General features: G+C 53.3%; 2 protein-coding genes across 2 annotated transcripts; one reads left to right on the forward strand and one right to left on the reverse strand.

Annotated features, from left to right (window-relative positions):
- Positions 1-24,916: 24,916 nt before the first annotated feature.
- Positions 24,917-30,090, forward strand: EN2 (engrailed homeobox 2). Its single transcript, XM_033862738.2, has 2 exons — positions 24,917-26,044; positions 29,205-30,090. Exons 1-2 carry the CDS (start codon positions 25,357-25,359, stop codon positions 29,519-29,521), a joined length of 1,005 nt encoding a protein of 334 aa, XP_033718629.1. The 5' UTR covers positions 24,917-25,356; the 3' UTR covers positions 29,522-30,090.
- Positions 30,091-61,787: 31,697 nt separating this feature from the next.
- On the reverse strand, positions 61,788-67,631 carry CNPY1 (canopy FGF signaling regulator 1). The gene is given in 3 exon segments (XM_019930231.3): positions 61,788-61,825; positions 65,647-65,743; positions 67,488-67,631. Coding segments are annotated over 3 exon segments (279 nt in total).
- Between the last annotated feature and the right edge of the window lie 2,998 nt (positions 67,632-70,629).

The following is a 70,629-nucleotide window of genomic DNA, read 5'->3' on the forward strand; positions in this document are numbered from 1 at the left end:
GCCGGTAGCTGCACAGAGTTCTCTGCACCCTCCATGCCCCGACCACAGGGACCGCCAGCTGCCACCCGTCCTCACTAACAACAGGGGCATCGGTGGCCACACAGAGCGTCCCTGCAAGGACATCTCTGACCCGCTCTCAGAGGGCGTCTCACAGCGAGGAGACCAAGGGGCCCAGGTTGAGCTCAGGTCTCTGCCAGCGGTCCTTCCTCCGCGGTCCTCTGCTGGCTCCTCAGCCCAGGGCCACCACGCTGTGCCTCTGCTCAAGGCCCTCGTCCCGTTCCTGCCCACGACCCTGCCAACCCACCCCCTTGAAGTCACAACATTCTTCACACCTCTCTTCCACCCCACTCCCCAGTCCCCGATCCCATCCGCTATGGTCTGAGATGATGTGTCCCCCCCTCAGTATTCTCGTTCGGAGACCTAACCCCCAGGGCGATGGCATTAGGTGGTGGGGCCTTGGCAATGGGCAGGGGGTGACTAGATCATGAGGGTTGAGCCCACGTGAATGGAACCTGTGTTTCCATAGAAGGGACCCCAGAGGATCCCTCACCCCTCCCACCATGTGAGGACACAGCAAAAAGATGGCCAAGGAAGCCCCGAAGAGGGTCCTCACCAGAACCCCACCATGTGGCACCCCGATCTCAGACCTCCAGCCTCCAGGACTGTGAGAAATAAACTTCTGTTGGTCTGAGCCACCCGGCCTGTGGCGTTTTGTTATAGCAGCTCTCAGCCCGGCCTCCCCCAGTCCATCCTCCCTGCCACGTGCCTGTGGAGTCTCAGGTGGCTTCAGGCCGGACACAGGGCTGTGTCGGATGTGGAGAGTGGAGGCGGAACGCTAAAGCAGCTGTACGCCTCTTTGGTGCAGGGGAGTTTGTTCCACGTTCAGGCTTCAAGCGTGACAGAGACAGGAATGGGGATCCACAGCTCTGGAGCCAGAAGGACCTAGTCTGACTTCTACTCCCTGGTTGTGTAACCGTAGTCCAGTAATTTACAGCTTCCTTGTCTGTAAATCCGGAACGCTAGTAGAGTGGTCATGAGGCTTAAACATTTCATGTAAGATGATACTGTTGTCTAGCAGAGCTAAATGCTCAATGTCACTGGGACGGCCATTATGACTGTGACATCACTGTGGGCACAGACGGCTTGACCTGCTGGCGAAAATTAGATCAAGGTTGTCCCTACCGGGTGCTCTTGCCTGCATTGTGTCACCACACTTGCTTTTGCTTATTTATAAGCAGAGTCTGTTACGAGGATTCCATTATCTGGTTTGAGGAGGCTCCTGGGTAGAGAATGGGGAGAGCTCGTAGACTCGTGGATGTGAAGATTCAGAGTAACTTCTAATAATTTAAGGGCTGCCAGCAACCTGAGCCATCAGCATCTCGGTTTTACCGATGGATGTTGAAGCCCCTTCCCTTTGAGCCGGACACCACTTACTCCACCAGCCTGAGCCTCAGTTTCCTCATCTGTGAAATGGGATAGGTTGGATTCCCCAGAAGCAGATTCCAAGGCGAGGAGTTGTGTGCAGGTGATGTGGTCAGGGAGTGACCCCACCGACGACTGGCCAGAGGGAGGGGGAAGCAGAGAAGGGAGGGAGGAGGCCGGGCAGAGTGAGCGCGGGGAGCCTCAGCCGGACCCCCGGGGGCAGATGCCCTGGAGCGCCCTAAGCAGAGCAAAGGAGACCGGACTGTTCCGGAGGGTCCCTGCCGGTGGGGGAGGAAAGTCAGCTCCCACGCGTCCCAGCCCTTGGTGCTCGCAGGCCAGGGGCTCCAGAGAAGTGTCCTGGTGCTGGGTGTTAGAAAGGAGAGTGTGGGGGGCACGGGGGGCCCACAAAACAGCCAGAAGGCACCTGACGGAAGGGGGGGCACTGACATCGCCCACCACGTGGGGACGTGCGTGCTCACCAGCCAGGACCGTGGGAAGGCCAGGCCCTGGCGCAGAGATGGCACCGGGCTGCCTCTGTGAGCTTCCTTCCCTGCCAGGACCCCCCTTTGTTTCGAGCGATTGCACCTGGTGAGCAGAACTGGGGTGGCGGGCCCCGGCTCACCGGCTCTGCATGGCCTGACTGCACACCGGCTGCCCGTTCACGGCCGACGCCTATAGCACGAGACACAGTCAGCCCTCAGGCAGGCTTCCAGTCACTGCGTGGTGGGAGGCTGTCCCCCCTTCCCTAGGGAACTATGGCCGCCCATCAGCCTGGACTCAGGGGCTGGGAGGCTCAGGTGGGGGCAGACCCAGCCGTCCTGCATCCCGCCCACTGGAGAAGCCCCACATCCCTGCTGACCCTCGGCCTGGGTGAGGTCTAGTTCAGGGATGGACCAGCTGCCACTGCACCCGCTTCGGGAGGTGGGTTCCTAAACCTCAGGTGGGCGTGTGGCCAGGACACAGCGGGGAGGGGATGGCTATCTGCCTCCTGGACAGCCATGCCTGGTCCCCCGGGTGTGCAGTGTGTGGATGCCAGGTCTCTGGACTCAGAGCCGCAGTTCCCGGGTTCTATCCCAGTTTCACCGTTGAGGAAGAATGTTGAGGAAGGTCTATTCGTGGCAGACATTGTAGGCTGGGTGACCCAACACGCGTTTCCAACCCCTTTCTCCCTTGTTCGCTTTTATTATAAAAGCCTAGAAACCCCAAATGTTCACCTTCCCAGCTTCCCTTGCAGCTAAGTGTGCCCATGTGACATGGTTTGGTCCTTGAGATGTGAGCAGAAACCCCCGGGCATCCGGGAGAGCTTGGGGCTTCCTGTCGGGAGGGGTGGATGTGACAGGAGGCTTCATCCAGCCCCTCCTTTCCCTGCCTCGGCCTCAGACCCTGCATCCGCTTGAGATCACGGGTGGAAAGTGACGGAAAGGCCAAGGGAACCACGGGACACGGCCCTGACATCGCCAAGGGCTGAAGCAGACCTCTCGGCAGCAAAGGGCTGATTTCAGCCCCAGAACTTAGGGTTCCCGGTGCTTGCAGATGAAAGCTTTCCTCTCTGATCAAACTGTTCAATCTGGAAAGACTAGACATGCCATGATTGATCATTTAAGGTCCGGCTGTGCTCTCCTGGGGTGTTGGGGGCTTGTCCTGTGAGAATGATTAGGTCCCTCTGGGAAATGACGGGGTACTTCCAAGGGTGTAGTGGGTGAGAGGTCCAGGCACAGTCGCTCCTTTTATGCTGAGCTGTTACTTCAATAGAGGATGAACACGTTTATACGGAGTTTTCCAAGGGAGAAGCATCTCTGTTGAAAATACCTTCTTCCCTCACTTACCCACTCCCCACGTCCATGCTAGGTCAGACATGCCCCCAAATGTGCCCCCGAAGCCCATGTGAATCACATGGCGCATATCACGGTCTCCCTGCCCGTCGTCCACGCTGGCCCGAGAACACCCCCATATCACACTGCCTTTCAGCTGGGAAAACCCGGGGCTCAGAGGGTGCCGGACCAGCTGAGTAGTTGCTGCGTGTGGACGGATGACTCCACACTTGCGGGTCCCTTACAAACAGCAAACGGATGATGATGGCGCTCACCTGACGCTGGAGATGCTCACGTTTCAGTGCTGCTACGGCTGACCCACCCGCGTCCCCAAAAGCCACGTTGAAGCCCTAGCGCCGAGGACCTGTGAATGGGACCCGCTGGGAAACAGAGTCCTTGCAGATGGAGTTAGTAAAGATGAGGTCACACTGCAGCAAGGTGAGCCTAGTCCAACCTACAAGGTGTCCAGAGGAAAAACGCCATGAAGACACAGACACACAGGGAGAAGGCCATGTGACCACAGAGGCAGAAATTGCAGGGATGTGTCCACAAGCCAAGGAACCCTGAGGACTCTCTGCACCCACAGGAAGCCGGAAGAGGTGAGGAAGGGTCCTCCCACGCAGGTGTCAGAGGAAGCGTCTTGACGTCAGACCCCTGCAAGTACAGGGGTTCTCCAGAACTGAGAGACAACACATTTCTCTTGTTCTAAGCTACCAGCTCTGTGGTCCTTCGTTATGAGAGCTACAGGACGCTAACAGCGATTAAGAACAGCTGGGGGTGGGGCTTCCCTGGTGGCTCAGTGGTAGAGAGTCCGCCTGCCGATGCAGGGGACGCGGGTTCGTGCCCCGGTCCGGGAAGATCCCACATGCCGCGGAGCGGCTGGGCCCGTGAGCCATGGCTGCTGAGCCTGCGTGTCCGGAGCCTGTGCTCTGCAACGGGAGAGGCCACAACAGTGAGAGGCCCGTGTACGGAAAAAAAAAAAAAAAAAAAAAAACAGCTGGGGAGCACGTTGGCAATGTGGAACCCCAAGGCCCAGCCTAGAAATTCGGTTTTAATAGATTCAGGGTGAGGCCCGGGACCCTGCATTTCCATGATTCTGCAGCAGAGAGTTCTGCTGCTTGGAATAGAAGCATTCCGGCCGTACGCTCATTAAGACAATCCTCTGTCTTCCACTGAAGGCTCCTGGCGGGGAGGCGGTGCCCCCGGGGGGAGCTGTGGCCTCACCCTCGTTTCGCTCTACCCGGTCCCCCAGCCCTGACAGCAGCCCGTGGCCCCAGTGCCTTTGACCGCCCTGAGCCCACCCCGAACGCCAGGCCTCCCACACCTCCTTCTGTCTACGCCACTATGATGCTCACCTGAGCCAGCTCACAGCCAGCCAGTAGGTGCCTCGGTGCCTAAGACAGAAAATGAATTAAATTTAAGGCTTCGGGTGATGTAAAACGAATTAGGTCTCTGCTTCATCAATTTAAGGCCCCAAACCTTGGCACTATGTTTACTCAGGATGCGAGTAAAATAAGATATACCTTAAAAAACGAAAACCACGCGTGCATAAAGATTACACGAATGGATTCAACTTTAGGAACTAGGTCAGAAATGAGGTTTTTGCCCTGTGCGTGAGAGAACTCAGCGGCAGTTGAATTATTCATGCAACGTGAGCCCTGCTGTTTTAAACTAGACAATTGAACACTGGTTTAAAAGGTCATTAACACCCAGGAAAATGCAAATGGTTTCTCCATCTTTTTAATTGTCGTGGCATGAGAAGCACCACCACATGGAAATGAGATGGAAGCAGGTCTCCTCCCTGGTGGGGAAGACGGTCCCCTCCTCCAGACTCTTCTTGCAGGTAGACTGGCTCCCCTGGGCACCCGCTCTCCACAGAGACCCGCTTGATGGGTGAAGAAGCAAATTGAGGTGCTATTTAAAACCATGTTCTCCTACGTGAATAACCAAGAGCCTCTCCGAGAAAACTCGGAGAGGGTGGAATTGGGGGCGATGCTCAATTAGCCTAGAAATTATCCCGTCGGCCCAGCCACCTATGGAAGGAGCTGTTCCAGGTGGAATCGCGGTGTGAGAAGGGACCCTCCCCAGACCTTTATCTTGGAAGCACGCAGAGGGGTGGGGATTCGCCCAGAGCTGCTCAGCTGCTTGAGGGCGGTGGGAGCCGGTGCCCTTCTTGTGCCCCGCCCAGGCCAGTCACCTCGCCGCCTGTCCCCAGGGACAGGATTCCAAGAGCACAGACGCAGAACAGGTAAGATCATTTAAGTGCAGCTTGAAAAAAGTGACTTCTACTTTGCACCCCAAACTTCAGGAGGCTCTGAATGCAAACCACAGTCCGTTTTGGTTTCCTAAATCCCTTCAGGTCAGTGGAGGGGCATCGCGGGCACCCCGGCTGGCCTACATCGCAGGGGGCGGCCAGGGGCTTGGGCTCCATCGAGTACCCACAGGCACTGCAGCGGCCGGCAACGTGGGCCGAGACCTTCCTCTCCTGGAACCCTTGGTCTAGCTGGGGAGACAAACACACAGAGGGCGTGGGACCAGCGAGACAGGGTGCCCGATGACGCCTGGTGGGGGGCGAATGTGGAGGGCAGGGGGCGGCCTGGGTCTGCTGCTTCCCGGGACCTTATCCACACCTCATTTTGTCTAGAAGAGAGACAACCAGATCTTAGTATGCGTGAAACAACCCAACAGGCTGGTTGAAAAGCAGCTTCCAGAGTCACAGCCCGGACTGGAACGTGGTGCTTCTGACTCAGTAGGTCTCGATGAGACCAAGACAATGCTCAGTGCACAGCCACCCGCCCAAATGATCTTGCATCGTGGGACAACCCCCCCCCCCCGCCCCCCGTCCAGAGAGAATCCAGCCTGACATCCGGAGATACAGGGCGAGTTGCTGGCTCCGGAGTACAAACCTCACTGCACGCGTGGTAAGATGTGCGGTTCTCAGAGCATCCGCGCTGCCTCCCCGCAGACCTGCTGTGCTAGACAGAATGGCCCCCGGAGACGTCCACGCCCCAGTCCCCGGGAAGCTGGGAACGTGTTACTGCCACAGACTGAGCATTTGTCCCCCCGCCCCCAGATTCGTGTGTTGGAATCTAACTCCCAAGGTGATGCGGTCGTGAGGCGGAGCCCTCATGACGGGGTCGGTGCCCTAATAAGAGACCCCAGAGAGCTCCCCGCTCCTTCCCCATGTGTGGACACAGGGAGAAACTGCCGTCTATAAGCCAGGAAACGGGTTCCCACAAGACCCCAGATTTGCTGGCCCCTTGATCTCAGAATCCCAGCCTCCACAAATAAGTGAGTGTTGTTTAAGCTGCCCTGTGTGTGGTGTTTTATTACGGCAGCTGAAATGGACCAGGGCGCTTACCTCACACGGCCACAGGGACTTTGCACATGTGACCGAGACCTCGAGGTGGAGCTACTGCCCTGGATGATCTGGGTGGGTCCCATGTGCTCACACGCATCTTTGTAAGAGGGAAGTGAGAGGGTCAAAGCCAGAAACAGGAGAGTGAGCCGGACGCAGAGGCTGGAGGGATGGGTTTTAAAGATTGAGGGGGGGCCATGAGCCAAGGAAGGTTGTGCCTCTAGAGGCTGGAAAAGCCCAGGACGTGGATTCCACCCCAACAGAGCCCCCATGAGGACCCAGCCCAGGCAACGTCGTGATTTTAGCCCAGACTTCTCACCTCCAGAGCTGCAGGAGAATAATTTTGTGTTGTCTTAACCCCTAGGTTTGTAATAATTTTTTTTTCTTTTTTTTACAGCAGTTGTTATAGCAACAAGAGGAAATGGATACACCTCCCAGGGAGTGAGTCCAAAATGGAAAGGGTCTACCGGCAAACATGCCAGGCCCACGGGCTCCTGACCTCACCCTGCTTTGCTCTGTCTCCGAGAAGCTGCCCAGCTCCCAGGAGGGCAGGCCCAGCTCAGCAGCCCTGCACGACTTCCTTCCACGTGAGAGAGAGGAACTCTGTAAGTCCTGGGGCACCGCTACGTGGACTTGTTCCTGGCCGGTGGGCCCTGGCCCTAACTGACACGATGGCACAGAACGCAGCACCAAAGCTTCCACCTGAATCTCACAGGCGGAAACAAAGGAGAGCTGGTGAAAACACACGCAGCACTGCTGTGCAGAGAAGCTGGAGAGCGGAAGGCTGGGGGCCCTGAGCTCACCCCTGCCCCCGCTCCGGGGCGGTCAGTTCACAGGGCGGGAGGTGGGCAGGCAGACGCATCAGGCTGTCTGATCTCAGCTTGGAGTCACTTCTTAGATCAGGATGAGGGGTGCCCGCAGGACCGGGAGCACGGGGGGTGGGGGCGGGGGCACCGGGAGGGCACTGGAGAGGCGAAGGCTGGGGACCCTCAGTATCAACCCCGACACGCGTTTCGTCTCGGGCTGGCAGGACCAGCACCCCAGCAGGTAGACTGTCGTCCTGTCTGGGACCCTGCAGGCCTCAGCGGGTGCTTTTTGTTTTCCGCATCGCACTCCCACCAAGTAACCTGGGAGGAATCGCGGCTTGTTCATGTTCACGTCCATCCTCGTCCCACCCCAGGGCCACACCTAAGCAGCCCCGTGTCACACCCGAGAAGGGCCCGCGCTGACGACAGCAGGTGCATTTGAGGGAAGAGACTCCACTCCACCCTCCCAAAGCCTCGCCCCGCCCCAGGGGATTCAGACCCTCGTGGGCCTCTGGCATCAGGGACATTAGTTAAAATGAAGGTTTCCAGGTCTCTCGTCCAGGAAGTCAGGCCCCACGGGCCTGGGCTGGGGCCCAGGAGCCTGCATTTCAATTCTCTTCCTGTAGACCTGACCACACCCTGGGTCACTTGAACGATCAGTTTTCTGGTCACTTGGTGAGGCTCCAGGACCCAGTCTGGAAACACTAGCCCCGGGGCCGGGCCGCGGTGGGGATGTTTTGTAGAGGTGATTACCACCTAGGATCAGGTGGCTTTAAGTGAAGGAGATGACCTTCCCTAAGGTAGGTGGGCCTCCCCCAGGCAGCTGAAGTCCTTGAGAGCAAATGCGGAGGTTTCCCAGAGAAGGAGGAACCCTCAAGCCTGTGGCCTCTGCTCCCACCAGATCGTCCAGCCTGCCGGCTGCCCTACGGCTTCTGGACCTAGCAACCCCACCATCTCGTGAGCCAGTTCTCCAAAACCAGTCTCCTGTGGATTCTCCTGCTGGTTCCCTGGAGAGCCCCAACTGGTACAGAAGCCTAGTGCGCTGTCGGGCGTTTCAACAGATCACTCCACGGGAAGATTCTAGAACGGTGCCAAGGACAGAGCAATCGCCCCACAGATGTGACCCGTCGCGGCTGCCGTGTGCTGGGGACAAGCCGTCGTGGTCTCTGTCCTGGGGACCTCTCCCTGAGATGGTCCCTGGCTCCAGCAACCACACAGGTGTCTACGGGCCCAGCGCAGACACCGGCGGGGGGTGGGGGGTGTCTCTGAAAGGTGAGTGAACATGAGTGTGGGCGAGAGCTGCATGGCAGTGGAGTGGGAGGTCGCGGCGGGCTGGGGCGCAGGGCCAGGAGGCCCCGGAGAGAGGGGGAGGACAGGGTCTGGCCACCAGGGCAGCCCCCAGCCCTGCTCCTGTCTCCCAGCCTTCCGCGGTCACCTTGATCTCCCCGTCCACCGCCCTTCTGGCCTCCGGGCCTCCCGTCCACCCATCTCCACGGCCTCCCCCTGCGCTGTGGCCTGCCGTCTTCTTGTCCCCGCCCCGGGTCCCGGGCACAGCAGCTGCAGCACCTCTGCTGTCCCAGGGGGCCCGTGCAACCCAGGGGGCTGGCCGCGCTCAGCTGTCCATCCCGTGCTGTCAGCCTCACCCACCCCTTCATCCTGTCTGAGTGCGTTTGGGCTTCTGTAGCCAGAGACCGGGAGGGCCTAACAACGGACATTGATTCCCCACAGTGCGCAGGCTGGAAGCCCCAGATCACGGCACAGGCAGATTTGGCGTCTGGTGAGGACCCGCCTCCTGGTTCACAGAGGGCCGTCTTCCCACTGTCTCCTCACATGGGGGAAGGGTCAAGGGGACCCTCCTATAAGGGCCCTCATTCCATTCATGGGGGTGCCACCCTCCTGACCTGATCACCTCCCAAAGCCCCCCACTCCTAATACCTTCACATTGGGGGTTAGGATTCAACACATGAATTCCAGGGGGACACAGACACTGAGCCCACAGAACCGCCACAGTCTTCCCTCTGCACAGACGCGTGCTGGCCTCACTCCTGTTCACACACACTCAAGCCCCACCGTCTGTTCCCCCCCCTTCCCTCCACCATCAGGCTTCAGGCGGGGGCGATGCTGGTCCTGCCTCCTCCAGGCTCCCCGCCCCTGCATCCCAGTACCACTGAGGACCCCTGGCCGCATCTTCACTTGATACGTAGCTAGTGAGCGCCAGGAAACAAATTTCTCATTGTGTAAACTTTAACAGGAATGCATGTAGCCACATGAAGCTAGTGGCTGTGGGGGGACAGTGTGGTCCTAAAACTGGGTTCGCCTCGGTGTAACTTACCCTCCGGGAAATGCTCCATGGCTTTCCTTTGCCTTTAGGGGAGATGCCAATACAAAGCAGTAACCGTCAATGGCACGTGATGTGCGCCAGGTGTTGCCCTGCAGGCCTAACCGCATCTGATTTTCCCAACAAGCCGCTGTGGCCCTCCGTTCACAGATGAGGGCCTGAGGGACAGAGGGCTGGGAACGTGCCACGAAGGCGGGTCCTCAGAAGGGCTCACAGGGCTGCAGGAACCAGACGCCGCCCACCTCCCTGCCCAGGGTCCAATTCTGTTCCCAAAAGGCTACGTTGAAGTCATAACCCCAGGGAGCTACGAGTGTGACCTTATCTGGAAATACGGTCTTCTTTGCAGATGCCACCAAGGTAAGATGAGGCCATGCTGGAGAAACGTGGGCCCTAATCCCACATGACTTTGTCCCTGCAGGAAGGGGGCAGACACAGCCGTGGGGGAGACGGCCCATGCCAACAGGCAGAGATGGGAGTGATGTGTCTGCAGGCCAGAGGACCCCAGGGCTGCAGGCGACCCCAGAGCCAGGAGAGGCAGCAAGGATCCCCCTACAGGTTCCGAGGGCGCGTGATCTTCTGGCAAGTTCCCCAGAACGTGAGAGAATACATTTCTGTAGTTCTAAGCCCCCCGGGGGGTGGGATTTGCTGAACAGCCCCAGAAACTGATACACTCACTTCCGAAGCCACATCCCCTCCACCCACCCCGAGCAGAAAGCAAGCCCCTGGCTCTCCCTTCCTCTGCTGTGGCCTGGGATTTCACCTTTTCCCTCCTCTAATGGGTGCAGACTCATTCCTCTGGACAGCCCTGTCCAGGAGACAAAGAAGGTGGCCACGTGTAATGTATAGTGGCCGTGGGAAGAAAACGAGAAAAAACAGGTAAAGTTAATATATTTAGTTAGCCTATAGCCAAAATATTATTTCAACAAGTGATCAACATAAAAATCAACGAGATATTTTACATGCAGGTCTTTTTGTGCTAAGTCTTCCCAAATTCCACGCACACTTCATACCTATGGCATATCTAAACTGTGTAGCAATTTACACTTCTAACACATCTAAATTGTCACTGGAAATACCGGATGTGCGTTTGACGTTTATACAGTTTGCAGTGGCAGGTGGGCTCACATACTCAAGTTGTTCTAAACACATGTGGGAGTTCCCAGGAGCTGAGTGGAAAATCAGTTTTAAAATTTGCATTGCAGCTAATTAAAGTTTAAAAGTCAATTCTTCAGTCACACTAGCCAAATTCTGAGCGCTCAGTGCTACACACGACTCTGGGAGTCACCGTCCCTGTGTCCCCATCCACTCCTCCCCCTATCCCCTCCCCCAACAAATCAAACTGGAAGGAGGCCTGGAGGTACAACAGCCCTGCCCTGGGGGCCACATACTGGAATCTCCAGGCTTGGTTCACAGATTCCCCCTCCCGCCCAGCAGGTGGCCAGGAGGATGCATCAGGATACGGCACTTCGGAAGAACACAGAAAGGAGCAAGGGGCTCTGTGAGAGGGGGAGAAGCAGCGCAGACACTGGACTGGGGGTCCTGAGCTAGGAGGCTGAGGAGCTCCTCAGGCAGGTGGGAAGTGGGAGTATCCCAGGTGAAAGGGATACTGTTTTCCAAAGTCTGGAAGCTGGTACCACTTCACACTACCAACAAGACAGACAATAACAGGTGCTGCTGAGGATGTGGAAGGGTTGGACCCCTCGTGCACTGCTGGTGGGAACATAAAATGGTATAGCTGCTGTCCATAACGGTATGACGGTTCCTCGAAAAAATTTAAAACAGAATTACTATACGATCCAGCAATCCCACTTCTGAGTATATACCCAAAAGAGATGCAACCAGGAGCTCAAAGAGCTATTTACACACCTAGGTTCAGAGCAGCGTTATTCACGACAGCCAAAAAGTGATGAATGGATCAAGAAAATGTGGTGTACAGCGAAGTACTATTCAGCTTTAAAAAGGAAGGACATTCGGACACCTGCTACAGCATGGATGAATCTTGAGGACCTTGTGCTCAGTGAAAGGAGCCAGTCACAGAAGGACAAAGACTGTGTGATTCCACTTACACGAGGTACCTGGAATAGACAAATTCGTAGAGACAGGAAGTAGAATGGGGGGGGCAGGGACTGGGGAGGGGATGGGGAGTTGTTTAATGGGGACAGAGTTTCAGTTTGGGAAGAGGAGAAAGTTCTGGAGATGGTGATGATTGCATAGCAATGAATGTACTTAATGCCACTGAACTGTTCCTTGAAAAATGGTTAAGACAGTAAATTTTGTTATTTTTTTCACAATTAAAAAAATTAACCTCATGTTATTGACATATAAAATCAAGTTTTAGATCAGACATTGTTTCACTTAATGTTTTCCCTAGCAGCATTACTAAAGAAAATTTATATTTCTTATCATTTTGAAACGAATAACCATTTTCTAAGCATTACTGGCCATCCAGAACTCGAATTTTCCAAAAGGCAAAATTTCCTTTTCAATCTAAGGATTTACAATTTTCAAGCAGCCGACGTCCTAGCGGAACTTGGATTCTCATACGTGAGACCAAAAGAAGAAAAGTCTGAAAGCTGGAAAGCGCCTGGTGAGTAGAGGAGTCCATAGCCCTGGGCGGCTGCAGTTCTGCACATGCAGGACACACACGTCCAGAGAGGGTGGGAAGGAGACCCAGGGCCAGGCAGAGAGGGGACTTGAGTGCCCCCCAGACCTGGATGTCCGTGATCTGAGCCCTGCATGGGGGGCTGCACCGTGGAGCGTGGAGGAGGGTCACAGGGCAGAGGTACAGCAGGCCCTGGACCTCCACTGCCCGTGTCCGAGTTCCACGCCTCCACCCCCAGTGGGCCTCGGGCTGGGCCAGCTGCTAACCTTCCGTCCTCGGCTGCCCCTCCACGAGTGGAGATAACGATACAAGGTCTCCAACTCCAAAACCCGAATGCTTTCACACTGAAAGTCGCTTTTGAAACTCATTTGGTGGCAAAACGCGATCAGAATGGATGTGAGCCTTCTTACGGCTGCTGTCCCTCTTCCTACGCTCTCACTGCCGAAAGAGTAACGTGTTTGATTACAGGGTGCTATTGGCAACCACTGGGCCAGGTCGTACACACTACATACACTCTGTCACCTTCTAAAGTCAAAGAAGTTTGGAAACGCAGCTGGTGCAAGAGCTCTGGGTAAGGACTGTGTAGCCACCTCTGAAGACTCCAGGGAAATGCATTCATTCATGACATACTCCCGCAGCTCTCAAAATGTGGTCTGCAGATGCCCAGAACCCTTTCAGAGGGTCCACACACAACCATTTTTACAGTTATGCTGTTACTACTTACCTTTGTCACTGCCCAGACCTTGGCACAAGCTGCAGAAACAGCGGCAAGTAGGAAGCGGAGGCCTCAGCAGCGTGGAGACCACGGCTCCGACCGTACCAGCAGGCGTCGTACTCACAGCCGTGCACTCAGAGTTGTGCTTAAAAAAATGCCAGTTTCTGGCTGAGTAATATTCCACCGTATATATGTACCCCATCTTCTTTATCCGTTCGTCTGTCGACGGGCATTTAGGTGGCTTCCATGACCTGGCTATTGTAAATAGTGCTGCAGTGAACGTTAAAAGGAACGAAATTGGGTCATTTGTAGAGACGTGGATGGACCTAGACGCTGTCATACAGAGTAAAGTAAGTCAGAAGGAGAAAAACAAATATTGTATATTAACGTGTATACGTGGAATCTAGAAAAATGGTACAGATGAACCGGTTTGCAAGGCAGAAATAGAGACACAGATGTAGAGAACAGACGTATGGACACCAAGGGGGGAGAGGGGGAGGGGTGGTAGCGGGTGGTGGTGGGATGAATTGGGAGATTGGGATTGACATGTATACACTAATATGTATAAAATAGATAACTAATAAGAACCTGCTGTATAAAAAAATAAAATTCAAAAAAAGATGCCAGTTTCACTGAAGAATGTCCTTGAAAAAGCAGTAAAAAAAAAAAAAAAAAAAGTATTAGCTTGGGCTTCCCTGGTGGCGCAGTGGTTGAGAGTCCGCCTGCCCGATGCAGGGGACACGGGTTCGTGCCCCGGTCCGGGAGGATTCCACATGCTGCAGAGCGGCTGGGCCCGTGAGCCATGGCCGCTGAGCCTGCGCGTCTGGAGCCTGTGCTCCGCAACGGGAGAGGCCACAACAGTGAGAGGCCCGCATACCGCAAAAAAAAAAAAAAAAAAAAAAAAAAGAAACCATGTTTTCAAGTGAAAAGTAAAATTTTGGAAAACGTGTATCCAATAGCATAAGTCAGACAACTTCCCAGTATTTAAAGACCTTTCCGATGAGCTCAGCAGTGATATTAACAGAAGTAACTTTGTGATATTGTTTAAGGAAACCTGTCAACATTTGGGAGAACTGCATAACTCAGAGAAGGATTATTTTCCAAATAACCAATGAATGATGTTGCTAAATCTTTCATGGGTAAAAGACCCATTCAAAGTGTGAGATAGATCAATGGATTTTAACGTAATAGAGCATGAAGTATTCATTGACATGGTTTCAGATTCCATATTGCAACTAAGTTCCGAAACTTCCACCTGTTGAGTTTTGTGTGGTATTCAGGAAGAACAGCCACCCTGTGTGACGAGGCTGCTAAAACATTCCTCCTTTCCCAGCTACATGTCTGTGGGAGGCTGCATTTTCTCCATATACTTGAACCAAAATAATGGATTGCACAGCAGAAATGAGAGTCCAGCTATCTCCTCTTAAGCCAAACATTATAAAGAAGTGTGCAAAAAGGTAAAACACCACTCTTCTAATTTTGTAATGTTTTGGGAAATATAGTAAGTGCTCATTAAAATATAAGATTTAAGTAAACATGAAGTGGGTTTTTATTGTTATTGTGGATGAATCATCAGTAGGCGTAGTCCAAATAAACAAAGCTCCTCGGGGCCCTCCATGACCACGAGGGGTGGAAGGGTGCTGAGACACCTTGAGAGTGCGGGTGGGACGCGGCTGGGGCCCCTGCTCCTGCAGACAGTCCACTTTGTAGGACAGCCGGCAGTACACACCCGGGTACTTATAACTTCAATAGCCACGAGTGCTGTGGAGAATACAACTGGGGCAGGAGCTGTTTTAGAGACGCGGTCTCTCTCTGGGATCATCTGTATCCAGGGGTCTGGGGGAAGAATGTTCCACAGAGGGGAGAGCAAAGACAGGGGCCGGGGATCCCCCTGAAGTGGGAAGGGCTTGGCAGCAGAGTTGGGTGTTCAAGCTGGCCGAGGGGGGCCAGCCTTATAGCCTCAGGCGAGGGGAGTGGCCCCAAAGTGTTTTAGGGTTGTGTCTAATTCTCAGCGTTCTTGGAAACCACTGGTGTAGACCAAGTGTGGAGAGAGAACAGGCTGCCGGGAGCCAGCAGAGGTTGAAAGACCAGCCCTCCAGGTGTGCGCAGAAATGGCCACAGCTGAAGACCAGGGGGGGCCTGTGAGAGGGAGCAACCAGGACTGTCTCCCAACTGGGCGGATGGGGAAAACGGGGAAGGAGCGGACTGGGGGCGAGGGGCGGGACTCAACCCATCCCATTTGGACTGTCAAATTTGAAAAGCCCATCAGAACTCCGGTAGAGGCAGCCAGCAGGCAGCCAGGTGCGTGGGTCTCAAGCTCAGAGCTGGAGAGAATCTCCATCGTCATCAGGGCAGCGATGCCACATAGGTAAGGCGCCGTCCCTTCCGGGCTGGTGGGAAGAGGGCTGGTAGTCGGGGCTGGAGGAGGGTTAAGTGGGGAAGGAAATAGCAGAGTCGTGTTTTCCTTTTACCCTTGGCTGCCATAGCTTTGGGAAGTTCCCTCTTGTGGCTGGGGGGCAGTTCATCCCAGGAGGAATGTCCTCCGGGGAATATGGGGGGGGAGCAGAGGGGGGCCTTCTGGAGGTCTTCCCAAAAGGATAGCGGAGACGAGCCAGGCAGAAGCAGGCCCTTTCCCTGGGTGGAAGCTGAGGAGTCCGTGGACAGGTTGCAGGAGAGGGCGGAGCCTCTTGCCCCCGCGGTAGGGAGACTCTCCCCGGGACGCCCTTGTCACCAGGGCGCAGAGTCATGCAGACGAAGCGCTGCCCCTCTTTTCTTCTAGGTCCACTTCCTGCTTAGCTGGGCATCCCTCAGATCCTGTCCTCTGCTTTCGTCCATTTCGGACCTTTCCCTGTCTTCACTGGACCAACGCCCTCCCCCCAAAATCGTTTTTGTGAAAGATGTCCGGACCCCCTGCTTCAGTGATTCTCTCCCTGGGCCACTGAGGATGAGCGCGGCCACCGAGCCTTAATCCCTCCTAACCTCTGACCTCTCTCCCCCTCCCTTTAAGCAAACTTCCCTGCCGCCACCGTGCCTCGGCCTCCCCTCCCCCTTCTCCACGGCTCTCCAGAAGAAAGAGCGCGCGCATTTGCAAAGTGGGTGGGAGAAGGCCTCGAGGCGGTGACTGCACCCGCAGAGCTCGCGTCCTTAAGGCGCGCGCTGCTGGAGCAGTGGGCGCTCGGCCAGCGGAAAATGGGAGCGGGGACGGGCGCCTTTGCCCAAGCATTCCGCTCTGGAGGGGCCCTCCCGGCGCCTCCACCCACGAGCGGGGAAGCCGGGCTCCTCCGCGGGGCACCCACGCGCGTCAATCTCCCCCCAACAACGGGAACTCGAGGGAGGCAACGAAAGACTTTGGTTTTAAAAGGTGGGAGGGGGCAGCGGGGGTACCTTTTGAACCACGCGGCTGCTTAGGGAAGCAGGTGTGGCCAGACCCGCGAGGCCGCGGGGACCGGTGCGGGGACGAGGCGGCGCCCCGGGGCCCCGGGGGACTCGAAGGACGCGCGCGGGGCGGGCCGGAGGCAACCGGAAGCTCGGGTCGCGGTGGTTAGGACGGCCTGGGGACGTTTCGGGGGGGGGGGGGGGGATGAAGTTTCGGACCGTGCCCCCTCCGGAGCGCCACCCTTTCACTGAGTCCGGACGAGCGGCTTTGAAGTCGCGGCCTGGACTCGCCCCTCCCGCGTCCCTCCCCGCGCCGTGCGGAACCGCCGAGTCCGGGCCGTGCCGGCTTTGTAGCTAAGCGCTATTGCGGCGGCTCATTGGACCACGTCGGTGGGGCGATAGCAGCCCTCTGATCTGTGAGCTGCAAAGAGCTCTGCGGTCCATTCACAAATCCGCGCCGGGCCGGGGCCCGGAGCTCCCAGGGAGCTGGCCGCCGCGTAGGGGGCTCCGCTCCAGCCGCGCCCTTTGCCTCCTCGCGGGCGCTGCGTCTCACAAGGCTCGGAATTTGGGGGCCTGGGGGCAGAGGCTCTCACGTCGGTGGAAGGTTCTTAGCCAAAAAGTCCGTCTCATGGATCCGGGCTCCGACTCCCGGGGGGACCTCGCTGTAGAGCCCAGAGTCTCCACTGCGCCGGGGTCCCCTCTCGGGCGTATCCCCAGCGGCCTGCTCCGAGCCGGCCGGCGCGAGTGTAGACCCTCCCAAGCCCCGGGGCGGGGCCGGCGCCGCAGCCTCAGCGCCCCCTCCCTCCCTCTCGGGGCGCGGCGGGGCACCTGGCCGGTCTCTAGGAATCACCCCTAAAGCCAAGCCCGCCCGGGGATTCGCTGCTTACTCAGATGAGCCGGGCGGGGTGGGCGGGAGGGAGACCCTCTGAGGAAACCGGCTTCGGGGCCTCCAGGATGTCTCCCACTCCAAACTCCAGCAAGGGATCCCCTCACCCAACCCGACGGCGCAGCGAGACGGGGAAGGGAGCCTGGAGAGGGGTAGCCGAGCCGCGCCCCCAGCAGAAGGCCAGTTCATGGAAGCAAGAGACCGGGTCACACCGGCACAACCTCCTCCCGCCCCCCGTGCGCGCACGAAGGGAAACATCCGGCTTGGGGCGCCGCATCCCCGCTTGCGACGGAGACCACTGCCCCCTGGGCGGAGAAGCTGGGTGCTCGCCGAGACACCACTAGGCGATCCCGGGTGATGCTGGCATGGCGGAGCCCCTCCCCTTCCCCTCTCGGCGGAGCAGATGGGCCCGCAGTGGGTGCCGGGGATGCTTCTGCCCCGCCACCCCGAACCCCAGCAAGGTCCACCCTGCCCCCACCCCGCCGGCCAGCCTGGATGTGCGAGGCGCCTGGGTTCCCGGAGAGGGAGCTCTCCTCGTGCCCCGGCGCGACGGGCATGCCGCTTTCTTTTGGCTCGATTTCGTGCTTTCCAGGAGCTGTTTCACTGAGGAAAGGCGATTCCCGCGCGGGCGGAAAGGCTGCAAGCCTGCGTTCGGCCCAGTCTCGGACCCTGGCAGACGCTCGCCTCTGGGTTGCCTCTCGATCCGACATCCATTCTGGCCTCCGACTTCGGAGAATGTCCCCGGATCGAGGTTTCCTAGCGGTCGAGACTTGGTTTCACATTCTACTTTCAAGGCTGAGCTTTTCCTGGCCGCTTTGCACGAGCAGCAGCTGAACTTGTATCTGCAAATAAGACAGAAAAGCGTCGCCCAAAATGTGTCATTTGTTTGGGGAATCCGCGCTTTACCGTCGGAGCGTTTTGGCACCAAACCTTCAGTCCCCGCCGGCAGCCTCAGACCCTCGCCCCCAGGCCCCCAACATCTGAAACCCAGAGGCTGCCCCGCCGCCGCCAAAGTTAGCCCCAGCCTGGCGAACGGAGGGCTAAACTGGGTAGTTAATTAGGACAGCTCTCATTTCTGGCTCCGGGTAGCTGGGCAGGTGTAAATCCCTAGGAATTTAAGGGCATTAGCTACATATGTGGGAAATCCTGATGCATATCCCGTTTCTCTCTCCTAGCCTGTGTTTATCCTCCAGCTGGTATAGAGTTCCTGAACTTTGCCGTCGTCACAGAGGCTGCTGTGTCTTAGGGGATTAAGTTATATGAGACACACAAAACCCTGAAACTCCGTAACATAAGATGCAACGTGAAGAGCTGCCTGCAGAGAAATGGAAGATTTTTTTAGAGATATTGAGGAGAAGGAAGCGTTTTTTGGGGAACAGAAAGAGCATTTCTCTACTGTGTCCTAACTTGAAAATATTGCTTTGGTGGGCCTTTCTTTAAGTGGGTGAGGTCTGCTGGGATGATGACACAGAAGCGGATATGAGTACGGGGAGAACTGCTGAGGGCCATTCCCTGGCTCTGGGCCCTGACCAGACCAGTTGGAGCTGCCCCGGGAGGGTAGTTGGGCCTCAGTGCTCACCAGCCCCCAAGAGCAGACACCCACGATGCAGTGATCAAGATTCTGTGCTCCTAAAAGGCCACCAATCCCCCAAGAGTGTTCTTCTGCCCTTAGCACAGGAATGTATCAGGGGACATACCCCCCATACTATACAAACTTTCCGCCAAGGTCAAAGCCTGTGCCCCCAGGCCAACAAATTCGGAGCCTGTGGAACTCAGTGGAATTGATCGGTAATTTCATCAAATACAGGAAATGTGTTAATTTCATTCACAATGTAGTTTCACTCTTTTATATCAAACTGTAAATTTTAATATATTTCTATTTGATAAGGAAAAAAAGAAATCCATTTCATGACTTATCTGAACATAGGTTTAAAATAAAAGCTATCTCCCCCAACGTAACCAGTACATAACTCTGCATGAGTTCCCCCAGCGAAGCTCTATTGTTGATATTTGGGGGTGAAGGTTTAGATATTTTCTTCCTGGTATAAGACCCAGACTAATGAGTTATTTGTCTCAGTAGCAGTTGGTAGGTCAGCTGGGCTGGATCCAGGTGGTTTAAGTTAAACCTGAACTTGTCTAAAATTCTGGAACTGTCTAGCCACTCAAATCATGTTTCCAAAAATAGTGTGAAGTCAGCCTACATGAGTTTATGCCATGCTCGCCTCGCTGTGATTTCCTGTGGCTTTCGAAAGCGAAGAAAAGAAACCCCATGCTCTGTGAGGGAGGCAGGTGTTCCAGGAGTTCCTTTTGAAGATCTTGTTTTCCTTGCAAAGATCAAAAGGAAGACAGTGGATAGACACTAGAATTCCTTCCACTATTTGTAAGTAATTGTAAGATTGGAGAGGGTGGCGGGTTGTCTTCACAACTCATTATCCTCTTATATCTTTTCTTCTTGTTTTCTTGTGCTCAGCCGGCTCAAGCTATAGGTGCCGCTCTTCAAATTCCAACTAATGCTACTTAGTTGCCTGTGGATTATTTGGAATGTGTCACTTCCTTCTTGGTTGCCGCAATTCCGAGGGGACATTTTCTTTACCGTGGAGGCCTGAGGTCACGGAACAGTCTGTATGACTCCCAGTCGTGACCCTGCACAGGCTGCTCAGTGGGCTTGGTGAGGACAGTGTGGTCCACTTGGAATGGAAGCGGGCCCAACTTCCCGAGGCGTCCAAATTTTACTGGGATGGAGAACAGCAGGGAAACAGGGTGAGAGAGCAGGAAAGGGGCCCCTAGGGCACAAGGTGATTCCCAGGGAATCTCAGCTCAGGTCATTTAAGGCAAGAGTCGCCTGGCTCTGGAGAAAGCCAACGGATGGTGGGCCGCGGGCCAGAGCAAAGGAATGAGTTTGGGTGTGTGTTTCCCAGCACAAGTGGGGCGATGCCATGATTTCCCTTTAGAAGCATCCTTTTCCCTGAGAAACCAGCTTAGGGAAGGTTTCAGCTCTGGAGAACTGCCCACCCTCCGCCCATCTCCCCAGCCCTCCCAGGCTGGCGCTGAGGATAAGTGTCAAAAGTAGGTCCTCTCCCTGTGGCCTGGACAGGAGGGCACCCACTTCACACCCCCTAACTCCCACGGGGCTTTTGCCGAGCACAGGCCTTCTCTTCTCCGGCTCTGGCGGCAGGGTCCGGACGGGCAATGCCGCTCGCTGCCCTCCCCCTTCCTCAGCTAAGCCTCCGCCTGGCGCCAACCCACCCAGCAGGCTCTCCTGGGTGCCACGTGGGGACTTCCGGGAGCGGGGCGCCCCTTGCCGCCCGGGGCAGGGAGAGGCGCGGGGTCCGGAGCGCCAGGGCGTCTGCGCCCCACTCCCCCCGACGCTTCAGGCCCTTTCCAGGTCCTGTGCTGCTGCGCTTTAACCCTCTCCTGGGGCTACTCGGACGAGGTCCCTGACCCCAGGCCCCCAAGTTCGCCCGGTGCGTGGCTGCGAGGTGAGCACACCCGCATTTCCCCCGCGCCCGCCGGCCGCGCGCGCCGGCCCCGCCCGGCCACCCCCTCCTCCGCCTGCCCCATCATTTCGGCCTTTGTCTGCAGGCCGGGGTCGCGGCGGCAGCCCCAGGAGCCAAGGGTGGCTCTCCGCCGGGCCAGGCCCTTTCTCCCCTCTCGGCCCCAAGGCCCCGGCCCGGCGCCGGGGACCGGCCGCGCGGGGCTGGCTCTCGGCCACGGGCGCGGGGCTCCCCGGCCTGATTCTGCTGGGGTTGAGATTTCGCCCTCCGGAATTGTTGGGCTTCTCTACCAACCGAGTGACAAGGACCGCTGTGAGCCAACACCGCTCACATCGCGCTCGTTTGTTTTCTTCGCGTCCCCCCGCCCTCCCAGAGAAGTGTGGCAAGTAAGGAGACCGCAGAATGGCTGGAAAAGTTCCCCTCCTCCGGCCTCGTTTTTAAGAAAAAACGGGAGGCTTGGGTCTGCAGCCAAGCACCCGGCGTCCCCAGGAGCTCTCTGCCACCGGAGATTTTGTCAGTCTAGCATCGGGGCTATGCAAACACCGTGCCCAGCAGCCGTCTTTCCCCTCGATACGTTCCGAGATCCCCCTTTGTGCAGAGCACCGGGGAAGCTTAGAGGATGGTTCTCCAGAAGCGGGGAGGGGGGTTGCCTCCACGCTCCTGGGCCTGTCGAGAGGAGAAAGGATGGGGGTCCCGGGCCTCGGCCTCACTATGTTGGGGAGAAACAAATGTCCAGTGCTGGTCGCCTGTTCACACGGAGAAGCCCACCCTGCGGGACGGCCGCCGTCCAGGTGGGAGAGCGGAGCTGCGTGGCTCGCTGGGTGCAGGGCCGGCACCTCGGGTTCTGCAGCGAACGCTTGGAAATGCGTCCCCCGCCTTCCCCGGCGCCCCCAGAAAGCACAGCCAGGCGGGGTCCCAGATCCCGCCCGGCCGGTCGGCCCTCAAGCGTGTTTCAGAGCTTCCTGAAAACAGCTTGTTCCGATTTCTGTGTTTGTAAGATTTAGGATTCCCTCAGCCCCGGGGCAAATCAACTTTCTGCAGCTTCCCTCCAGATTTTCTCACCCTCCACGCTGTACCCTTGGGTGGGGCCCACTCTCAAGGGGCGCTCGCTTCCGGAATTATGTTCATGTTTGGGTTGGCTTTGAGTGGCCTGATGCTCTCTAATGATTTCTCTCCTCATTCCTTCCTCTTTCCCCTCCTCCTGCACGTTCCCACCACGGCCCGTAACTCAGGAATTGGCCTGCTTCCTCGACCAGCCTGATCTGCAGCCTGGAGACCAGTGTCTGCAGAATGCTATCCCCCCAAAAGTGAGGTTGGCCTGGAGATGACATGCTGCTTTGCAGAGCTCATGCTGCAGCCAGTAACTTGGGTCTGGATCGCAGGAGAAAACACAGCAGAAGTCCAGCACTTGGGCTCAGTTAATGCTAAGTCAATCAGAGGCAAAGATGCCCAAGACATCAGAAATATTTCTCAGGAGATAGCCTAACTGGTTTTCATGGGACAGGTGGAGAAATTAACCTGCGGTGGCTTTGCAGGAACCAACCAGTCCTGGGCCCTCCCTCTACCCACTTGGTGGTCCAGAGACCCAAAATAATGGGACATTCTCTGATGATTAGGGTTCCCAGAGTCGCAGGAAAATTCCCCCCCAAACCCTAAACATGTGTAAATAGGGTGCTCCCACAAAACTCACCAGCTTCATTTTTCCAGGCACACACAGACTATGGGCTTCATTTTTTGAGACCCAGGGAGGGCCACTGGCAGGTGTGTATCTAGCCAGATAATTTGGTGAAGACCCTTCCACTGATGGGGGAGGGAAGAGAGATGTGAGTCACCCCAGTGGGAAGTGCTTCTCCATCCTGCTTGAGTCTCACCGAGGACCAATGAACCTCCCCCTCTGCCTCCAGAGCCTACCCACACCCAGCCACCTACCTGCATTTAGCAGCAGGTGACCCAGCCCAGAACCTCCTCCTGCCCAGTGCATGCCCACCCGCAGGTGAAATTCCCCCCAGCAGCACCCTGTAACTGTTGCTTCTAGTTCAGCCCAGGCCTGACTCTGGAGCCCGCAGTGGGTGGACAGAGCTGGGGTGGAGAGAGGATAGGACCTGGCTGGGAACCAGAGAAAAGGAGAGCCAGGTCAGGGTCAAGCCTTCAAGCCTCATCGTGGCCTGGTGGTCACACCGCCAGGAGGGCTGCTTGTCCAGACCTTACTCCATCCCTCCGGGCCTGACAGCCTCCTGCTGGCTGCTCCAGGCCCAGGGCCGGCCCCGTGGGGGGCCTCAGTTGCTGGGTACCCCGAAGCCACCGGGGCTTGCCCTCTTCTGCCTCTCCCCATCCTTCCTCTCATCCCCCTCCAGTGTACTTTTATTGTGCCGGCGCCCCAGCACCCTCAGAGTTGCCCTTTTGGATGTTTCTCGAACTTTGAAAATTTCCATGAAAGTGCCTTTCAAACGATGGACAGGCATGCCTGGGGTAACAGCGGGTGTTTGGTGGGGTGTCTGCAGCTGGGGGCAAGGACAGAAGAGTGAACAGAAGGAGCCAGAAGGAGGAGGGGGGAGAGAAGGGGAAACAGAAGTTCAAGTTGGACATTCTGACAGCAACTGGAAAGGAAATTTAGAAAGGGATAGAAGAAAGCGGGGGGGGGAAACAAATTGGGGGGCCACCCCACCACGTGATTTCTAATTTCCCTTTCAGATGGGCCCTGCTGTCCAGAAAAACCAGTTTAAAGGGTTTTAAGACAAGAAGATGAGGTGAATGTCTTGCTGGTAGTCCCTCCGTGGGGGAGAGGCTTGGGCTGGGGCAGATGATGGCTGGGAAATTGCGGGGAGGCAGCTGCTCTAGAGTATTTTCGCTCCACGTGGTTTTGAAGTCTTGGCTGGCCGTCAGCTCCCCTTCCCTTTCCAGAAAAGACTCATTTATAAGCCTTATGCTCCTTTATTTCTCTTCCCCCACACGGAGTCCCAAAGCGTATTCCCGAGCTCTTCTGGATCTGCATGCACTTTCAGGAGGATCGTTGTCCCGGGGTGGAATCCTACCGTATGCACGCGGCTCCCTGCACAAGCGCGCACACGCGCACACACACGCACACTTACGATGAGTGTCTGTAGGAAGAGGGTCCTGCGCGTCAGCTCTGCGTTTAAGACAGGAATCTGCCGGGTTACCAAAGTCAAACGTAAGTGACAATTCCCCTCTCCGACCAGCAAGGAAGGCGGACTACAGAAGTCCCTTTGTATCTCGGCAGCTCACTTAATGTTATTTATGCATTTTGTGCAAGGAATTGTGGGATTTTTCCCCACGGTAAACAATATGGAAATGTTAAAAAATAGCAATCTTCCAGCGCTTGTCCACGTCTGCACGCCGGGGTGACCCGGCGGGGCTTTCGCGCGGGTTTCTCAGATCCCTGAACCGAGAAGCGGCAGGGAAAACACGAGCGAGCTCAGGGTACGCGGTCGCGGTCTCGCCGGTTCCGGCTCTGGTCTCCGGAACGCCAGGACGCTGCCGCTTTAAGGGGGGGAGGGGCGGAGACGGCGGGGGAGGGGGGGCGGGAGGCTCCTGTCACCGAGCGGCCGCCGGCGCGTCACGTGGGCGCGCGGCGCCGCGACCATTGGCCCGAGGCACGTGTCCAGGAGACCGGCCCGCGACGTCACTTGAGGGGGCTCTGTTAGAAATAAGAACAAAAATCCAGAGTCAAAGTGTCTCGGGTTGCGCTGAGTGGCCTGGAAATTTCCGAGCCGCGCGGAGGCCGAGGCGGCGAGGGCGCGCAGACGGCGAGGGAGCGCGGGCGGCCCAGCCCGGCCCGGCCCGGCCGTGCCCGCGCCTCCCGCCGCTCACCCATGCGACTCGGGCCGCGGGGCTCGGCGGGGCTCGGCGGGGGCGCGGCCGCACGCCGGTGGGGCGCCCCGGTCCGCAGCGGGGCGGCGGCCGCGCGGAGGGGGCCCCGAGGCCGGCGGAGCGCAGCGCAGGCCCGCGGGCCTCCATGTGCGTGCTGGCGGCGGCGGGCGCGCTGACCGCTCGCGCCCCGCACCCTCGAGGGCCGGCCGGGGCGCGCGGGCGGGGGCGGCCGGGCGGCGGCGGCGGCCCGAGTGGGCCCCGGCGGGCGTGAGCGCGGGGGAGCGCGCTGCCTGCATGCGCGGAGTTCTAGTCCCGGGCGGCCGCCGCGGCAGCGCCGGAACGGAGGCAGCCGGACGTGGAGAGGAGCGCGGAGCCCGGAGGCGCCCCGGGTCCACGCTGGACCATTGTGACTGTCTAGCGCCCGGGTGCGCTGCGAAGACGAGGACCGGACTCTTTTGAATCTCCCGGCATCTGGGCGCGGGGCGACTCTTGGTATTTTCTAACTCAACTCGTGGATTGGAACGTGGCTTCGCTCTGAGCGCGGCCGGCGACTTGTAGGAGCCCAGCCCTGGCTGTGGCCGCCGCGCACGCCCTCGGAAGACTCGGCGGGGTAGGGGCACGGGCTGGCCGCGAGAGTCTCCGCGTGCAGAGCGAGCGGGCCGAGCGAGGGCTGATTGGAGGGACTCCCCGGAGAAGCGATTTGGGATTTGTTGCCAACAGCATGGAGGAGAATGACCCCAAGCCCAGCGAAGCGGCGGCGGCGGTGGCGGTGGAGGGGCAGCGGCAGCCGGAATCCAGCCCCAGCGGCGGCTCGGGCGGCGGCGGCAGCAGCCCGGGCGACGCGGACACTGGCCGCCGGCGGGCTCTGATGCTGCCCGCGGTCCTGCAGGCGCCGGGCAACCACCAGCATCCACACCGCATTACCAACTTCTTCATCGACAACATCCTGCGGCCCGAGTTCGGCCGGAGAAAGGACGCGGGGACGTGCTGTGCCGGCTCCGGAAGAGGCAGAGACGGCGGAGGCGGCGGCGAAGGCGGCGCGGGCGGCGCGGAGGGAAGCGGCGGCGCGGGCGGCGCCGAGCAGCTCCTGGGGTCGAGCCGGGAGCCCCGGCAGAACGCGCCGGGTGCGCCGGGTGCGGGCGGACCGCTGCCCGGCGGTGGCGGCGGCGACTCTTCGGGTGACGGCGAAGGCGGCTCCAAGGCGCTCTCGCTGCACAGCGGCGCCAAGAAAGGCGGAGACCCCGGGGGCCCCCTGGACGGGGCGCTCAAGGCCCGCGGCTTGGGCGGCGGCGACCTGTCTGTGAGCTCGGACTCGGACAGTTCGCAGGCCAGCGCCAACCTGGGTGCGCAGCCCATGCTTTGGCCGGCTTGGGTCTACTGCACGCGCTACTCGGACCGACCTTCTTCAGGTGAGTCCTGGGGACCCATGTCCTGGCCCGCCGTGGGGACGCCCGTGGGGTTGCGGGGAAGCGCTGGCGCGGGAACTTACCCGGAGGAAGAAGACACCAGGATCCCTGTCTCCCAACACAAAGACGTACACACAGCGACATTGTTTGCGGCTGACGCTGATCCCGGCAGCGGCCAGGAGAAGAGGGGACAGGACTGATTGACAAGGGGGTACAGATTTCGTAGAACAGCAAAAGCACAGGACCTCCTTTCTCTCTTGCCTTTTGGGCCTCTCCTTGCAGCCCCTAGCCCATCCGTCCCTTGGCTGGAGTTTATTTGGTGGGAACGGGGTGGCTGGCAGACAGGCCCGGAAGCTCACACTCTCTACTCCTTCTCCGCGTTCTTCCAACTCAGTCCAGACCCGGGACCCACGCCCAGCCCACCGCAGACCTAGACTCATTCTACGACCCAGTTATCCCAGATGTGGCCGGGGAAGAAAGCAAGGCTGTCTGCTCTTCCTCCGCTGGGGTTGATGAGGGGATCTGGGGGGATCCGCGGAGGGAAGGGATGGAAACAGAGGCGCCCTTTGCCCCGTGCCTGGTTTGATTGCCGAGCCGGCGCGCACACAGCTTGGAGGAGGGAGGCCTGCAATCCCCAAATGGAAAGGACCTTTCCCAGAGCTTTCCTGGGGCAGCTTTGCGTAGGAAAGGAGCAGATTTCAGAGGAAATGTGGCGGGAGCCCGTGAGGGTGTGCAGAGCTTCTGGGCGTATTTTTCATAGATCCGGGATTTTTAAAAGCTAAGTCCATGCCCCTGTAGAAATCATCAGCCGCATTAAATGCGGGTCTGCGGCTGCGAACCGCCATTAGGCGCAGACTCCATTTGTCCCCGAGCCGGCAGCGCAGGCCGGACCCCCTTTTCCCCCCCAGCCCTCAACTGTTTTGCGGGGGTTGTTTACCCAGTTCACAGCACAACTAAGTCACCCCTTGGCCGCCTTCCCGCAGAGATGGTGTGTATATCTCTGATGAAATCCAGATTTCTCCAGCTAGATCTGAAATTTGCTCCATTGTTCTCGCCTCTCTCCTTTGTTAATATTTAATTAACATATAGGCTCACAATGCGGCCGGCGAGGAGCCTCGGCCCGGCTTTGTGCGGCGCCGAAGTCGCGGCCGCGCCAGGCCCCAGTGGCCCGCGGGAGCCCGGCAGCCAGGCCTGGCTCGGCGGCTGGTCTTCCTGGACTTTAAAAAAAACAAAAAACCCGTAAGACAAGATTTGTTTCTTGGCGTTTAAGAAAGCAGCAACGCAGAGTTTTCTTGCGGAGGTTTGGTCCTGTTTGCGAGACTCCATAAGTGTTTGCGGTTTGAAAGAAAATCAAGAAAGAAAAGGAACTAAAAATTCTGATTTTAGGAAGATTTTCTTTGCGTGAAATGGTGTGTATCTTTTGTGGGCTGATTCGTTGTGTGCGAGCGCCCCAGGACCAGAGGAGTTTGGGAGGGTGGGGAAGGCGGGAGTGGAGACGGAGAAGCGGCTCCGCTACGCGAGGCTTCGGTGGGGGTCCGAGCAGGCGCGGGGCCGCCCGGGGCCTGTCGAGGCCTCGCCGAGACACCACCTTCCTCCTTGGCGCGCCAGGGACGCTGGCCGCCGCCCCGGATCCGCACCCCCCCGGTAAGAGCCAGGCGTCTGGGCGAGGAGCCGGTGCCCTCGGCGTGGGTGCAACGGGACCGTGAGTGTGCGCGCGCGTGGGGCAGTGCGCGTGGGTGGGTGTGAGCGCGGGCGTGCTCTGGAAGCTAAAAGGCCCGGAGTGTGAGCCGAATCAGCCCTTGGCGCCCCCTCGCCAGCGCGCACGGCCCCCTCTTTCCGATCGTGCCTCCCGCAGAGGGAGGACGCGGCTCGGTGGGCGGGGGAGGGGGGGCTCGGCGCCTCCTGGGCCTGCGGACCGTCCCAGACCCCTCGCTCCGCGCGAGCTGAGGACCGAACCCACCGTCCTGGTCCGGGTCCGGGTGCCTCCGGGGCGGCTCGCAGCTGGATCCCTCCGCCAGCGCTGCGCTGCGTGGCCCGGCAGCCCCTTGACCCTGCGGAGGGGCGGGGGGCGAGGGGCGGGGACCTGGGTGCTTCGGCTGCCCGAGGTCTAGCCTTCTCCAGCCTCCCACCGAGGGTGCCTCGGAAGAAGCTGGGGCCAGGAGCCCCCCAGAGTCAATTCACACACTTCACAGATTAAGAACCCCAGGCGTGCAGCCGTGACTCCCTCCTGCAAAGGCCTCTTACCTCACAGACATGCTCGCGGGGCCCACCTTCTGAAACCAACGAAAAGAACGCACTTGGCCCCCTTCCCTCTGCTCTCCTTTCTCAGGCCTTTTCTCATGGCCAGGTCCTGAGAGCCTTACCACCTCTATCCCAAGCCAACCTCAAGTGCTGTGGGGTGTCCCAGCGGAGGAGGTGTGAGGGGTCAGAAGTGTGAACCTCTGTCCAAGGTCACCCGAGCCCCCAGCGGCCTCCGCTCCCGACCGTGCGCCGTGCCCCCTCTCCTGGACAGGGGACTGGGGAGACCTGGTGTGGTGAAGGGGTAGGAAGCTCAGTGCTCCAGCCCCACGCAGGCAAGGACATGTGGGCGCCTTCCCGTGGGGAGGCAGACGTCTGGGCCCCTCCTGTTCTCGGGGCCCACCTGCCCCTGCACCCCCGGCCCTTAGGACCTGGGGGTGTTCCCTGTGGGAGTCCCTTTACACCCCCCAGGGCTCTTCCTGCTACTCTGGCTGCCCCGCCCCGATCTTTCCCCCTCACCTCTCTTCCAGCACCTACCCCCGTCCTGTCCTTATTCCTGGACAGAACCTCAGAAAGGGCTAGAAGAAGCCTGGCCACAAAGTTGTGGTTTTTCGCTTTCCTGCAGGAGTTCTCCTTTCATCCGGAGCCCTTTCTGCTAAGCCTGCCCTTCACCCGCACTCACAGTCCCTCCTGCAGACTCCCTGGGCCACCTCCTCGCTCCCCAGGGGAGGGTCCTGGAGGTGGGTGGGAGCTCCGCCCCGTCCCATCTCAAGTCCAGGCCAGCTTTCCTCCAGCTGGACCTGGGCAGCCGCCTCCCTCCCGGCTTCTGCATCCTTCCGTGCCCATGGGTGACCCACCCCTGAGTAAGAAGGCAGGCCTGCAGCCCTCCTCACCCGGGTTCTCTGTGTCCGCCATGCCTATCTAGGTCCCAGGTCTCGCAAACCAAAGAAGAAGAACCCCAACAAAGAGGACAAGCGGCCCCGCACGGCCTTCACGGCGGAGCAACTGCAGAGGCTCAAGGCCGAGTTCCAGACCAACAGGTACCTGACGGAGCAGCGGCGCCAGAGCCTGGCCCAGGAGCTCAGCCTCAACGAGTCACAGATCAAGATTTGGTTCCAGAACAAGCGCGCCAAGATCAAGAAGGCCACGGGCAACAAGAACACGCTGGCCGTGCACCTCATGGCGCAGGGCCTGTACAACCACTCCACCACCGCCAAGGAGGGCAAGTCGGACAGTGAGTAGGGGGTGGGCTCCAAGCCCAGTCTCAGTCCGAGCTAAACAATGCAATAATTTCAAATCATAAATAAAGGGCCAGTGTATAAAGATTATACCAGCATTAATAGTGAAAATACCGTGTATTAGCTATGGTTCTGCAATATTCTCTGTATATATAATTTACAGGAGGTGTAAAATCCAAAATATCTGACTATAAAATATTTTTTGAGTTTTCTTATGTTTATGAGATTATGCTAATTTTACGATTTTTTTTTTTTTGCGAAGGAGGCTGCGTAGGGTTTCATCTTTTTTAATCCCCTAAGTTCCATTATGGGACATCGGACACTTTTTTTCTTTTTTTTAATTTCAAAAGAAGAAAAAAATTAAAACAACTTGCTGAAGTCCAAAGATTTTTATTGCTGCATTTCACACGACTGTGAACCGAATAAATAGCTCCTACTTGGTCTATGAGTTCTGCCACTTTGTTCGTGTGGGCTTGGTGAGGGCAGCAGGAGGGGCCGCATCCCCGGCCTCGGCCTCGCCGTCCGGCAGTCGGCGGCGAAAGGGCCCTGGCGGGGCGGCGGCTGGAGGCTCGGCCCCCACCCCCCACCCCCCCACCCCCGCCCTCTCCCGCATCGCGCCTGGACGTGCCGGGCTGCCTGGGCCGAGGGGCCCACGGCCGGCTCCCCCGTCCCCGCCTCCTGCCTTCCCTCCCGGTCCTCCGGTCCCCCTCCTCGCCGAGGCCTGGCCCGCGCCTCCCTGCGTGCTTCCGTCTGCGTCTGTGTCTCTGTCCCCAGTCCAGCTGCGCGCCTCCCACCTCCGGGCACCCGCTCCGGCGCTCAGGGCCGAGGGGCCGGGTATGTGGCCGGAAGCCCGCGGGCGGTGAGGCCGCCCCACCCCTCCGGGCCTGGGCCCAGAGACTCCCCGGCGGCTCCGTCAGCTGCCCAGGGGCCGCGTGGGCCCCAGAAACGCGGCCGAGGTCCACTGCCTCGTCTCTGGCCGGCAGAGGCCTGGAGAGGGAACTGGCATTTCCTCCCTTCCTTTTTTCTTCTCTTTCTTTCTTTTCTTTTCTTTCCTTTTTTCTTTTTTTTGTAAAGTGGCCGCTTCTGCTATAGAGCATTCTTTCAAGGTAAATATATGTGTGTGTGTGTGTGTGTGCGTGTACGTGTATATATATGCTCATATACACACACACAAGCAGACGTGTAAGAGTCCACAATTCTGGAACATGTGGCTACCTTGACTTTTAAAGGAACTCAGAATTCTCCAGGATCTAGAGGAAGGAAGAAAATGTGTAAATAATCATTTCTTATCACTTTTTGTCTTTTCTTGTTTTTTTAAAATATACATTTTATTTTTTTGAAGGTGTGGTACAGTGTAAATTAAATATATTCAATATATCCCCATTAAGTACATATATATAAACACATTATCTATATCTATATGTATAACTCCACACTGTCTTCTGTTTAGTGTATGGAAAAAGAATTGTGTCCGAATGTCCGTCTGCACTGGGACAGCCCAGGGGGCGTGGCTGAGCCAGGAGTCATGGCTCTGCCCCTGAGGACTGAGAGTGAACTTCTCTCTTTGCCTTAAACCTCTTTATTTCACTGCGATAATAGTTTCACTTTGTACATACTAATGTAAACCTTTTTAAAACAAAAACTATAAAAGCAAAAGTTGTAATTTAAAATTCTGTGAATAACCATCTGCTGCTTAGGAAACTCCATGAAATGATATGCCTTGTTAGCAGGAAGCAAAGTTTTTTGGGTTTTTATTTTTTTATTTTTTAGCTTTTAGTTTATAAAACATGTGCGTTTTACTGTTCCAGTAGTAAATATTTATAATCTTATAAGAAATGAATGTTTCTATTTACAACTGTGGTTATCAAAATTGTGAACATTCCCCCTGCATTTTTGTGTGTTTAAATTCTTGAAAGTTACATTAAATAAAAAAAACCGCTTTATTGTAAAATATTGGATGTCCAAGGTGTAATGACTAGTTTTTTTTTTAAGTGTGTTTCTGAGTCCAGCCACACTACCCTGGGCATCGTCCCCGGTGCTCAGGTGCTCGCCTCTGCCAGCAGGTGTGCACATACCTACCTTCGTAGCCAGAAGCGTAATTTTTTTTTAAAATAATGAAGACACTTTGGATGGCTCGTGTGAATACAGAACAACCAAAGTAATTTAAGTACACATTTCTTTTACCAGAAGGAAGTGTTCCAAAGTACGGTGCTTTTCCGTTGAATAAATATTTAAAATCTTGCAGGACTCAACAGGTCTCCGTCCCCCTGGCTGCTCCTCAGCTGGACAGAGGCGCTCACCCGCTGGGGAGAGGAACTATTAGTTGACCTGAGACAAAGAGGCTCTCCCCTTTTACGTTTGGTTGTTGTCTTTACCCCCAAAGCAATGGACGTGGACAACATCCCAAGGCAGATGCCTGGAAAGGACCGGCTTTGCCGGAGCTGACCGGATGCCTCTGCTGGAAGCGGTTGGGATTTTCCATCTCGGGACCCACAACCCACTTGGCCACGCAGGACAGCACCCAACTGCCCTATTTCCAAACTTTCTTGGCTTAAAAAAGCTTTATTCTCCCAGAAAAAGAAGCTCAGAGACTAGAGAGGATCATCTGTTCCAAAGGCGACCTTTTAGGCCTTTCAGTTCCACACCGGCTTCCCAAGAGGAAGGACGCTGGGCCTCCTGGCAGGAGCTGAGGGGCTCCCAGGTTTTGCAAAGACAAGTTCCTCACTGCGGAGGCTCCAGAGCTCCAGCTCCCTGGAGCATTAATGGGGCGGGATCACGCCAACCATCCCCAGCATCTTCCCTAGCCACCACCCCACCCCTGCACAGATCTGGGGGTTCCTAAAGACAAAATAAAACCCCACTAGCACAACTTCTATTACCCGATTGGCCTCTCTCTCCCTCTCTTTTTAATAAAAAGACAACATAGCAACATTAAGCAGTCATTTTGGGGTTTTGTTTTTTAATCTGTTGGCAAATCATAGCACTGTTAAGGGGCTATGTATGGTTCTGTAAGGTAATGAGTTCCCCGTCCTCAGAGGCATGCAAGCAGACACTAGGCCTACAATGGCATACGACTTTTCTTCCCCCCTTCCGGTAGGGGATTGGACTAAATGAACTCTCAGACCTTCCAAACGCTGAGATTCTGGTTTTGCTCCTGTGTTTATTACATTTTTAAAATTCAACAGCTACAGTCTAAACTCGTAACTCATGGAGATCCACTTCAGTGCTCGCCAGCCACTTTCACTAAGAGCTAGTGGAGGCCAGAGTCAGGCCGAAAGGGAAGGCCACACTTTCTGAAGTCCAGCTGCCACTCGGTTCCACCTGGACCACCACAGATGGTTCTATATGTCTCGGATTTGGACCCGGGCTGCAGCACCTGTGACGCACCGGGCTGGGCCCCCACCAGGTCGTTGCCCCCGCAGGAGGCCGTTTTCCTAAATGTCCCTCCGAGGAAAGTTCCTTTGTAAAGGAGTCCTTGCTCCTTGGAGCTGAACGGCCCCCGCCCCCAGGCCTGGTTGTGTCCCTACCAGGCCCAGGCAGAGCTGTGTCCACAGTCCTCCTTAGTCGGGTAGAGACCAGGCTGAGGCCTGGGAGCCCGGGGACGGGGGTGGGGAGGACAGCCGCGGCCACCCCCAGGCCTGCGGAGCAGGGTTCCTTGGCGCTTAGAGAGCCTTCCTCCTCCGGCTGCCAAAAGGGGTCGAAGAAGTAGCGCCCGACCCTCGTGCTGGCGTCAGCATCTGCGGGTCAACACAGGTGTGAAGGTCGCCCAAAGTAAACGGCCAAGCGCTTTCTTTAGGGGAGACAAGGGAGGAGCCCCCAGTCTGATCTCCAAGGAGGTCCACCTTTTCTGTTTTCCCTTGAGTGAAAAGGGCAAATCCGTGGGGCTTCGGGACCGCTCGGTACAGGTGTGCCCGGGCGAACAGCGTGCACAGCAAACACCAGGCACTATGTATGCAAGTACGCTCGCAGGCCGTGCGGGGCCGGCCGGGAGGCCGCGTTTGCTCGCTCCGGCGCGGCTAAAAGTCATTCTGTCTCCCGCTTGTTTAATATCCGACCTCTCCGGTCTCTGCCCGCCCGGGCAGCTCCCCAAGCGCCCCCGGGAAGGTCCCGGCTCCTCCGAAAACGGCCGCGCTCTGGGAGGTTAATAGCGGCTGGCGACCAAGGCCTCGGGGAGACAGACCCCCCCCCCCGCCCCGCACCCCGACCCTGCCTACACGCACGCACTGCAGCCCCAAGCCGGGCCTCGGGGTGGGGACCTCCTTTCAGCGCCTCTCCTTCTTATCAGAGCCGAGGAAGAGGCCTCCAGGAAGAGGAGGCGGGTTGGGGGGGAGATGGGGTGGCGGGAGACGGGCGGTCGCAGGCGGGACGCAGCGCTGAGTCCCCTGACCCCGCGGGCCCCCTTCGCGGTGCCGGAGCCCTGAGCTCCAGGGCGCACTTCGTGAGCCGGGCCGCGCGAGCCCCTCGTAGACCCTTCATGTTTTTATTAATAATCTCGTATACTTCATTCTACTTATGATCCCCGCCCGCAGAAAATAAAAGGCCAGTCTTGAAATACCTGAAATGTAATAACATTCATTAAAGTGACTCCTAATTACGAGATTTGATCAAGCGTGGTTGGCCTCGCGCAGGGCCTGGCTGCTGACACTGACGATGACCGCGTTATTATTATCGCTGTTGTTGTTATTAGCCTCCTGCTCAGCCGCCAGGGTGACTGGCCACCTCTCCGGCTTGGGCCCAATCCCCGCAGAGGGGTGTGGGGAGCCCCCCAAGATGGGGCTGGGGGAAACGACCAGAGTCTCGGGAACAAGTGTGGCCCGGGCTTGCTGCCCTTCGCGGAGCCCAGCCCCAGGCCCTTGCCAGGCCTGGGCAACACCTGCGGGTGGAGGTAGGCTGTCCCCAAAGCCCTAGGCCCTCCGTGTCCCCGGGGAACGCCAGGACCGGTGTTCCGTGAAGGGGGAATCCTGGGGCCGGAGCCCCGGACTCGCCCCATTGGCTGTCCTGCCCCACCCCTCCTTCCAGGGCTGAGCCCCGCGCTTTGCCCGGAACAAAGAGTGGCCGAGATCTGCCTCCCTGGCCGCCTTTTCACCCCCTCAGCCTGGAAGGCGTCCCAGAGAAGCCCCCCCACCCCGCCCCATCACCCCCCGCCCCAGTCTCCCCGGAGATCCGGGAGGGAAGAAGAGCTGAGGGTCCCAGTGGGCCGCGCGCGCGGCGGGCCTGCGGCGCTTTCTCCTCCGCGGAGGGGCTCGGGGTGGGAACGCGGGTGGGAGGGACCCTGACACCGCCCAGGGTCCTCCGTGGGCCGAGGGAGGGTGGGGGTCACTGCGTGCGCGGACCGTCTGGAAGGATCGGGGCGGGCCGCCGCTCAGCCCCATCTGTCGAGCTGTGAAACTTGGCCGCGCGGCCCGAGCGCGCTGCCGGCGGAAGGGGCCTCCGACCGCCTTTCAGCCGGCGCGTTCGGGGTTCTCTCCTCCCGCCAAGTCCTTTGTCTGGAAGAGGACTGTCAGGCTCTGCGCCGGGGTTTGCCCTCCTCCTCCCCCAACCTCTACCCCCTCCGCTAACTTCCTTTTCTTCCTCCGCTTTTCTCTCCTCTTTGGATGGGTAATCACAGGCTCCAGCTGCCTAGCGTGCCGCGAGGAGTTGCTGCCGGGTTCCTGTGTCTGCGGCCCCTCCCGGCAGCAGACTGGCCGCTTCCCTCCAACTTCGCCAGGACCCCGGCCCCTGCCCTCTGGCGTCATTGCGTGGCCATGGCATGCGCGTCTGAGTTTTCCCTTCAGGCCACAACTTTCTCCTGAGGATTTTGTCTCTCACACTCCCACCAACAAAATATGAATCTGGAAAGCTGGCGTTTCTTCAGATTCAGGCAGTAGGGGACACAGCAGAGTCACCCAGCCTTTGGCAGAATTTATTGCTGCCAAGGCTAATACCATTACTCTGTTGCTGCGAGTAAGGTGCCCGGATAAACCATTTCCATTGTAACTCAGTGGCTGTCGTTTTAAGTCTCAGATTATGCCCTGCAGTGCCAAAACATCTGGGTGAAAATTGGACAGATTTCAGTCTCGGGAATGAATGATGGACATGCCGGCTTCCAAACATCTATTTGTTTGGGACAAGACTGAAGCCCGCTAAGAAAGCATTAGGCTGAGCTTGCTTTCAGATGCCCCAGGGTTCAGGGTCCCTCACATCAGCTTGCAGACGGCTCAAGTGGCACATTTTTCATGCAGATATTTATATAACAGCACTTCGCACTGAATGAAGTGCAGGGCGAGGAAAGGGCAGCGTTTTGTGACCACGCAGCCCTGCGTTCGACTGTGTTACTTACCAGCCCCACAGCCCAATCATTCGTGCTTCAAGCAGAAAGAACACCTACCTAATAGGTTTCCTGTGAGGGGTTTCTGTGGGGAAATGGACAGAAAGCTCCTGGTACAGAACAGGGCTGCTACTTGGGTGGTGGCACTCTCGCTCTGCGGGGGGAAAGTTGTGCTCAGCTCACGTGGGTCCCAGCCAGCCCAGGGCCTGTTTTTGGTAAAGTGCCTACACATTCCTCGCTACTACCATCCCGTGCAGCATCTATATAGTTGTTAGGGGAAACGGGACAGGGGGGAGACCGTGAAATAGGAGAGATGATATTCACATGGTTATAAAAAGTGGAGCAGTGGTGGGAGCTGAAGGAGAACAGAAAACAGTCCCACCAGTAGACGCAGGACTGCAGTTAGCACTTTCTGGAATCATGAGCCCCCTTCCCTTTTGAAACACTGCTACGCGTGCACTTTGTAATCACAGGGCTTGAAAACAGGCACCCGTATTCATATCAGGATCTTTTCCCCAGGCTTTTCCAAAAACGGAGCAAGGTGCTGCGCCTTGGGTTTCTGTAGAAGCTCAGTAACTTTACCTGCCACTCCATGTTCCATTCCAATCGATAATTGCCGCACTGAGCAGGGAGCCTCATGGCCGTGAGACACAGCTGACTCGCAGCCCAGGCGGTGGGCACCCACCCGGACGTGGAGGGCTGGGCGCGAGGCTGCCCCCTGCAGTGTGTCCAGCCCGCGTCCCCGGTGCATCACACCCGCCCCACCCACGGCTCTTCCTGCGAAAGCCAGACGGCCTCCTCGTGACATGATGAGCTATTTTGTCGAAATACTAAAGGGTCTAAGTACCGCTTTGAAATTAATTGCTGTTCCTATAGCTAAAAGCATAACAGGCTTTGATTACATGCTAACCAGAATGAAACATAATCCTGAGGTAATTATGTGGAGATAATTTTATAATTATATCATTCAACTGAAGAAGCAGTGTGCGGTTAACCTCCCATTTTAACAAGTCTGATGATTTAAAATAAAAATGGTCCTAAATCTGCACCTTTTAAAAAACGTAGAGTTGCCGCTTTGTTCTCCCCACATCGAGAACGTGAACATCAACTCCGTCTACTTATTGTTTTTACCTGTGTATACCCCACGGAGGAAGGGGGAGACCCGGGGAAATCTCAGACGAAGGGGGCTGTCCGAGAGCAGCGCATTTCCCAGTGCTGCCCTGCTCCCGAAGGCTCAGAACGCCGACCTGCATTTCTGTTCTGTCCGGCTTGTATGTGGAAGTGACACCCAGCGTCCCTGACGGGCGACCCTTGGAGAGTGCCGGCTCTCTGAGACACACTAGCAGGGTGTGAATAGAGCCGGGTGGGCTGGGGTGAAGGTCAAAACCCAGGCACGCCGGCAGGTGGTTTGCTTCCTCTCCCCAACACCAGTGCCCTCGGAGGGGTGCCCGCAGGACCTCGGCCCGGCCACGGATCCCCTCCCCCGCCCTCCCCTTGCAAGGCATCCGGGAGGCTCTGGTGGCCCTGGGGTTGAGGTATCGGGAGGTGCCCCACTGGGATACCAAGGCCTACTCGGCCGGCAGCCTGGCTTTCCCGGCAGTTCTGGGGAATTTGCGAAGGGCTGGAGGGCCAGAGTACCGCGTCTGGTTGGAGAGTTAAACTGTCTGATTCCTTTGAGGTGATCAAAGGTCAGCCAGACACGTCCCCTTTGGGCATTGAGCGCGCCCTACAGTTTTTTGTGGCGGTTGCACACTGCCTCAAAGTGGGCGATTCACTGCCTCAAAGCTCACTCGCCGCCGTGAGGAAGATGGCTTTTACACAGCGACAGGAGCGCGCCGTGTGGACTCCGAGCCCCAAGGAAACAAAACCAACGCGGCAGAGGATGGATGTAATACAAACCCGCCGGAGTCACAAGCCAAACAGCCCCAAACGCAACGCACGGGCGTGACAATGGCCTTTGTGCCCGGCACCAAATGAGGGCGCTGGGCCCAGCACAGAGCGGGCCGGGACGGACGCACATTTCCATGCAGGTGAGAACGTCCCTGGGGCAACCCGAGGGCCGGGGCTCGTTGCCTTTGCACCATGAGATTTGCAGACCCCTCCCTTCCCCCTACAGGGGTATTTCATTCGCACCTATTTTTTTTTTAAATGCTTCCTAGTCAAACTCGAATATGCAATGAGGCGCCAGAGCTTTGTGGCGGAAATATAATTAAACTGGTGGAAGATGTAAACGATGAAGAATGAGGATGACATCAGGCCGATTTCACACTTGGCAGTCGGATAGCTGGGCCCAAGCCGCGCTCTTGCCACGCAAGGCAGATCAAAGTGCCCTGCTACCGCTCAAAAGGGGAAAGGGGACTTAAGTATGCTAATCCCCGGGACAAATATATTTTAATCTTGTTAGAATACAAGTTAATGCTGCGGCTCAGTGGCTGAACTTGGTCAGACGGTAGAGGTCCATTTTTATTTTAGCTATAAATGAGGTGGACCTCCTGGTTTATTCAGAGGTAGTAAAAGTAAACTTACAAAACGAACCCCTCTTTGGGCTGCATCACCCCCATCTTGAGCTTTCTCTGCTGGGAGGGCAGGGAATTCCGGAGGCTCCCGAGATGGGATGATTCCCGACACCACTCAACTCTCCCCATCCCTCCCTCTGTCTGCAAAATATCCTGATGGCCAAGAAAGGAACTCAGTTCATCTGCCAAAGAAACAGGGAAACTCTGAAATTAATTAAAAGGTTCTCCAAAGCAGTCTGTTTCCCTTTAGGCCTGAGGTTTGACAACCAAACCAATTCCTTTCTCTCAGCCCTCTCACTTTAATTTTTACAAGGTCAATTTTCATTACTATTAATTATTTGCCGAGCTCCAACTGTACATCCGGTATTGCCCTGATGAGCAAGAAGCCTGCAGGTTCGGGGCTGCCTAAGTTTCAGTTCCTGTTAGATGTGAACGTGTGAGTTGTGTAGGTATGCATGTGTAAGATGTTAGGTGCAGAGAGAAGAAGGAAGGGCGTCAGCCTGTAGGGCCCCCACCCCAGATAAAACCATTATGGTAAAAATTATAGATGATTGCAGGTATATCTGTATATCTGACTGTGTGTGTGTGTGTGTGTGTGTGTGTGTGAGAGAGAGAGAGAGAGAGAGGGAGAAAGAGAGAGAGAGAGCTGGCGCTGGAGAGCTTACTGTAAGGTTACAGAAGGTTAAACTTCCCTGTAGAACCTGCCGGCCGGATATTGCTGGTGGCAGTCATCTAAAAGGCAATTTCTGTCTTTCTGCTCTAGTGTGTGTTTGAATTCCCTCTGCCTCGGGCATAAAACCTGACTCACACTAAAGCAATGCATTGCATCCCTGCATTCCAAAGACCCTCCTCTGCCCTTCTGGATCCCAGTCGGCCCACTGTCCCCCAGGGGAGGCGACTGGCAGGCCGACTCGGGGATGGGCAGCCTGGCAGCAGCCTTCGCCCCCAAAACTGCCTCTGGTTTCCAGGACTTAGGAATGTCCATTTCTGCCACAATTCTCTCAAGTCCCCTTGAAGTTAGGAAGCCAGTTACGTCACATTGCAGTTACTGTAAACCCACAGCTGGTACATGATGAGTTTCAGAATTCCAGGGAAGCGAGACTGAAAAAAGCACAGTGGCTAGCAGCCAGGGCGGCCCGAGGAGACCCTTCCTGGGAGACCCCTCCTCCTGTCTCTCTCAACTCCTTGAGTGTGTGTACTTTGGCTGGTGGTTTCCTTAGAAGACATCCTAGCCCTTCCTTCCTAGCTCTTCCAGCAGTCAGGGTTCCCAGATATTTGGTCCGTTGTGTCTTTCTGTCTTAAATAATGACAGTATCTAGCGTTTGTTGAGTTCCCACTAAGGGCCAGGGCACCAGCTTCCTAGGCTGCCCCAAGCAAGCACTGCAAACCGGGGGGCTTGAACCAGTAGGGATTTCTGGAGACTGGAAGTCAGGAATCAAGGTGTCAGCAGGGTTGCTTCCTTCTGGGGCTACAGGAGGGGATCTGTCTGTCACCTCCTCCAGCTTCAGACCGTCAACCCCTGGTGTTCTTTGGCTTATAGACACATCACTCCAATCTCTGTCTCTGTGCTCACATGGCCTTCTCCCTGCATGCATGTCTGTGTCCAAATTCCCCCTTTTATAAGGACACCAGTTATATTGAATTTAGGGCCCACCCAAGTTCAGTATGACCTCATCTTCACTCCCATCTGCAAAGATGCTATTTCCAAACAAGGTCACATTCACAGGTTCATGAATGGACACGACTTTGGGGCGATGTTCTTCAGCCCAGTGCAGCCAGTACTCCGCATGTAATGCGGATTCTCTTAAGCCATCTCCCAGTAAAGCCCCTGCAGTGGAGCCCCCTGGCGGCCAGCGTGCGGCAGGTCATTGTGCTCCAGTCACCTGCCCTCAGCTCCTCTGCTGGTCTGTGGCTTCCGTGACACGGCCTTCGACTTTAGCATCATGTGATCCAGAGAGATGCTGTCCCGCCCATAGAATAATTCACAGAAAGGCGCTTCGTCCCCCATGGGGGCTGCCCAGAGCACGGTTATTCTGTTGCAAGTCTTCCTTTCCCCTCGCGGTCTTGGTTTCCTCGTCTGAAACCTGGAGAGAAGGAAAGAGAGAAGCCACCCTGCAGGCTCTGGGGAGACCCCCACGAGCTGGCACCGTGAGGGATACAGAATCACGCCTGGCACAGAGGAGACGCTGGAGGCATCGTCACTGGGGTCCTGATGGAGGCAGCGCTGACGTCCCTGCAGGAGGCCCTGCAGTGTCGGGGTCCCACTGGGCGCCCAGGGGGAGCCGAGCCTCTCTGGGTGCTTGGTACCTGTTGCTGTGGCCGATGTTTTCACTGTCTTGCTAACCCTATGTGAGTCTAGCTCACGTGCAGCGGAGCAGTCGAGTCAGGACTGAGCCTCTCAAAGCGGAAACTGGCCGCTCTTGGTGAGACGGCAGAGGAGCAGCACAGAAGACGGGACAGGAGGAAGCACAGAGCCGGCCTGCGACACACAGCACCGTGTGCTCTAGGTTCTGTGTTAGGTGGAGAAGAACAGGAGCTTGTTTGATTGAAACACTTGGGGAAAAGTGTTAGATGGAGGCCTCTCGTCCTGCACTGTCTCAGAGGACTGGCCACCCACCAGCCGTGAGGGCAGGTGCGGGGGCCTCGCTGGTCCCGGCTTGCCCGGCTTGCATCCTCCGGCCACTTCGGGCCTGCAGAGCCCTGAGCCTGACCACCCACGGCAGCAGCCGGGAGCTTTCCCGAACACTAGCCACGATGAAGGCACAGCAGTCCCGAGAGCGGAGTCCTATTACTGGGAAGCCACCAGTGAGGCACAGAGGGCATAGGTGACGTCCCGAAGCCACCGCATTGGCCGTGGCAGGCCCAAGATTTACGGTCTAGCAGTAACTGCATTTTAAAGCGGGTCACCGGGCAGGCGGGGGCACGGCTGCTCCCAAGGAGTGAGCTCCGGGGATGGACACCTGGCACCAGTGCACAGGACGAGTGCTGGGTAGGAGGGCTGTGGGGTGACACAGTGCTCCTGAAACATTCTGCTGCGCCCATGCATTTCCCAGTCTCCCTGGTAGGCAGGGCGGGGACAGCGGAGTAGCACTTTTTTTTTTTTTTTTTTTTTTTTTTGCTGCACCACGAGGCTTGTGGGATCTTAATTCCCCAACCAGGGATTGAACCCAGGCCCTCAGCACCGCAGCACTGAGAGTGCAAAGTCCTAACCGCTGGACTGGCAGGGAATTCCCAAGCAGAGTAGCACTGACCAATGGTCTTGGGGCAAAGCGACCCACTTGGACCTCAGGCCCAAGGCTGGTGGGGTGTGAGCTGCCCCTATTCCTTTCCCGCCTCTGCAGCTCCGGATGTCTTGGGTTAGAGAGTGACCTCAGAGGGCAGTGAGCCCCCATCCACCTGGACCCCAGAGAGTTAGGCCGACGAGACAGTGAGACATGCAGTTAACATTTCAGAGCGGCACAGGCCAGCGACCTAACAGGAACCCTGTGCGTGACACCAGTGATGGTGGCCTGTTCCTCCTGACTCTGGTGCCAGCCCGGTCCTGAGAAGAGAGACAGTCTCCCTGCCCTTGAACTTTCACCTCTTGCTCTGCATCCTCATCCTTTCCCACTTCTCCCTCTAGGAGCCTCGACCCAGAATGAGGAAGGAGATTGAAGTGCAAGCGCTGCGCCCACACAGCCCCCGGGATGATACAGGATGCATGTCTGTTGTTATAACTACTTATGGTTTAATTCTGAAAGGCAAGCGGGCCCATGTGGGCATTTAGCTGGAGGACTGAGAAGGCAAAGCTAAGAATGAGGTTAAGGAACTTGTGATGTGTCTCTGGTACAGATGCTTATCTGCGTTCAAAGCCAATGAGCCGTGCCACACGCCCTACCCTCTGAGGTTCTGACGTAGCACAATTTGGGTACGTTGACATTAGCACCATTCTCGTAATCTGCTCAGTATAATAAATATTCAAGGCTCACGTGTTCACTATTCCTACACCCACATCCCTCTTTTGAGATCATTCTGGGTGATGCTTGTCCAACTCAAATAAATTTACATTTTCATCTCTACTAACTTAGTAAGAGAAAACTACATGTTTGAGTGGACTTGTGTGATCCCTCCACCCCAGAATATAAAGTGTTTACACACTACTGAAGACTGAAAGCGGCGAGGGGTTTTTCCTTCTCGCTTTTCAGAGAGCATCCGTTGGCCTACATCTGTAATTTCATGTTATTTGCTAGCGCAGAGCTAGAAGAGGCTGGAGAAGAGGCTGCCATGTACGGTTGAGCAGGTTGCTCACGGCACAAGGACAGCTCCCTCAGGTGGTTGAGTTAAAACCCAGCTTGTATTCTGTTTGCCAAGTTCTCTTTCCTGGCATAGAGCTGCATCCACCTCGAGGAAGGGGTACATTTTTCTAAATTGCAGGAGGCTGCCACCCACTCACCAAGGTTTGTACTCATGAATCTATGACTGCTCAGAGGGGGAGCCTTTCTCTAATTTGCACAAAGACCTCAGTGGCAGCCCTGGTAGAAAAGGCTAGGAGACCTCAGAGAAAGAGCAGGTACAGGAGAGGCAACCTCTGCCGTGTCGAGACATGAGTGCCGGCGCCTCATGTTTATTTCAACATAAACAAGACACAAACTCAGAAATAAAAGTCACAACAACAGAAAACACTGCCTCGGCCTGTTGATAGGATTATTTTTCAGCAAATATTCACTCTCCCTCCCCATCTGCTTTGGAGTTGAGCTGCTTCGACGTTGAGCTTTGGACATGAAGTGTTTGCAGAGGGCTGGCTTACTTCAGAGCTTGGGCTCTCCCGGTGGCCTGGGCTCCAGAGGAACCCATGTGATGCAGACCTGCACCTGCCCCACAGCACAGCCGCCCAGCTGAGCCCATCCCTGGGCAGCCGAACTGCCGCTGACCTGGGAGTCCAGGAGCAGAAGAATACACGCTCCCTCCTGTGAGCCGCTGAGTCCTGCAGGACTCTGCAGTGCTGTTTACTCCACTGGCGACAGCCGACGAAAATAGCCTCTTTCAAATTCCTTCCTTGCCCACATCTGAGATGTGGGGACTGACTTACGGAGGGTATTCATTGATCGCCCTGTCCCAGTGTTTATTTTAAATTCCATGCAAGGCTTATGCCTGATCTCTATTTAAATTCTTGGCCCTCGGTGATGTTGACACTATCATTCAGAATCACCTGTGCATCTCACCATCTCCGTCGCCCACTACAAAATTCATTCACGCCGTTTAGCGTGTTCCCTGCGGGTGGCTAAAACCCATGTGATCTCTCAGAACATCTGTCAAGATGTGACTGAGGCTGAACACGGCAGTGACTCCCATGTCCTAAGGCTGAGCCCCGGGGAGAACCCACTCTATAAAGCCCTTTTGTGTCTGGGGCGATGACACCTTGATTCGACCCTTGTTATCTGTCCCAGCCTCACACTGAGCTTTGCTAATGTTGTTACCTAAGACACAAGCAAAAGATTCCCCAAAGTTGTGCACCCGCGTTAGGGTATCTGCACGCCCCCTCTGCAACGTGGGCACCTCCAAGGGGCCAGCCCGGCTCCAGAGCCCCCAGGGGGTCGTCTGGGGCCACTGTTGTGACTGCATCGCAGCCCAGCTCCTCCCCGGCCGAGTGGCACACCAACCTGGGAGCTGGACCTAGCCCACCCTGCTCAGTGCCACTGCCTGAGGAGCCCCACCCGTGACAGCTTTCCAGGACAGTTTTCCGGTTCCTAATTCAAGCCTCTCTCCAATACAAGAACGCTGTCTCTCGGAAAACTTAAAAATATCCTCGAGAGGTAGAGGAAATACTGGAGTTTTCATGAGAGGACCTGATGGCCGTCTGCCCGAAGTGGGAAATGGGCGGCGGTGGGGAGGGTGGCCGAAAGCATCCCAAGGGGTAAGCGGAGAAGCACTAGTTCCTCCTGTGCAGACCTCTGCTGGGCGTCTAGACGTGTGTACGGCCCACTGTGCACGCCCACGGCTGTGCACACCTGCACGCGTATGTGTGCGAGTCTGTTCTTGTGAGCGTGCACGCTTGTGTGCAGCCCGTGTGATTGTGTGTGCGCACGCCCACATGCGGACGCAGGGGGCCGAGTGTGCACACTCACAAGTATACACGCATGTGCACACGTGTGTGTTAGGTGAGTCGGGCGCACGTGGGGGGCAGCTTCTGTCTGTTACTATGCTTGATGCCAAAGGCCAATCGCTCTGTGGATCTGAAATCAAGCTATGATGAGTCAACTGGAGGACAGTTTTTTCCCACTGGCTTTTTGGGGACTGGTGGGGCATCTGCTCAGAGCGTTTGAGGTTAGGTCCCCGCTGTCAGCAGGGCGTGCGGAGCTCCCTGTCTCTAGGACCAAACCCAGGGCTGGGTGACTATGAGCCAGCAGGGCTGCGGCCGGCGGCGTCGGGACGGATAACGGCCACCAGGCATCCGAGGCAGGACGGTATCTCGGGAACGCCCAGGACACACTTGCCGGGCTGGCGCCCCTCTCGTGGGCTGGGAAGAGGACCCAGGTCCTGCAGTGGGATCAGCAGTCCTGCTCCCAGCTGAGCCCACAGGGCCTCCAACTCTGGGGAAAGAGAGAAGAAATCAAATCAGGACATGATTCTGAAAAACAGAAGAGGGTCACTTTTTCCCCTTCCTATACAGATTCAAATCGTCCTTCTTGGGCTGGTTGGTTCTCGCCACCAGCAGGAGGCATTTTTTAAACATCCAAATGTGAGGGACACAGCATGATGGCCACTGTCCTTTACTCTCTGTTCACTGAGAAAGTCCACAAGGGGAAGACATGATGATGAATTAAGTAATGCCTTTAAATGCACTGATCATAACAGCATCTCAGATATTGTTACGAACGTGAGACCCTTCATTTATCCAGCCTGTCGGCATTGCTTAACATAAAATGAATTTACAGCTGTGTCAGGATGCTTTCAGTCACAGGGAACAGAAAAAAACAAGTTGACCTGGCTTAGACAAGCCCCAAAGTCCAGCAGTAGGATAGCTTCAGGTAAGGCTTGACCAAGGCTCACCAATGTCACTAGGGCTGGTTTCCTTAGTCTTTCCCTTTGCCTGCCAAGGTGTTGGATTCATCCTAAGACTTCCTCCCTGTACGGATACAAGTTGGCTTCTGGCCCAAATGGGGGTCTCAAGCGTCCTGGTTCAAACCCAGAAGAAAAGGAACTCCCATCCCTGGGTCCCATCCTTGGAGAGAGGGAGGGTCCTTCCCAGAGGCTCCCAGAGGACATTGCTTGATGCCTCACTGGCTCAGATTGGGTCATGTGCTTTTCCTGAGCCAATGACCAGGTGATGCGGTGACCGACCCGCCCAATCAGGGCCCTCCCTGGACCTGGGGGTTGGTCAACCCCTTCCAGGGGTGGACGCAGGAGGGGCCCTTCAGAGGAGGGGTCCCAGGCAGGCTCTGTAAACGGCCACAGTCCTAGCCTTTCCGGGTCCCTTTGTCCCCCTCCCCTCTCTCCACCCAGCCCTGGCCCAGACCTGCTGGGTTAGTGCTGAATTAGAACTTGTTGGCTATTCTTCTTGGGACGTGCTCGTGTCCAGATAACTCCTCCAGGGTTTCTGGTCTCCACTCACCCCACCGTGACCATCGAGAGCCCCATGCGGGGTCAGGACACCCGTTTTCACCACAAAGCATGATGCCTCCTGCTACGGGACACACTGAGGTGTGCACTGGGGCACCGCTCACCTTGGCACCGCACTGGCCCGACAGCGACTTTCAGGGTCTCCTGGGTCCTTTGCTCCAGCCACTGGCTCCTTCTTGAGCTGTGACCCACGGCATCACTTCCCCTGTCGCTGGTTCCCTGGAGCCCCATTTTCATCTCAGGAGAGCAAGGTCCGTTTGCATCTGGGCTCCAGGTCACCATGGCTACCATGGTGTGATGGAAGCTAGCTGACCTGTGAGGGTCACCTGACTAGAGCTCCTTCCCTGGTGACCCACCGGACTCTCCTTGGCTTTGGGAAGCCAGCAGTTCCTTAACTGTCCCCTGTGGCCGGTTGTCCCTTTCAAGCAGCACATCTGGCGTTCTTCAGAAATCCCCTCCCACCCTGGCTCTGACGCTTTCCCTGCAGGCTGGTCCAGCCTCTACGGAAGGCCCCTCCCCGGCCTCACTGGCTCACAGCCCAAGCCCCTACTGGGTTGTCTGTCTTCTAAGGTCACAAATCCTCTGAGAATTTGAGAGACCCTCCAGAACTCTGACTTGATTCGTCGGCCCCCAGGCCTACCAGGGACTCACCTCCCACACCCGCAAGACGTCTTCCCAAGGCCGCTCACTGCTCCGGTAAAGTTGCGGGGAGCCCCAAACAGGGGATCGAGGAGCGGGGTCTTCTGAGGCTATCGGTCACGCACCGGGTCCTGTGACCCAAAGACCCTTGCTCCTGGGGTGCCAAGCCTGCGGGAGGGGATGTGCTGCTCTGTGCGTCCCCATCACCGAGGCACGGGGAGGACCGGGAATTATCGCCACTCAGCAAAGGGTGCTGGGTGACCTCTGCACACGCATCAGAGAGAACAGAGAGTGCGACTGCCTGTAACCTGACAGCCTGAACAGAGGAGGGGCGGGGCCCCGGCGTAACTGGGAGCTTCTGCCGCCAGGGTGCCAGCACTCTGGGGAGGCCAGGGGCGGGCTGTGAGCTCGAATCTCGGCTCTGCCACTGCCCAGCCGTGGGAGACTGGGGTTGTCTGTCTGCGCCTCGGTTTCCCCCTCGCTGGGGCTCTCTTCACTCCGTTTCTGGACGGCTGACTGCATGCCCATGCCAGACAGCTGGACGCCCCTGTTTGCTTCGTCTGCCTGGAACCATCCGCCCTGAGAGCCAGTCTGGGCCTGAGGCTGAGGACCGGTGGCCGGAGCCCAGCTGCGCCCACACAGCCCCGCACGCCCTCTAGCGGGAACGCACAGCCCACTTCCTCCGCCCCAGCCCTACTCGTCCTTCTGGGCTGGCTCAGCGATTCCCAGCCTTTTCAGGTGAAAGGACCTCTTTTTAATATCCAAAGACTTTAGATAACCCGATGGTAGTTATAATTTTAGTACTTTCTGAAAAAACAGACAAAAAACAACTTTCAGTTCCATTGGGCTTTTTTTTTTAACATCTTCATTGGAGTATAATTGCTTTAATATCCAAAGACTTTAGATAACCCGATGGTAGTTATAATTTTAGTACTTTCTGAAAAAACAGACAAAAAACAACTTTCAGTTCCATTGGGCTTTTTTTTTTAACATCTTTATTGGAGTATAATTGCTTTACAATGGTGTGTTAGTTTCTGCTGTATAACAAAGTGAATCAGCTATACATATACATATGTCCCCATATCTCCTCCCTCTTGCGTCTCCCTCCCACCCTCCCTATCCCACCCCTCTAGGTGGTCACAAAGCACCGAGCTGATCTCCCTGTGCCATGCGGCTGCTTCCCACTAGCTATCTACCTTAAGTTTGATAGTGTATATATGTCCATGTCACTCTCTCACTTCATCCCAGCTTACCCTTCCCCCTCCCCATAAATGACATTTTATCAATCACATCAGCGCCTTCATGTATTTGAGGTATAATTTATATATGTGTACATCTGGACCGCTGACAAATACGTACGTCTTATATATATATATATATATATATATATATATATATATATACACACCACACAGCCACAAGTATATCTATATAGAGCTAGAGTGTTACAACGAAGAGGTCCCCAAATACAGTATATTATTCTGCAAGGAACACAGAAGTTAGTTCTTCTCTGGTGACACTTCTGCAGGGACAAGGGCTAGGTCACGGGGCAGCTCTGTCCCCAGAGATCATTTGGAAACCCAGGCTCCTTCCCAGCGCTGTCCAGCAGAGCTGTTCGTGTCACCCAATATGGTAGCTACTCGCCCATATGGCTGTTGGACATTTGAAACGTGACCGGTGCAACTGAGGACCTGAATTTTAATTTTTTTAAATTTTAACTAATTTAAGTTAACTGCCCCCAGGACTCTTGGCTACCATGCTGGGCAGCACAGCTGTGCTCCCGCTGGGGCTTCCCCCCAACCTGCCTGGTCCAGGCTCCGAGTTGCCTGCCAGTGTAGGCTTGGCGCAGCTGGAGGTGGATGGACCTCGAGGAAGGAGCAGGCTCACACACCCTCACAGGGGTTCGTCTCAAGGCCACTCCTCGATGCAGAGAGCCCGGGCAATGGCCTGACGGGGCAGCCACACTCCGGGGTAGGAGATGGTGCTATGAAAGGGAGAAGGAGTTCTGGTGGGCAGCTGCTGGTCTCAGCTGTGATACACACGCCTGCTCTGTGTTCTGTATTTTGTCTGTAGCGCTAATTGGTGAAGTATGGGTTTGTAGGTCCCTTGCGGTATGTGCATCCCCCAGGGGTCTGTGCCCAGAGGGTGGGATCGCCAACCTGGCTCAGCCCGCAGCTCAAGCCCTTCCTCGTCCACACGACGTAGCCAACCCGAGCCCTGTGCCAGGCAGCAGGCGAAGGACGGATTGGAGGGACGTGGCCTCCCAGAGGCCAGGAGAGAAGTACAAGGCCTGCATGGGGCACTAGGGCATCGGAGGTAGAACCCTGAGGAACAAGGCTGAGAGGCAGTGGAGCAGCTGGGCAGAGCGGTGCCGGTGCTGGGCAGGGCAGGTGTGCTCCCCCGGCTCAGGCCTTTGCTGTCCCTCCTGGGCCCAGACTGTCCTCCTCAGCAGCGGGGAGAGAGGCCCCTCCCACCCGGCACAGGCTGGGATGACCAAGGCGCAGGGGCGGGGAGAGAGGCCCCTCCCACCCAGCACAGGCTGGGATGACCAAGGCGCAGGGGCGGCATCGCCGCCAGCAAAGGACTGCGCCCTGCTGCTGAGCGTTGCTGGCTCTTCTCAGCCGGCTCTTCTGTCACAAGCCTGGGTCGGCCACCAGGAAACCGGGAAGGAGGGATCCTTCAGAACAGGAAGCAGTAGCTGGGGGACCCCCCTTCCCAGGGTCCCGGCCCCTGCCCCCCACCCCCCGCTCCGGGGATTTTCCTGAGCACCACTGACCAGGACATCATGGTTCCGAAGCCACCAGAAGGGAAAGGGTGAAGGGGCCACGCCCCAGTGGCCGCCCGGCCTGCACGCTCGGCTGCCTGCTCTGTGCACTCGGTCTTTCCAGGTGGGAAGCGCTCAGCCCAGGGAGAAAAGGGTGCACATCCCAGGGAGTGATGGGGCAGCTGCTCTCACCAGAGCCACTCTTTTAAATTTCTAATCAGGACCCAGAACTGGGATGCGTCCTGCCCCTGCCCGCAGGGCTCGGTGGGGACCGTGAGCCTACAGAACATGGGGGCAGCCCTGGTGGGAAGTCAGGAAGACTCAGACTCCAGGGGCTGAGCTTTCCCAAGATGGGAACCTGTCAGAGAGTGTTCATGTGAAGGACAGAGGGGCCCCTGGGCCAAGCCTGAAGCTCTTCCTGGCACTGGGACAGTTGCCACTAATTTCTAGCAACACTATAGAGCAAAGAGCTGTTTCTCCACCAAAACTTCCCCCCACCCGGCAGGCCCCACGGCCAAGCAGCACCTGAGGGGAGCTGCCTGAACACCTGGACGCGGGGCTGGGCTTCTAGAACCTTCTTCCTTTATCCCCGGAGCCCTGGGCTGCTGCTTCTAGCCCCTCCTCCAAGAAGGAGGTGAAGCTGAGGCTTGGGAAGGGCTGATCCGGGGCATCACTGCCCGTCCCTTCCGACGGTTGCCATGGCTGGCCTCAGGCATCCACGGCAGCCCGCAGGAAACATGGCTGTGGGCTGCGATACAGCGGGAGAGAATGGGATGACGTGGAAGACAGAAATTTTTTTTTTTAATGTGCAAACAGTTTAGGGAACCAACAGACAAAAGGAAAAAGAGGAGACAATCCAACAAAGGCTGGAAGAGCAAAGGGAGCTGATAGGATGAGAGGCGGAGTGGAGAGGGGAGAGCAGGCCGCCGATTAGCATCTGAGCCAGAGAGCGAGGACCAGGCCGGGAAGGCCCTGGGGGCTCCCAGGACGTGGGTGTGGGCACTGGAGGGAGGGCAGGCAGCCCAACGTGGGGATGCGGGGACAGAAACATGACTGAAACAGACAGGACAGGGCAGGCTGAGGCCCGCAAACAGCCACGAGAGCAAATGCTTACGTGCATCACCACGGCCGGTCGCATCCGGAATTTCACAGAACCGCAGTCATCAGAGGGTCTGAGCAACCATCCAGCCAAGCCCTTCGTGCCCAGGGAGGGCGGCAGCTCTGACCGCTGAGGCCAAGGTCTCCCCGGGTCCCTCCGTTGCAAGCTCTTTCCCCAGCACCGCTCACCTGCCTCTTGTTTATTGCATAGTTATTTTTATTGAGATGTAATCGGCATGTAACGTTATACTCGTCTCAGGTGTACTGTGTAGTGATTCAGTATTTGTATATGTTGCAAAAGGACGTGATTGCAGCTTGATGACCACAGTTAACAACCGTACTGCCTACGGGAAAGCTGCTAGGGAGCAAATCTAAAAGTCCGCATCACAAGAAAAAGCACGGTAACGAAGGGAGGTGATGGACGCGCTAGACTTGCTGTGGAGGTCACTTCACAATATTTTCAGGCTGCTCTTCAAAGGCGCAGTCACACTTGAAAACTGGGATCAAGAAACCTGGAAGGAGGAGGAATAATGTTGAGAGTGGGAAGGATCAACACTGGAGAGAAAACACATGGGACAGGAAGCAAGAAGGGGCAGAACTCGGGCTGTGAGAGAAGGTTGAGGTGGGCAGAGAGCAGGGAGGATGGGGGAAGATGCAGAGAGGATGGGGGAGCAGATGCTGGGATGATGGGGGGACAGATGCAGAGAGGATGGGGGGCAGATGCTGGGATGATGGGGGGACAGATGCAGAGAGGATGGGGGGCAGATGCTGGGATGATGGGGGGACAGATGCAGAGAGGATGGGGGGCAGATGCTGGGAGGATTGGGGCAGCTGGAGCCAGGCTAGGAGCCATCTTCCTCCATGAAGGCTGGTAGACCCAGAGCAGGAGATGGGGAAGAGGTGGTAGGTTTGGGGTGGGGGCAGTATGGTGAAAGGTGATGCAGCAGAGATGCAAATGCCAGGGGGATGTGGGACAGGAAGACAGCCCCAAGGAAGTGGCAGAGGGAGCGAGGGTCAGCTTCCTCCGTGAGAGCTCACTGGGACGCTCAGAGCATCTTGGGTAAAGGAGGGATGACTGTCCATCAGTCAGTAACCCTGCTGCCCTGGGATGTAGGAAAAAGCGACAGGAAGAGAAAATTCAGGGGAAGATCTACTTTTAATTTATGAAAAGGGAGAAAGAGTCCAACTGCCCAGCTTTTCATTTAGATTATTAGTTAGATGAAGAAATAATCACGCACTGTCCCATTCTTTTGGGTATACATTACTGGAAAAGTATGAAATCAGTCTATTTGGGGGGTATACTTCCCTCAGAGTCCTTAATTTTGTAAGGAATTCTGGCAACGCAGGTCCCGAAGACCCAATGGTCACATCTCCCTTTGCCACCAAAACATAGGAAGTGGAGCTTACAGTTGACTTATTTGTAAATATTTCTTTTAAATCTGAACGTTGGTCTGAAGGATTTCTTCAAACAGCCTTGTTACTAATTTTACAGCACCCCCCCCAAAAAAAAGAGCACTGGTAGTTGGATTTTGGGGGGTTTTCTCAGTTGAAATGAATCTTCTAATTCCTCCTGGTAGAGCAAGTCTGTTTATGGGGTTTGGAATTGTGTTTTGTATTATCCATAAAGCTTTTTCCATTTCCTAAAGTGCTTTTGAGAACGTTTTGTAGCTTTACTAATAGTAGCAAATGTCGATTGATCTTTTTGGAAGCATTTCAGGATGAAATCATGGATTAGTATTCATTTTAAGACTGGAGGCTAAGGAGGGGAGAAGTTGAGCCAGACCAACTGGTCAGCACCTCTGACGGGAGTACGAGAGTGGGGCTCTAACTTGCTGTGTGGCCTCGGACCAAACCGTTAGCCTCTCTGTGCCTCATTTGTCCTCTAAACAAGACTGCTTATTTCTATTTGCTTTAGGGCAGGAGTTCTTCACCTGGGTTCTGTGAATTTGGGTGGGAAAAATTCATCCTTGCTCTCATCTCTCTCCAGATGAAATTTACCAGTGCTTTTCATTATGAAATAGACATGATGATGCTACAGCAGGATTGTATTGCCTGTGACATTGTTGCCAATTTAAACCACAATATTTTTGTATCATGTTACAATTGTTACAGATAATAATATCGTTTCTGCTCTGTGTCTGCTGCTTCAGAATTAGTGATTAGACCTGCTGCTGGACCTTGTTAGTTAACGTATCAGTAAAGAAGCACACATCACAATTAAAATATATTTTATAACTATTTAAATCTAATTGGTTTCCTTGAGGTCTTGTGTATTTCATTTTACGCATTTAAACATCTTTGTCTAAGGAGAGTTCCCGGGGCTGCCATGGCGTTAAAAAAAAAGTCAAGAAGCTCTGCTTAGAGGGGTATCGAGGGGGTTGAACATTTGCTGAAGGACCAGCAGCTCTTTAGGGCAAAAAGGGGGAAAGGCAAGTTCAGAGAACAGTGTTTCCATTGCAACGATGAACTCAGTGAAATGGCTCTGGGGGGCTAAAGGGCTCTGGGGTGACTTCCTGACCTGTCCGTGTTCAGAGCAGCCAGTTCCTGCAGGATGGCGTCCGGGCCACTCCTCCCGGGTCTGTCTGTGCTGGCACACGTAGGCACCGCATCAGCCACCAGCGCCCACTGTGTCGGTGACCCAAAGTCGATGGCATGGCGTTCATGTTCTGGTGTTCAGCCCCTGCCGCCCACGCAGCGCACGGTGGGCTGTGTCCTTCTGCCACGCTGCCGTGCACTTCCCTGTCGTGATCTTAAAGAGACATGTGGCCCTGGACAAGCCCGGGGTGCTACCCCCGAAGTCCTGCTCGTGGCGAAGCAGACTCGTGTCCACGACTGTGCGGGGCTGCCTAGGGGTTCCGGACCCCCTTCTCGTGTCAGACACTGGGCACCCCAGGGAGGCGCTGGCACTGCAGTCAGGACACCTGGGCCTCTGACCGTGGTCACCCTTTCTTTCCAGATCCTGGTTTCATTTTCCTTTAATTTTTTGGCAGCGCCGCGCGACACGTGGGAGCTTAGTTCTCCAACCAGGGATAGAACCCAGGCCCCCTGCGTTGGAAGTGCAGAGTCCTAACCACTGGACCACCAGGGAAGTCCCAGCTCCTGGTTTCCTCATCTCCAAGTGGAGATAATGACTGTATTTCTAAACTAGGTCATTGTGAGGGTGGTGCCACATGGTGCCCGTGGAAGAGGTCTGTGAACTGTAAAGGGCTGTGCCGTGTTCACCACCAGCGCTGCAGTTATCAGAGCAATGGAACACTCACAGGGCAGGTGGGGAGGGGTGTGGCGTGGCCCGGCCCGACTCTGGGTGACCAGCCCCCCGGCCCACAGCCCGGGAACCGCTCCAGGCGGGTGTGGGTTGGTCCAGGTTCTGTTGTCCTTGGACTGAAGATGAAGGAATTTGCCCAACAGGGCAGAGCTCTCCTGGATGCCAAACCTCCCCAGGAGGACGGGCGGTGTCCTAGGACTCCGAGGGCGTCGTGGGGAATAGGGACCTAAGGCCTCCCTGGACCAGGAGGAACTGGCCTCACGAGGGCCGTGTGGGGACCCAGGGCAATTCACGTGACCTTGTGCCAGCACTCCTGCTTCCGGAGATTCAGCCACAGGGAATTCCCTTGAATTTGCTAAAGACTCAGCCCCCAGAATTCTCCTCTGCCTTGCGCACAATAATAAAAACACCGAAGATAATCTAAATGACCTAACATAGGAGATTAAACACATGTGACGTGTGTGATACAGGAGGTAGACGCTTGGCAGCCCCCAGAGTTCACGCTGTAGAAGAAGATGGAACGACTCAGAAAGGAGCTCACAACACGTTGAGTGAAAAGGCCAGTCACAGGGCAGGAGGAAGGACGTCGAATTCACGTCCCTGTGCCCACACACGTATGTGCACAGACATACGTACACGAGGTACACGATCAGCTGGTGATGAAGTTGAGAAAAGTTCTTTTCTTTTTTAAAAAAAATCTATGTTTTCTAAACGCGTGTATTTCTTTTTACTTGTAAGAAAGAACGTAGGGGGTTTTGTGGTTTTCATTTTGTTTTGTCTGGTGCAGTTCTCTTAGTCGGGGCGGACCGAGGCGGCCACGGTCACCCACCTGTCCCGGCCCCATCTGCTCTGAATGGCGCCTCCGGAACATTCAGGGGGCCGAGGGTCCCCACGGCGCGGCCCCGGTGGGCCCCAGGAAGAGAGAGCAGGGGGCAGCAGGCACTTAGGTGGTCCTGGGTGTGGCCTCCCGAGGGGGATGGGGAGAAAGACCATCGATGTCCCCTCGGGGGGCTCGCGACCGCAGAGGTCGTGCCGGCAGGTAAAGCAGGTCCGCGCGGCGACCCGTAGATAAAAGAAGGTCCGCTGGGCAGGGACCCTCGGCTTCCTTCCCCCTGCCAGGCTGCCGGGACGCAGGCTGGGCACAGGTGCACCATCAGACACAAACATAAAAGTTCTAAAGGGATCACAGATCACCCAACTCCTCTCATACACCCTCAGCTGTGTAAGAACCTAAAGTACCCCATAAAAAGGCATGCTTTGGGGACTTCCCCGGCGGTCCGGTGGTTAAAAGTCCGCCTCCCAATGCAGGGGATGTAGGTTCGATCCCTGGTCGGGAAACTAAGATCCCACGTGCCGCGGGGCCGCTAAGCCGCCGCGCCACAACGAAAGATCCCGAGCGCTGCAACTATAGACCCGATGCAGCCAAATAAATAAATATTCTTTTTTAAAAAAAGAAAAATACTTAAAAAATGAAGTGCTTTCTACGGTACTGAAATTTACCAAAACTAGATGAAATAATCTTCCAATCTGAGCTTGTGCGTCGCTTGACTCTCAAGTAATGGCCATGTCCCAAGCCCCCAGATGATTGCAGTTCCACGGAAGCCCAGATGGTGGGTCCCCCAGGAGGTCCAGCCCTGGCGTGGCCCCTGGGTGCATGTGGAGGCCCTGGGGGCCTGATGGGGCCCCCTCAGCATTCCTGCCCGTCCCGCTGCAAAACCAAGAACAGACTGAGATCAGGCCGTTCCCTGTCCCTCGGCTACGTCCACCCGCGGGGAGGCTCTTCCACTGAGGTGTCCCTGAGGGCTTCGGGGCTAAGACACCTCTGTCCTCGGCGCCTGGCACTGGGCAGGCTTCACGATCTCCTCACCTTATCAGATTCCTTCTCTCACTCCTACCAAAGGCCACTGACAGGAGAATACATTCTCCAAATCCAGACGCTGTTGTTGGCTGGGCTCAGTGTCCGCATTTCCTCACTGTCTCCAGCAGGGCCCTTTCCGTCTCTGCATCCACTGCTGATCTCAAAGGGGCTGGTGGCCCGGGAAGAGGTGACCCTTGCAGGAGGAAGACAGGAGACCGGCCCTGGTCCACCCAAGGAGGCACCAGCTCTCACGCCAAAGACTCTGCCGAGGCCGCCCTCCTCACCTCCCCGTTCCCACGTCGGGGTCCCGTTCCTCGGGGCCTGCAGGGTGCCCTGCTCACGGGCATGACCACCTTTCCTTGTGTCCCTCTCAGCACCTACCACGGGGCCCTGTCACGTGCAGGGGCCCGCTGGGCACAGCCAGGTGTGCAGAGAGCAGGGGCATCTCAGCTCTGGGGGGCTTGACGGGGGGAGTCGTGATGGGGACAGTTGCTATGAAATGAGCCCAACACAGGGCAGGTGCCAGGCGTCCGGCAGTGGTGCCCGCCTGTCCCAAGTCTGCGGGTGGGTTTGGGCACGTTGCTAACTCAGATCTGACTCTGAAGCTCCATTTCTGCTGCCAGACTAAGAGAAGGGCCGTCAGCCGGGCTGCCTCCCGGGGTTCAGATCAATGAAGACAAATGGGAGACAGTCAGGCTCCAGCCTCCCCGTGCTCACAAGGCTTTGTGTGAGCCCAACGGGCTGGCCGGCGGAGAGTTCGGCTCCCATGGGACCCAGGGCAAGCACCGTCGGGTTCAAGGGCGTGGGGCTGCTCAGAGCAAGGAGGCAGGACCCCACAGACGGCCAAGGGGCTGCCCCGCCACGGGCCCCGCTCCCCTCACCTGCCCAGGGTGCCCCCTCGGTGCCCGTGCTCCGGGGCTCTGCGCGGGTCACGTGACAGCCTCACCAGAGAGCAGTAGGGTCTCTGGTCCCCCTGCTTGGGCCCCGAGTCCTGGGGTGGCTGCAGGTCCTCAGTGCCGGGTTAGTGCAGGAAAGGGAGCTACCGCTGCTGGGAATGAGTCCCAGGAAGGACAGAAACTGAGGCTCTGCTGGATCTGAGCCTCAGACACTAAGAAGATGGAAAAGGATTTCTAAACAAGAAAGAAGTATTCCTTTCTCAAGGCTGAGCGTATCACACCCTTAATCCGAAAGGACAGTCAACAGCTCGTCCTGGGCTTTGTTTTAACACGAACGCCGCTCCAGATGCTTCTCTGTCTGTGGAAGGACCTGCACAGCCCCAGGAGGAGGACGGAAGAACGGCTGACACGGAACAATCAGCGCACCGACAGGCACACAGGTCAGCCTGTCTACCGCTGGCCCAGACCCCTGGGGTTTTCACTCTCAGAACGGGTCCAGGTTTTCGTGCCCACAAAGTGTACAAAATGGGGCTAATTTGCAACATCTGCTATTCACCATTTGGGGGTATTGCTTAAAAACCCACTCAAGTGACCCTTTAATCTTAGGGCTTTAATATTTAATCACGGCTCTGATTGCATATAAAGGCAGTTCGAGGGTATGTTTTCACCTAAAGGTCTCATAATTTAATAACACTTATTGAAGCTGCATTTGTATTAGATTTTACTCTGTTTTAATACCGTGTTGCTTTCAATAGGGTCCATTTTTCATGGGGACCAAAGAGTCTATTTTTTGGTTCTCTGCTTTCTTCTACGAACCACAGGGCATGAAGATGCTTAATCAGGGCCCTTTGATGAAGAACAACAAAGCCATAAAGATCATTTCTATCAGACAATGAAGATCACCTGACTGAAATCTTCTCTCTCTCTGTGGACAATGGTGTCACCCCCAGGATTATCGTCACCTTTCATGGGCTGATATCAGAGAACACGCAGCAGAGAAATCCCCACTTGTTCAGAGAGCAGCTTTGAGGCAAACCTTTCACATAAAATGTCAGGATACATTCTAACTCTTCAGGTGCCAACCTCTCTATTCAAGAAGTTGGAAATTGGTATTAATATTTTAACTTATCACTTACAGGATCTTTCCGAGTCGTGGCCACACTTAATTAGCTGACACTGGGCTTCCAACGTTCCATTATGTAACTTACGTTCCTTAGATGTTGGTTTATTAACAATCCCGAAAGGAGAAAGAAGTTACTAGAATCTTTGTCTGCTCTAAAGCAAGGCATGTATGCCTCTGACTTGCATCATAGATCAACCAAGTCGGCAGTTCAGGAACTTTGTCCGACCCTGTGGTTCAATGGAACACGACTCTATTCTACATATTTAATTGCTGACATCATTGTATTGGGCTATTCTGTACTGGGCTACTTTGCGCTATTATGTTTGGTGGGGGGGATACAATTTCGACCCACAGTTCCTTGAAATCTGAGTTCCACAATCATAAGCCATATTAGAATAACATTCTAATACATTTCCCATGTAACCTCAGAGCACTTTTTGTTTTCCAGTAACTTCTTAACGAATATGTCTCATAAATATTTTGCTGTTGTGTTTCTATGTGTGTTATGATGGAGGGTATAGTTTTTCTTTCTCGAAAATCTTGAAAATCAAGATGGGAATATAGGAATAATTTTCTCCCTTAAGGAATTAAAGAAATTTCTAGACACTTTTTTTCTGGGAGCACCCCGGAGCAGTCAAAGCTTTAGCGGACCTGCCTGTGTCCTGACTTTATTCATAGCCATGTACGTAGGTTTGTAGGCTGCAGCTACGTACCTATGTTTCTATCTACCCATCCATCTCCGGAGTCCCCCGAGAATCGGGACGGGCACAGACCTGTATCTGATGTTTTAGACTCCACTTCCGCAAACTGTCCTTAGGAAGCAAAGCTTGATGTTTCAGGTGATGGCCCTACAGACAAATGAGCCAATATTATATTAAATTTAATCACCATCTCCTTTGAGCAGGGCAGGTCCTGAAAACAGACAAAAAGAGTGGATCCTGCTTCCTCAGCAAATACATGTTTAGGGCAAGGGGCAGCAAGTACGAGTCCCAGAGAGAACCATGCCATTTCCTGCCTCTTTTCCTAGGTAATTTAAGGGCAATGACTTTCAATTTCATTTGACCTTTTATTTATTTAGTGCCTGGCTCTAAAAGCAAATAACCTGAGGAATTTAAGAAACTTATAAAGGGAAATTAAATTATAGGTTAAAAATCATAACAAAAACACATATCTAATAGGTATCCTTTTAATTGTAACAGTATAATATCGTTGTTAATTGCATTTTGGTGTAAAACTATGAAATATGCCATTGAATGGGTTTCAAGGTTTAAGATAAGCTCACAGATTTGTATGAGATTTTAAAACGGGCTACACGATCACATCAAAGACTCGCTTTTTCTCATATTCCATTACCATGTGAATTTTAAGATTGATATATAGTTTCAAATATTTATTTAGATAATGCTATTACATATATGAATAAATACCAGCCAAGCAGAGAAATAGGTATAAAAAAATAGAACCAGTTATTGACTTTTTTTTAGGGCTTGCTTTAGTAAATCAAGTATTGATCTCTCCCATTTGGGACTTTGCTCTGTTCCACTCTCCACTCCTCAGTGAAATGGATTCATTGGTCTTGGCTTCTTCTTAGCAAATTGTAATCCACACAACAAAATATAAGCTGTTCATCTCAGCCAATTTGGTCTTTTCTTTATGAGGAGAGGCTCACAGAAGTCTTCCATGGAGACCCCAAAAAACCATCTCATAAAAGTACGATTTGAAATCATCCACCTGAAACATGTCTTCTCTCCACATATTATTTTAATAAGCATTATAAACCTCTCCCCACCTATTCTCCCGAGATTCTCTTCTAACCCAGAATTAGGTGCTTTTCATGGACTCTAAGAAACTTTTCTGTCACACCCTAGGTGTTGTTTTGTTTCTTTTTCTTCCTTTTTTTTTTTTTTCTGGCTTTTTGCTTTTGCTTTGTTTTTGGTCAATAAAAGTCATTAAAAGGCAGGAATGTGTTTGGAGGCCTGGCAAAGCCAGCAGTTAGCTACTCTCTCATTATTGTTCATTAGCAAAAGCAGTGCAGCCTCACCACACCCAGAGGGAAACTTAAGAGTCATCGTAGCCATAAGAAACGCAGTGGCTCACTCAAATGTAGTGTTAATCAGTAACTACGAACGTTCACATGCGTTTAACAAGTTCAATCTGGAAAGAAAAAAATGATCTAAGTCATGAGATATTGAAAATCTTGCAAGAGACAAGATTATTTTTACTGGGAAGTAAGAAAAACCTGAAAAGCCCTATTTAGCAAAACCTTAAGATATTCCCCATCAGAGGCAAGATGTTTGGTTCTCTCCAGTCAAAGCAGAAGCCGCGATAGCCATGCGAAACAGCCATGAGTGGAGGGAAGGCACACCTCCCCGCGGTCCTTTAGGTGGGAAACAAAAGCCCCAAATCTCTTAAATTCTACGATTAGCCTTAGTACTGTCTAGATGTGAGAATGTGTCAGATTTACCATTGAGGGTATGGACGGACCGCAGCCAACACTTCCACAATCACCAATGTTATGGTTTTCGAGGGAACTTCGTGCCAGTGTCTCTACATGTTCCCGTGAAGAAACAGTTTAGTGCACTTACCAAGGAAGCCTAAGTTAGGAAAATGTTTATGACTCATTCTTTGAAATACGAAATTAAACTTAAATAGCTAAGTTTCCTAAAGTTCTAGGGACTATGTTTTAAGTCACAATTTTACTGCCCTACAGAAAAGTGATGCTCATTATTCTGAAACCCTCTTTCCATTTTTTATCAGTTGCATGCAGTGCAGCCTCATCGGGTTATAACATGTAGGATCTATACTACTTAGCCAGCTACAGACGTATCAAAAAATCACCAACCTTCTCGGTTTTCCCAAATAAATGAAATTAACTTTAAAAATCTAACTTTTAATAAGAGTCGAGGTGGGAAAAGGAGAAGAATGGAAACCTCTTTCCCTTCATTTTGGCAGATTTTTCTAAATGTAAGAATTGTTTCCTCCTGACGAGTCAGTTGAGCGGCTTACGTAACGTGCAGGATTTCTAGGCCATCAGGTAACATATGGCAAATAGCTTTTGTTCTGGGGACTTTGCTCTATTCCACTCTCCACTCCTCAGTGCAGTGGATTCATTGGTCTTGGCTTTTTCTTAGCACATAGTAATCCACACAACAAAGTATAAGCATCCTACCTAGTAGATTCTCAGAGACAACAATGAGAACGTCTTCTTTCAAACAAGTGTAAAATAGGTCCTGACCTTTGAAATGATTAAAGTTCTATTCCAGTGAATGTAAACTTAACAGAGACAATGAAATCTCCAAGAGTGAGATTATTACTACACTCTGTTATTAACGTGGTCAAAAGGCAATGTTCCATAAGTTCCCACCTCTCCTTCCATCTCCACACCTACAAAAACATCCACAGAAAGAATGATAGGTTGGTTAGTAGTACACGCTACATGTGAGGTGAAAGTCTTTAAGAAACAAAGGCACGACAGGAGAGTTTGCAGCGAAACAAAACATGGCCACTGGTATCATCCTTTGAGACCACATGATGACAAATATATGAATAATAAATCAACTTTCTAAGTCATTTGAATTCAGGATGTACGCGTCAGGGAGGCCAATAGAGTTATTGTTCCCTGTAGAAGTACTCACTGTTTTTTATGCATTGAATTAAATTTTAGAAATTAAAAAGTTTTTAAACTTAAGGTTTCTAGAAATTTAAATTTTATTCCTGATATAAAGTGAGTTTGCTTCTTTCAGTGATAGCCACACAGCCCAGAAAAATTAACCTGGAATTTGCAGCAATATGTTTTCTTAATTTCATGACTAATCAAGTATTTATGAAATCTAGTTTTTATCAAACAGAACACTATACTCGTATATGTGCGTGAAATACACAGTACACGTTATTAAATCCTTATTTCATTTATGAAATGTCTTCACTTTTGTCCTATTACTGAGTTAAATGCTTTCCTGCCAAGCCTGTTTGTATCAAAATCTACAAAGGTAATTCGTTTCATGCACTCCTCAGCTTCACCTATAGAAAGAATTGGGGCTCGTCATGATGCCAAACAAGAGATTTTCAATAAAATATCAAACATGAGACAATGCAGTATGAAAAAGAGACGTAAAGTTTCTTCTCATGAAGAAACATGCGGACAGAAATGCAGACATTGACCTTGGGGCTGTGACTTGTCTCTCCTCTAAGTAGCAGCGTCATTCCTAGAGTTCAGTGTGATTAGTAGAAGTTTCACACAGACCTGGAAAAAAAAAGTTAGACGGCATCACTGTCACATTTAACACCAGCCCAGAAGTCATAATTTACTTTCTGCAAAAGCACATTCTTGTGGAAGCACATTTTTTTTAAAACGTTCTTATGGACATTTTCAAATACACACAAGAGTAGGAAGACGAATGTAATCTACTGCCCTGTAGCTCGGTCAGCCACTGCTATTCCTGTCCCATCTCCAGTATTTTTTCCTGGAGTATTCTGAAACAAAGCCCAGGGGTTGTATCATCCTGCCCGTGGTCATGGGAGTATTTAAGGAATATTCGAGACAGGGAATCCGTGCGCTGGGCATTTAATCCAAGGAGCAGAGAGGCAATGACACTTGGATACATAGTACATTTCCAACTGGAAGCAATTAATGCCAGCTCTCTTTAGACTGGGCTATGGTTTATTTTAGCTACGTAATTTATTTAAAATAGGAAATAGGCCAGCCTTCGTATTATTTTGTATGATTTATTAACCTTGAAGGTAATTATTTTGAATATTAGAATTGAACACCCCCATTAGTGCTTGGAAGTCTATACAAAAAGGTCAAAATGCTTTTACTTTAATGTAGGCTACATATTTCTGGATATCTGAGACCTATTCCATCTGTGGCATTCAAAATGATCGTGTCACAAATTCTCATCGGTCTGATGTTTTTAAATGTTAAGGTTTGATATCAAAGCAGAAGTGATATGTATACAAAACGCATTTCTGTATTTGTGTTTATACCCTCACTCTAGCTCATGAAAACCTCCACAGACCAGAGTAGCCACTTATCCATAATCCAGAGTGACATGTTCTACCTTGAGTGGAGTATAGCTGTCATTTGAATCATGACCTTATATATTATTAAGATTTTAAAATACCATTTTTACTTCAAGACATTTAAACGACAATCTGGAAAAGACTGAGTCATGTGCCACAGAACATTCAACCAGGAAAATCTAACGAACTCACTTTTATTTCATGCCTAGGAAAGAAAAAGAGATGCATAAGAAATAACCTGCTACCACTATTACTGTCTCGTGCCCCCCAAACAGGGTGTATTTGATAACTTTTCTTCTATCCAGTGAAAAAAGCTAGAGTGGCATCTTCAGATCCACCTGCAGACCCACAGCCTTTCACTGAGACGTTTTTCATTCGTTGAAAGGATGACACATGTTCATGAAAATCTCACTACATTGTTATTTTTAAAGCCAAACACAGTCATTTTAAGTTTAACATAAAATATGTTTCCTCCATTATTCCCCATTTATTTTGTGTAGGGGGTGAGCCTTAGAATATTAATATTTTAAAGAATCATACATGTGTTAATTAACTAGATGGGGGGAATCCTTTCACAACGTACACACATATCAAATCACCATGATGTACACTTTAAATACCTTACAATTTTCTAGGTCAATGATACCTCTACAGCTGAAATGTTAAAGTCTGTGAATGAGCCCTCATCTGCTCCCATATAATTGTTAAAAATAAAGTGAAAAGGTCTACATGAAATAGAAAAAAGCAAAATTCACACACACACACACACACACACACACACACACACACACACAGTCATATTTTTAAAACATCATTTAAATCGTGCCCAGGGATCACAGCAAAACTGTGGTACAACAGCACAAAATAAAGTATCGCCTTTACAAAACAGAGGGTGAATGTCATGCTATAGCAGGAAACTTACTGTTCTTGTATTAGATTATGTTTAAAAGCTTCTGGACTTTTTATGCAATACGAGAGTCTCACCTTTTCCACAAATTTGCGAAAGCATCCCAACATGTTAGACGCATCACATCCTTGTCGCCGCCGCCGTCATTAATTGGAATTATTCTCATTGCTCTGTCACTTTAGTTTTTTCCTGGCTAAAATGTTTAAGTTTGAAAAACTTTATCTTGTCCTGAGGTTTACTCACTTCAATAATAAGGGGGGTTTAGGAGGGCAGGGGCTCTTCTCTCTTTTTAGGATTACTGTATTCCTAGTTTTTAATTTATAAGTGGTTTAGAACATCCGTAAGTATGTTTCACAGAGAAACAACCTGAAAAAACTCACTCCATTTTACTGTGTAGCAGCCATGCGGTGGTTTACTCTTTGGAGTGGTTACTTTGTGTTCTCAATAGTTCTAGGGCACTGATACTTATGTTTACAGTGTAAGCACTTAATCAGTTTTTAACAAATCGATGCTATTAAGAATTATTTGATCATGTTTTATTTTACACTAGTAATACTGCACATATCCTAAGTTTATGCTTTACGCTTGTATTTTCTTTAGGATAATATTAATTTTTATTTCTAATTATAAATATGCAGAAGGAATGAAAAGAGATAGTTAATATTATCAAAATCAAGCCAAATTGCTGCACTTGGGAACAGAGTCTTTCCTCAGAATCTTATTATCTGAGGCAACTACTGCCGTAAAGAGTTGGTGAAACTTTCTTGAGACTTTTGTAACATCTGAGCAGGTGCTCATACAGCAAATGATTTGCATTTACCATAGATGATTATGACAAGCCCAAATCCTTTATGAAGAAAAAATAGGAAAACACATATTCTCAACATCGTTACATTTTTGCTTACATCTTAATGCACACATTCACCTCTGAACAGCCTGAAAACCTTCCAAAATAATTTCTTTGGGAAATTGTGACTCTGCACTTATTTACGTGAATTTCACAAGTTACAACAGTAAATATCAAGATCAATGGAAAAAGCTCTTGGATCCCTGGCTATATCCTGACTACATCATTTCACCGCACTCTCCTTCAAATTCCCAACTAAACTGGATTTTAAACAGAGAACAACCCCATTATCTCCTCAGAGTAAGAAAACGTCATCACGTGAATGGAAATTTGTTACTTTCTTGTTCAGTAACTTTGGATGACAAATATTTATCTTCTACTCACAGTAACTGTTATTTTAAGGACTTCAGCACTAACTTTGACCCTATGGCTGCAGGTATATTATACTTTATTATAAACAATTGCCGAATGCTAAACATCTCAAGCTTCCATAGTTGCATCAAAGTATTTCCCCAGCTTCCAACCAGTGTCTTCATAGATCACATTCAGTTTTTCAAAGATATCTGAAAAGAATGTACGACTTGTACTACATTCTTGTAAATGTATTTTAAAAGTATCAACGTGATACAGACGACGTGTGTTCAACCAAATGGAGGGTCGGGTCAGGGTGGCCCTGTGTTTCAACTCTGTATATAGAAAATAAACTTCTGGCAGTGTTTTCTAGCTTCTTATTGTGCGTATGCATGTGTGTGTTTAAGAATACGAATCGAGTATTATCTTCCACCCTCTCCCAGAAAAACATTTTTAAGAAGTAGGTAGGCTAGGAAAGGAACTTGAAAAAAAATCTAGCGCCAAATAAACAAACAGAAAAACGTTTGAAATTTCTTACTAAAGAAAGGTCCCACTTTCTGTTGGTGGAGGTAAGTACACAAGTCCTAAAGGGATTCTCCTTCCCTGGTCCAGGATGGAGAGCCCACAGCTCTGAAAGTTTAAAAAGAGAAACGCTTTGGATTCTTGTAACTGTGCTCCTTCCCAATTGGAAATCAAGCATCTTTAAATTCATTTAAAATGTCGAGGAGAAGAAGTGCAACCAGCAAAGGCCTCAGAGCCCTGAGGTCTGTGTGCTTTTCTCTCACATGGAGTCGTTTCTGATTCAGTGGAGACCCCGTCAGGGGCAGGGAGACAGCGAGGCTTGGTTTGAAAAAAAAAAAAAAAAAAGATGCTGCAGTGCTGAGCTCAAGGGAGGGGTGGGCCAGGGAGAGGGCGCATGCTACATCAGACACAGTACCTGGTTTTTCACTGCACAGCTTGTCGGCGAGGTAGTGTGCCTCCTGGGCGATAAGTGAGAATATTTCATCTTCCTACTCTTCCATTATAGTTTCACACTGTAGAAACAGAATAACAACATATGTGGATAGATATGCACTCACAGGACATCTTGTTAGGAAGAACTTGTCACAGTTTTATTAGCTAAAAATATAAAATCATGTTACCAAGGTGGTCCATTTTATTAGCCCTTTTGGTTTAAGACGACATTGCATTGGATGAACCCTCTTCCCAGAATGTTAATTGCATCATTTTCCTGAGACTTGGCTAACTGATTAGTCCTGTTGAAAGACGAGGGTGAGGCAGGAAAATGGTTCTTTGTATTTGTTCCTCTTCCTCAAACTGGAATGGAATGCAAGGAACAGGAGGGATGGAGCTCCTATAAGTCTTCGGGATTTTTGTTTGTTTGTTTGTTTTGAAACTTTAGAGCACACGGCTCCTTGAAATGGTTAAAGCAGTTTCCTTTAGATTTAACATAATAATCCATTTTGTGGTTTTAAAACAGGGTCTGAAGTGTGAAAATAATTAAGCTTTCTCAGCAACCAAAATACAAGTGCATCTTCAATTGCACTCGGGATAACGGGGCTTTTCAGTTACTCAGGAAAGTTTCTCTCATACCACTTAAGGGATCCATCCGTAATTTCTCTTTGCTTCCCCCCACCCCAAATCTGACATTTCAGAGAAGAGGGAGCTCAAATGTACCCACGCACCCAAAAATCTTAAATTCGGACTGGAGCGTGTGTCTGCGTCGGGGAAGCACAAGCTTAGGAACTGTGGTGGTAAAGAGTGTTCACTGGAGACTAGTAACTCATTTTCCGAGTTCATTAAGTGAGAAGCTAAAATGTTTTAAATGGCATTTAAAAATATTTAAATTCCACTATTACATATTTATGGAAGACCTGTGAGATACGAACACACTTCGTCACTGTGATTCCCATTCTACAGTACTTTTAGCCCTGAATTATTGCCTTGATTTTTTAATTAAAATGAAATCTTCAAAAGTCAGCTGCAGCCCTTATACCAGGGGTTCAGCATGTCTGACATTTTGGCCAACGTGTGAACCAAAGACATTTCTCAAACAGGCTTTCCCATCACTTGGTCTGACTCAATAGCATTAAGTAAAGTGAAATCTCTTGCTATATATTTTGCCAGGCACATTCTAGAGAGCCAGAGGCCAGCATTCACGTGAAATAAACATTATGTTGGGAGGAAATGCGGCATAAAGCCAACTACCATACTAAGCTTTTGTTTGTGCTAAAATACTCAAATGAACTCAGGAAAAAAAATCTCCCTCTTCTGTGAAGCCTTGGGGGAAAAAAAGTGATGTGTGTCACTCTCCCTCCATCATGTGGCTATAAATATTTGAAAACGACATTCATTTTAATTTGGATTTTAACCTCGGAAACACAGTCCCTGATTCCTGACGTAGGAACTTGTAAGAGACCTTCCCCGGGCACGGGGAGGACTGAGTCCTCTTCCCAACCGTCCCCAGGAGCAAAGCAACGTGCAAACTGTGCCTCCAAGTCACTAGGATTTGTAACGCACTTTCTGGAAAATATCACTTAACTGTCTCCACGGAGATGAAATACCACAGCCCCTAGGTGTCTCAAAAGGCAAGTCACTAAGTGCGCGGTTAACACTGAGAAAGCAGCAGGACAACAAAGCTAATAGATAACAGTTTAATGGGCATGTCTTGAAACTCAACAAAACCCCAAACAAACAGCAAAAAAAAAAAAAAAAAAAAAAAAGTACCAAAAACATGTTCATGGAGTACGGAATTCCTCTGCGAAGAAGATAGCTTACCGAGAATTTCAAATGTCTGTAAGCATCAGAATAAAAAGAGAATTTTAAAAATTCTTTGTATATTTTGTCTCCTTTCCTTGGAGCAAATCTCTTGAAAGTCTTCTCCTTAGTCACGGGGTCTTCTTCGAGCTTGTAGTCATTCATTCGCTCACACACTTTATCCAAGAGGTCTGTGAGGAATGCCTCCGACTGGGCTAAGGGAATCTGTGGAGAAAAGCCAAAAAAGGGAGGAAACTCGTCTTAACGTTGATATTATTTAAAAGACCTTCCCCTGAATGCACGTGGCAGCACACCCCATCCCCCAAACAGTATTCCTGTCCTGATACAACATGCGCACAGTTCTATTATTTACATAATTTAAGGGGTTAGCCTAAATTCCGGTTTTTAAAAAGTGCCTATGTTCGAAAGTGGACAGAAAAACAAACTTCTATTCAAGCTAGAAACTATACTTCTACAGGTGATAATTTTGGAAAGTCATGGAACATGCAGAATAAGGCATTAAGCACAGGTAATGGCTGTTATTATCTACTTGCAAGAGACAGACAGACAGAGCCAGAGAGAGCGCTCGGGTCTCTCCTCCAGCGCATCCCGAGCTGGGAGAAGGCCGGGCTTCGCGCTCCGCAGCCGCTGCCCTGCACGCCGTGGCCCCTCGGCGGCCGCTCGGGCCCGGGGGCAGGGAAAAGCCAGGCTGACCGAATCGCCCCTCTCGCAGGCGCGGCTGCGCTGTCTTTGGAACAGCTGGCGCCCGTCTCCGCACGCCCCTCTCCCTCCGGAATCCAGCGAGGATTCAGAGGACCCTTTGGCCGACCACCTCCGCCCCGCGCGGGGGTCAAAGAGCACCCCTCGCCCTTGGTAACCGGGACAAAAACTCGGGGGCCGTCTAGACAGGTCAAGGTGCAGGATGCTGCGTCCCCGCGGCTCCTTCCGGAAGGGGGCGGGGACCCGCCAAGGGCGCCGCGGACGCGCCGCGGCCCCGGCCTCTGCGGGCTTTCTCCCTCTCCACCCTCTGCTGATCAAAGTAGGAAGTTTGCATGACAACCATGGTGAAAGGGGCTGAATCACAAATGAACTCGATTTCGCCGATGTTGATATATCCAGCCTCCATTGTCCCCTTTCAGACGCAGTGTGAACCCTTCCGGTGCCGGCGACCGCGCGGCATTCACATGCGCGCTCCGGGCGCACAAAGGCTCCCCGCGCCCCTCCCTGCCATCTGGCCGCGGGGCTCGGGGCGGGCTGTGCGGCGCGCCTCTTCGCTTAACCCTGCTTCCAGCCAAAACCACTCGAGCGTCACTCCCGTCACCCCCCAGGCTCGGCAAGGAACGAGCTCTGTAGAAAAGGAAGGAGCCAAAGAAAGCCGGCACTAATGAACTTTCCATTATCACCACCACGTGCGCCGTGATAAAATATCCTTCCTTCTGCCGGCAAAACTCGATTTGAGATTGATTACGACCTGCTTTCAAGGCCCATGCAGTCATCTCTGCAATTAGGTCGTTTATTAAACTGGAGTGTACCGCAGCATTTTTTATCCGCTAAAATATCAAGTTAAAAAATTGAGTGTTTTAATTTTTTTAAATGTCTACACTCAAAAGACCCTAAAGAAAGTAGCTCAAAGCGCACAGTCAACACACAAGTTACGTTTTTATTTACACCTTTAATTGTGCCACTTAAGCATCGTAAGTTGTAAATAAAACCAAAAACATAGGTTAACAAATTGAAAATCTGTTTCAGAAACGAAAGATTAACTATCTATCGGGACTTAAAAGCTAGAAAGCAGAGGTAAATTCTTAAATTACAGTTTATCAAGCAGATCATTAACAGAATGGCTACGGTTTCTTCCTGCCCTGCGTGTGCTTTCGTATATTTCCTTGTCTGGTCCATATCAATAGGCTCATAGCACTTTCTGCATGTCCACAAAGCAGCATTTTTAACCTCAAAGTGAAGAGTTGGCTCTTTCATTTAAAAAAATCTAACTGTGATCAAGAATCCATTCTCTCTCCCCCCTCCCTAACCCTCTCCGTCCCCAATCAAACTGTAAACACCGAGGGGCCGCGCTATCACTGAACGGAGAGGGTCCGAGCATTGGCAGGGCGCCTTTGGAACCCTGGATGCCGTCCTTACACACCACAGTATTTCCCGTTGAGATGAGACTACTCTCGAAACTGTTTTTTTTTTTTTTAACTGACCTGACGTTCTGAGCTGCGTGCAAAAATCCGGAGTGTGTAAGATTTGAGCAAATCAGGATGTCAATATGCGAGACCTTCCACAACTTACTTTTGAGAGCTGTGTTATTTATTTCCTGGGTTGACGCTTTTGAAAAAACAGTCGCCACAAGATAACTTTCCACCAAACGGGATTGTTTTCCTTATTGTGAAAGTGGAATTTTACATGTTTGAATATAGCAGTATTGTGCCTATTTTAACGCAAATATGTTATACCGCGGGATCAACACGTGAATCTCGCTGATTTCATACATCTTTGAAGGCTAACTGGCTTTTTGATGTAATTGCTGGCTCTTTTGAGTAAATGTTCTTTAGTAGAAAGAGTAGGAAATGTTACAGGCAGAGAGCTCAGAAAATGCCACGTTACAATCTTCACTGAAAGCAAGAAAGGAAAACACCCAACGTGAGACTAGTAGTGTTCGTTTTACAGAAATATTTTTAAAAAACTGACCCAAATGCCAAAGCGTCCGATTTTGTGAGAAAATTTTAAAGAAAAAGATGCTTATGCATGACAGCTATTTATACACTTATTAAAATGCACATGATCAGGGTTTAAAATGATTCCACTTAGTTGAACTACATTCACTAAACTTAAAGACTGTTCAGGGAATAATTGAGCCTTTTTCTCCCCTCAAAGTGTTTTGATTATAAGAGTGCAATAAGTATTGAGACAAGTGGAATAAAACTAAGTCTTTCTTCCTATACTATGAAGATTCTGAATAGTACTTGTCAATAAAGCAACTCCTATTGTAATCTTAGGGGAGCATTTCCTCCACCCTGGAAGGAGGGTCTCAGAGATACTAACCTCATTAAAATATGAATGAAAAAGGCCGCCATCATTGTATCAGGAGAAAACCGATTCACTGGCATGGTTTTCTTATCAGCCATTACTTGTACAGACAGACTCATTTGGTATACGTTAT

The sequence above is a fragment of the Tursiops truncatus genome, chromosome 9, assembly GCF_011762595.2.
Source record: "Tursiops truncatus isolate mTurTru1 chromosome 9, mTurTru1.mat.Y, whole genome shotgun sequence".
NCBI classification, from domain to species: domain Eukaryota; kingdom Metazoa; phylum Chordata; class Mammalia; order Artiodactyla; family Delphinidae; genus Tursiops; species Tursiops truncatus.

Excerpts from the sequence above, each read along its gene's own strand:
- EN2 (XM_033862738.2), top strand. The coding sequence starts at position 25,357 with ATGGAGGAGAATGACCCCAAGCCCAGCGAAGCGGCGGCGGCGGTGGCG. Across the intron at positions 26,045-29,204 it reads CTCGGACCGACCTTCTTCAG|GTCCCAGGTCTCGCAAACCA; the intron begins GTGAGTCCTGGG and ends ATGCCTATCTAG.